The 72,089-nt window shown below is 32.4% G+C and overlaps 1 protein-coding gene across 3 annotated transcripts; it reads right to left on the minus strand.

Moving 5' to 3' along the window:
- Positions 1–4,214: 4,214 nt before the first annotated feature.
- On the minus strand, positions 4,215–55,504 carry LOC126886622 (E3 ubiquitin-protein ligase SIAH1A-like). Of its 3 annotated transcripts, none has more exons than XM_050653612.1 (3): positions 55,194–55,504; positions 15,213–15,507; positions 4,215–10,872 (listed from the first exon to the last, which is right to left on the minus strand). In XM_050653612.1, exons 2-3 carry the CDS (start codon positions 15,502–15,504, stop codon positions 10,064–10,066), a joined length of 1,101 nt encoding a protein of 366 aa, XP_050509569.1. In that variant the 5' UTR covers positions 15,505–15,507; positions 55,194–55,504; the 3' UTR covers positions 4,215–10,063. The 3 variants fall into 3 exon arrangements, with proteins under 3 accessions (XP_050509569.1, XP_050509571.1, XP_050509572.1); XM_050653614.1 differs by lacking the exon at positions 55,194–55,504 and adding an exon at positions 26,289–26,492; XM_050653615.1 differs by lacking the exons at positions 4,215–10,872; positions 15,213–15,507 and adding exons at positions 37,616–37,757; positions 46,203–46,497 and having other exon boundaries at positions 55,194–55,385.
- Positions 55,505–72,089: the final 16,585 nt, after the last annotated feature.

The following is a 72,089-nucleotide window of genomic DNA, read 5'->3' on the forward strand; positions in this document are numbered from 1 at the left end:
GTATAAAATTTTGAAAAACCATAAGTTGCTTAAAATTAGTCGTACAAGCTTCTACATGCAGTAGATCCTTTGAATAGTAATTGACTTATCTTCCTACTAAATGTACCATTGCATATACCTAGAAGTGCGTAGAAAAAAAATTACAGAACAATGTTTGCGAAATATTGGGTAAAATGGCCCAAAAATGCAAAAAATCATATTTCGGAAATTATAAATCCTAGAGACTTCTACTAAACGTTCTTTTAAAGAGGAAGGATGGAAGTTTTTTCTGTGAAGCAATGCCTATACCTATATCACCGTGGAAAAAATTTATGGGGCAAAAAACAAAATTGCATTCTTTCGTGTTTTTTTCTTGGTTTTATTGAATAGGTACCTATATTTATTTATGTGAAAAAAATATTTTTGTTTTTAAAAGGTAATATTTTAATAGTAAATATTTTCTGGAATAATTTTTCTGTAGACGTGTTTGTACCAAAAGTGCATATAACTCACCCTAATGCACCCTGTGGCTAGGGACTAATTCACCCCTTTCTCAAAAACGCACCCCTTTAAATGGTAGAACTCCGCGGTTTTTTTATATTTAGACGCCCATTGACCATATTAAACAGAGTATACTCTTTTTAGTACATGCGTAGTACAAGCATAGCAAGTACCCTAAAAAATATTCTAAATTTCATGTTCTTTGCATATACTTTAAAGAATATTCTTGTATCGAATATACTGAGCACATTCGTGTACGTAGTATCTCTGTATATTCGTAAAAGTATATTATTAGAATATACCTTCATCGAATATACTTTAAAAGTATGTACTTAACACATACTTGTACGTATGTACTTTTAAAATATCTTAAAAAGAATATGTATGTATAGGAAAAATAATGTTAGCCTTATAGATTATCAACTTATTATTTTTAGAATAATTAATAAAATTTATGTATGTGGGTATCCCGGACGAATTCATTTCTTAAAATTGTTTTAATTGTAAGTATGGTAAAAAAGTTTAAAAATTAATTTGTATTTAAGAAAATAAATTTCGTTTTCATAATTGAAATGAATTTACCATTTTGATTTTACCATGAGTATTTTTAAATCGTTGGAATTTATTAAATATATGCAATTGCTGTTTATAAAAGAATACACCATTACCAGATCGTAAAAGATCGGAATAATGCAAACGGAATAACGGAAATTACCCTTCTCGTTCTACCTGCATGGGAATTAACAAATAAGGTTTTATGAAAATAAAAACCCAAACACAAACACTAAACAGGCACACGGCACAGTGCACAGGCGTTTGTATTTGTATCCAATCTATGATTGATGCTGTATTATAGGAGGAAGACGACCGACAAAGTATACTAGGAACTAGGACTAGGAACATACGTAATCTGTTTATTTTGTTTGTGGTGCTTGAACATATTAAATTCATTTTGGTAACTCAATATTACTTAAATAGTAGGTAAGTATAAAATATATAAATTTTAGTTACTTTAGTTTCACTAAATATTATATAATATTTATATCTAGGTATTATATTTATATTCAGCATGTGTATCTTGATATACACATAATACCTAAATATAATATATACTTACCTGTATAATATTTATACAAATAACTAAAATTTAAATTATTTGTACCTACTTACTTTTTAAGTAATATTGTAAAATGTCTAATTACATTCTCGTATTAGTAAAGAAAGCATTAGTAAAAATATTCTGATTCGGGTTTTTTGCACAATCTTACTCAAAAAGGACTCCTTTTAACAAATTTGCATGTTGCCAGGACCCAAATGTGGTCAAAAATTTTTTAAACCTTTCTTTTATTGTTTTTTTCCTAAAATTATTTTTTTTGCATGGAAAAATGTTTTTTTAACTTTTTTGTATCATTGCAAACAGAAAAGGTCTGTAGTGACTTTTCTCTAAAAATGATAGTTTTAGAACGAAAAATTGCGAAACCGGAAATTTTTAACCCTCAAAAACTATGTGAAAAACTGAAAATTTGAATGTTGCCAAGGTAGGTAGATATTCTTTAAACATCGATTGATGAAATCCCGAAGAGTTTTTTGCAATACAATATTCAAAACTCCTTTGTTTTTTAATTGCTATTTTAGCGTGCGCGACACTATTTTCCACCGACAGTATGGTGCGAATGAAAGGAATAAATTCGTTATTTCGTAAACCGGTGACTTTAAGGAAAAATCCCGAAACAGGTCGATTTTTATTTTTAAGTTATGATATTGTGGCATATATGGTATACTAGTGACGTCATCCGTCTGGGCGTGATGACGTAATCGATGATGTTTTTAAATGAGAATAGGGGTCGTGTGGTAGCTGATTTGAAAGGCTCTTCAATTCTCTATTCGGTAATGTAAACATTTACATAATTATTTATACAGGGTGTCCTTCTACTTCTTTTTTTGTCAAATAATTTAATTTAATAAAAAAATTTTGGACACCCTGTATAAATAATTATGTAAATGTTTATATTACTGAATAGAAAATTAAAGAACCTTTCAAATGAGCTAGCACACGACCCCTATTCTCATTTAAAAAAATCATCGATTACGTCATCACGTCCAGATGGATGACGCCACTAGTATACCATATATGCCACAATATCATAACTTAAAAATAAAAATCGACATGTTTCGGAATTTTTCCTTAAAGTCGCCGGTTTACGAAATACCGAATTTATTCCTTTCATTTGCACCATACTGTCGGTGGAAAATAGTGTCGCGCACGCTTGATTAGCAATTAAAAAACAAAGGAGTTTTGAATATTGTATTGCTAAAAACTCTTCGGTATTTCATCAATCGATGTTTAAAGAATATCTACCTACCTTGGCAATATTCAAATTTTCAATTTTTCACATAGTTTTTGAGGGTTAAAAATGGCCGATTTCGCAATTTTTAATCGCTTATATGTCAAAAACTATCATTTTTAGAGAAAAGTCACTAAAGACCTTTAGTGTTTGGAATGATCCAAAAAACCTAAAAAACTTTTTTCCATGCAAAAAAAAATAATTTTAGGAAAAAAACAAAAAAAAACGTTTAAAAAAATTTTGACCACCTTTTGGTCCTGGCAACATGCAAATTTGTTAAAAGGAATCCTTTTTGAGTAAGATTGTGCAAAAAATCCGAATCAGAATATTTTTCCTAGCGGATGCGCAGTGGCTTTCTGGACTATATGCAATTTGAATATGTAAATATGATACTTATTAGAACCTAGGCTAGGACGAGATTAGATGATGCTGAAAACACACTTCTGAGCAATATAGCACTTGCTTGGAATATTTTTAAAAGTATATTCTTTCCACATACTAAGAAGATGTGCGGTAGTATATTCTAAGTATATAAATAGAAGGTTTATAGCATTTGCTTGGAACGTTCTAAAAAGTATATTCTTGGTATATACTGAAAGAAGTGCGGTAGTACATTCTAAGTATATACATAGAACGTTTAAGTACTGTAATGTAGTATATACTCAGCATCTGCTCTGCATATTCGTAATGGTAATTACGCATATTCTCAGTATATACTTTTTCTGAAAAGTATGTTCTATGAATCTACTAAGAACATGAAATTGTTATGTGGGTGTAGAGTAGAGATCTCTTGTAATTTTATTCTTATGTTGTTATGACGAGAAAATAAAATTGTTTTAATTTCAGACCGACAAATCCTAATAATAAAATGCCGATAAAATAAAAGAACAACAGTTTATCTGGTTTGACCAAGCAAAATAATGGAAAAAGAGAATTTTCAAAATATGGAATAAAACGCAGAAGATCCTGACGAAGTTTTAAAAGCGGAATAGACGTTTAGACGAGCAGTAGACAGTAGATTTTGGATATGGTTAATTACTCTCTTGAGATAGAAGGTATTCGCCGTTTGGAGTGGCCTGCGATGGCTCCAAACATGAATCCACGGGTGTCCATATAAAAATTTTTAGGGGGGGCAGGCATTAAGATGTTGCACCACTTTATATTTTATATACTTTGGGGGATGCTTTGTACACCCGAAAAGCTAGGGGGGGCACGGCCCTATTGGCGTCCATGCATGAATCCCATTGAACATATCTGGGAGAATATGTCACAGGAATGATTGGTAGACTTGTTAGCAGCATTAGAGCTCTAATCCAGGCTTGTATCAATACTCATGAGTGGAATACGGGGTTATTAAAATGGTTATATAGGTTTTAATAAGAAATACACTTTTCAGTTTTTAATTTTTTATTTATTAAAAAAACAGTATCTATTTTAAAACAAAAACCTGTCGACGTTGTGATATTTTTTTATAACTGATCTTAAGAGTAGTTTCTTAAAATACTTAATAACAGCGAAAATAATTATTGTCGTCGGTGAAATAAACTGAAAAAATGGCAAAACCTCGCAATTTTTTCGTCCAACATCGATTTGTACAAAAATTTGGGATTAGGTTCATTACACTCTCTAGTTCATTTTCTATATTGAGCCGTTGTACGCTTTTTGTTTTTTAAGGGTGAAAACTACCCCTAATTGTAAAAAATTATAAAATAACATTTTAAACTTTAATATTGGCAACATTTGGTTCTTATTAGTTACATAATGATTGTTTTATGCTTTAAGATATACTATCATAATATTTCAACCCTTAAAACCACCCTTGTTGGAGCTATATATAAAAAATTTACTTATCCTAAAATAATAATTTCAGCTTGCATCGATTTACATAAAATTTTTTTAATTAGGATCATCTCACCCTGTACTGCATATTCTATATTCTATATCATGCTTAATGGGGTTGATCATTTTTAGGGGTGTAAACTACCCCTTATTGTCAAAAATTATATAAAAATATTGTGAACTTTAATATGGGTAAAATTTGGTTTTGATTGGTTAAATAATGATTGTTTTATGCTTTAGGATATAATATCATAATATTTCAACCTTTAAAAACCATCCTTAATAACATTACAATTTTTATAAGTACAGTGGAACCCCGATAAGTCGGCCCCCGATAACCCGGAAGTCCGGCTAACCCGGACCGATTTTCATCAGATAAACATTTTGATTTTCAATATTTTGTATTTTGACAAGGACCCAATTTTGGCGTCAAAACGTTAATAAAATCATTTTTCAATTTAATTGTGGCTTCCCATCAAAATAGTTAATTATCAGACAAACCTTTCAACAATAAAAATGTATGTAATATAATATTTGAGAGATAATGTGTATGTGTGTAATTTGAACTATACAATAGTAAAAATGACTCATAGCACACGCCGCAGAAACAACAGGCACCTGTCTGTAGTACCTATTCCTTTTTATTTCAAACTGTCTTAGCATTGTTTAGGAAAGACATTGTTTAGCATTATTTAAAAAATTCTTTTATAAACAATGGTCTTAAGTTTTCACTGTTCTTAAATAACATAACATCCTTGTGACTGTATTGTGTGTCTTGTATTGTTCCCTTCAGTTTGCTTAAGTTTGTGTTTGGTGTTTTTTTAGTAATTTTGATGTGTAGGTACTGTGCATATTTATAAATATATTTCATGTTATTTCAATTCTAAGGGAGTTTATTTGTAAGTATACTGTATTTTATTAATTTTTACCATATTCTCCGGCTATCCCGGATTTTCGATAACCCGGATCGGCCGCGGTCCCGATTAATCCGAGTTATCGAGGTTCCACTGTACCTAGATAATTTAATAGATCTATTCAGAAAAAAAAGTAGAATTAAAGAATTACAAAAACATTTATTTACACAAAAAATACGAATTTACAAATATGTACAAATACAAATAGTTTTTAGTCATCTTCCACTATACGAACCGGTTCTGTGGTATTATAGCTACATTGAAAATTGTCATTTAAGCGGACTATTCGAATTTTTCGAAAAAAAATTCGTTTTATAAACGTAACGTAGCTTCTTCATTTTTGGCGATAAAAAGTTTTTTCAAAAATGATTTTGTAGGATTTTTGAAGAGCTATAAGCATGTGCAAACTAAGTTCCGTAAGATCCCTTAGTTTTTTATTTGGGTGGGTTTAAAGGGCTTGAATAAGGGGATGTTTGCTCGTAAATAGAGGTTTTAAACAGCTATATCTCGGTAACTGTTTACTATAATGAAAATCTATGCACAAAGGAATTTTAGCTATTAAAAAAGATACAATTAAGTAGTCTATCATTTTTTCGCATCTCCAGTATTTTCGGAGATATTTTGAAGTAAAGGTGAAAAATAGGAAACTGCAAAAAATCAATTTTTCTTAATCAATTTTCTCTAAAATAAGGCCTTTAAAATAGGTCAAACTTCTTGGGTTTATTGATAATACAAGTATAAAAGGAATTATAGAAAGGTGAAGACCAATTTTTGATTAGGAGGGTAGTTATAGGGTTGTTTTCACTGATTTTTTCATAGAGAAAAGCAGATACGGACCTTTTTTGACCATAAGTCGCTTAAGTTTCACGCTAGAAACTTTTTATTATCGTTTTTTAAAGGTCTAGCTGTATACTTGAAAGTTTTTCCGTTATTTGGCTTTCAATATTTCAAATTATGCATTTGACGACAAAACTAACTTTAACATGCCGTATCTCGGTTTGTATGGGTCTTAAAGATATTACAGAAAATAGGTATTTTCCTAATTAGTGCGCAAAGTGATACTTTCACGCACGAGACTGCCGTTGACCCCAAAGGTGCGATAGCGGAGTTCGGGCAAGCAGTTGAGTGCGAGGAAGACACTTTCCGCATGAGTTAGAAACAATATTTTTTCTACGGCCGTACGTTTGGAAAAAAGTCGAAACAAACAGAGTTGTACCAATTTTTATTTAGGAGTGAAAATACACAAATTAATTCTTTGACAAGGTTGTCAAAACAAAATTTTCAATATAATTGGTTACCATGACAACGATATTGGTTTCCATGACGACGCTTCAAAACCATTGTTACTGTCTACTGATTTGACTTTTTAATATTATGTTAAAATAAGTCTATTTCAACGAATTATCGCGTTAATTTCATTAACCTTCCGATGACCAACCTTTTTTTGTTACACGGATGACCAAGGGGGGGGGGGGGGGGAATGACCCCAGGTCAAAAATGTCAAAAATGACTATTAACATTTAATAATATTTTTTTTATTTTTTTTTATTTTTTTTTGCATGGACTTTATGTCATTCAGCCAGTCACAACATGAGTATTAGTGTTATGTGTAGTGTGTATGTTGAGTAAGTGTCTTGTTACTTTGAAAAGTCGACGTCATTTACGTAAAACTACTTGGAATTACACATAATGGACGGTATTTTACTAAACATCAACTTCAGAATATATTTTTTATTCGTAAAATATAGGGAATTTTTTTTATTTCAAAATATGAGGATATATAGAAAGATATTAAAGTCAATTAAAAAATAATGAGTTAAAAATTGAAAATACTTTTGAATTTATTAAAGAAAAACATACGCTGGGGTCACAATTTCCCCCGCTTGGTCATCTGAAGGTTAAAACATCAACAAAATAAGATAAATTTGAAATAAATTAGTAAATAATATCTAATTATTAGTTCATTGCACGTATTATAATATATTATAATGCCATATTACAAGGTATCCCGCACGCCGTGCGGGAATATTTACTTTCCCGCACGCCATGCGGAAAAGTACAACTTTCGGAAACGACATGCGTGCGGGAAAGTGGCTGTTTTAGCACGGCCGTAAAAAAATAATTTGGTTTGTGTTACTAAAAGATACAATTTTGATATTTGCAGTTTTTTTGATTAAATGCATATTTTTCGAGGTATTCTCAAAAAACTCTAATAAAGTCAATTTTTTTCGTCGAACAACTGTTACTTTCAAGTAACAGTTGAATAACTCGAAAAATAGAGCGCGAATAACTCGAAAAAATATTAGTTTTACGAAGAAAATATAAAAAACATTTTTTTCTTTTAATTACCTTCTACATCGATTTACATCGTTAAAATGTAATAAAAAATTCCCACTCCCGAGATGGGGTGGCAACCACCCCAAGGTTTTAGCGTACAGCGGCATGACATAGAAAATGATCATCCTTGGACTGTTCCCTACCTTCTGTGAGAATTTCAAGTAAATCCATGCGGGACGAAAAGATTGCGAGCCAAAATGCTTCATTTCCTCGACTATTGGAAGATGCACACCTATCTCTTGCAATTACCTGTATATCCATACATATATCGCACCTCCGCTCAAATAGTGTCATAAGTCAAAAAAGCAAAGTATCGAGAAAACGACGTTTAAAATTTGTGCTAGAACTTTTCCGGGTTTAATTCAAAAACTATCAAAATTAGTATAATATCTATTTTAGTCAGTTACAACATTTTTTAAAGCGCTTCAAAATAACAAGAGATAAACAACGAAAAATTTACGAAATATTATTGATCAAAAGTAGCTCTTGCAGTACATCATATAGGTAATATCATCTTTATTAATTGGTTAACAGACTTATAATTTTTAATGATGTAACTCTAAACACAAGTAACAATATTAAACAAAAAATACTGCAAAAAGAAAGATAAATAAAGATGAAGTAGTTTTCAATCCTAATAGCAAAATTAATAATATTGAAAATATTAAAAATATTGCTAAAAGATTTTTAAATCGAAAACTTATTGGTACATTTCCCTGGCGACACCTCAAAGGCTTCTACAATTTACAAGCCAAATAGATGCTGCAGTGAAGACAAAGAGAAGGAATTCTACACTATGCAATTCACATCCCCCGTCTGCAGCTTGGTAAAGTTCCAACGGAAAATGCACCTGGTTACTCTACGGAGTAATACGAATATAAAATAAAAATGTATACCATTTTTATTCAGTTGCAATGCGAAGGCAAAACAATCTTACTTTTCAATTAGAATACGGAGCGCAGTCCAGTCCTCTGAATCGCGATTTTCGGCGCTTATTGGAGCCTCATCAGAAAGAACGTAGGCACTGTTCTCCATACCCTAATTGACCAGCGCCAAGAGTTTTTCCCACCCATTGCAACCGAAGTGAAGATATTAGGTCACTAGCGTCATACCTTCACTTCGGTTGCAATGGGTAAGAAAAACTCTTGGCGCTGGTTAATTAGGGTATGGAGAACAGTCAGTATGTCATATTAGGTGACGCTAGTCACCTAATACCTTCACTTCGGTTGCAATGGGTGAGAAAAACTCTTGGCGCTGGTCAATTAGTGTACGGAGAACAGTGCCTACGTTCTTTCCGATCAGGCTCCAATAAGAGCCGAAAATCGCGATTCAGAGGACTGGACTGCGCTCCGAATTCTAATTGAAAAGTAAGATTGTTTTGCCTTCGCATTGCAACTGAATAAAAATGGTATACATTTTTATTTTATAGTCGTATTACTCCGTAGAGTAACCAGGTGCATTTTCCGTTGGAACTTTACCAAGCTGCAGACGGGGGATGTGAATTGCATAGTGTAGAATTCCTTCCGTTTGTCTTCACTGCAGCATCCATTTGGCTTGCAAATTGTAGAAGCCTTGAAGGTGTCACCAGGGAAATATACCAATAAGTTTTCAATTTAAAAATCTTTTAGTAATATTTTTAATATTTTCAATATTATTAATGTTGCTATTAGGATTGAAAAACTTCATCTTTCAATTGCCAGATGACGCTAGTCACCTAATACCTTCACTTCGGTTGCAATGGGTCAAAAAACTCTTGGCGCTGGTCAATTAGGGTATAGAGAACAGTGCCTACGTTCTTTCCGATGAGGCTCCAATAAGAGCCGAAAATCGCAATTCAGAGGACTGGACTGCGCTCCGTATTCTAATTGAAAAGTCAGATTGTTTTGCCTTCGCATTGCAACTGAATAAATATGGTATACATTTTTATTTTTTTTTTAAGATAAATAAGTGATAAATGTGTCACTTTTCTTATGCACATTCGCAGATTGTTTTGGGTAATCATATAATGACTCTAGTGTCTAGACAAATACTTGATAATCGTAACACTTTTTGAGATCAGATTTTCTAGTTGTATCAAACTGTTGGTGCAATAAAACCGTTTTTATTTATTTATTGAGTTGTGACACTATTTGAGTCTGATAAAAAACATCACCTCAGATTCGTAATTATGAATCTGAAAAGTGCAATAGATAAAATTACAATATAATATAAAATAATATAGGTATAATAAACCAATTTTTTTAAAACTTTAAACAAATATTCAATAAGGTACAGTATGACAAGTGACACGAGCGTAGTCCAAAATGATGATGAGAACTCATTAAAATAACTGGCAAACTTATAACTTTCTTTCTGATGTTTATGTTTGCCTTTATATTTAGTTGATTTCTCAAACAGCCAATCTGACTGAAACATGATATAATATAGTACTATGACAAACAAAATTGAAAATAATAAATATAAGCCTAAATTAATCTTATTTTTGGTATAACTTGAAAACAGCTTCAGAATGTTATGTTTTAATTTAATATTTTCTACAGTTATACTAATATTCCAATCATTCTCTAGAAAACTCTCAATATCACGAACACTCAAATTGAAACTTTTAACCGGTGCAGATAGCTGTTTATTACTAAGGCCTAAAGGTTTACAAGTATCCTCAAAACACATTTTTTGTATGTCCTTACTAAATATTAATTTATAACTGTAGTTTGAAGCTTCTTCTTTCGTGCCAACCATCTCGACAGAAAAAATTATATTATTTTCAGGATTTTTAAAAGCTCTTAACCAAAGGTATTTACCATCTTTTTGAACAATACCATTAACTGAAGATCCCACCAGAGTTTCGAAAAAGAACATGGAACAGTTATATTGTTCTAAATTTTGAACACGATGTGTGTCACGACAGTGTTTTTCCATATCAGTAATTGAGCTACTAAATGAACATCCAGGACAATCTAAAAATGAAAGACATAGATTCATTAAAATTAAGAAAACATATTATTGGGTACCTCATTTTAGTCCTAACATCACCATGTCATTTTCATTGACGATTTGGTAGTCCTCTTTGCAAATAAACTCTTTCTTTGGGTTTTTTTTAAACAAACTTTTTTGTAATTTATTTTGCTCATTTTACAGTATCTCATATAAGACTTAACAGAAAGTTAGTTAAAAGAGTGAATATCTAAGAAAAAACAAATACCCGTAAACCTAACAGTATTCCAGGTGCAATACTAAAATACAAGTTTGTAAAGAAGTCTCAAGGTAAAATTCCTGTGATTCCTGACGGACCATACGTCGTAGTGATATTCTGAGTACACCAGAAGAACGAGCGGATAATTTTGTGTAAGAAGTGGGCTACAATTTGATTTTGGGACTTAAATTGACACCCAATATATCCGACTAACTATCCACTATAAATAGCCACCTTTTTACCCTGATTTCTTACCCTATTAACCCTGATTACTGCCGAACTGTACGTCGTAGTGAAAATATGAGCTCGCCAGAAGAACGAGCTGATAATTTTGTGTAAGAAGTGTGCTACAATTTGATTCTGGGACACAAATATACACCCAATATATCCGACTAAATATCCATTATAAATAGCCACGTTATTTACCCTGATTTCTCACGCTATTAACCCTGATTCCTCATGAAACGTAAGTCGTAGTGAAATTCTGAGCACACCAGAAGAACGGGCGGATAATTTTATGTAAGAAGTGGGCTGCAATTTGATTCTGAGACTCAAATTGACACCCAATATATCCGACTTAATATCCACTATATATAGCCACGTTATTTACCCTGATTTATTACACTCTTAACCCTGATTCCTGACGAACTATACGTGGTATTTAAATTCTGAGCACGCCAGAAGAACGAGTGGAAAATTTTATGTAAGGAGTGTGCTACGTATCCACGTGCTTTTACGTATCCATTACGTTAGTGCTCCGTGTAGCTGCTCCACACAGGTGCGGGAGCACCAACGCCTTGCAACGTATCCACTATGTGGAGCAGTTACTCGGAGCGATCCATGCGGGAGCGGTTTATACGTAGAAGAGCGCATGCCGTATCCATTGGATCAGTTAAACGGAGCACGGAGCACCAACGTAATGGACACGTACCTTGACGTCACTGTCCCAGAGAACGGTAGTTCTCGCCAGAAGCACACTCTACAACACTTTATATAGCCAAGCGAAGTTTTTGATTCTGTCAATCTGACTAAATTGAAAACTCGGCGAAATCCAATCTTAAAGTTTAGGAAAAGACCAGATAATCGATAATGTCAATCATCCATTTTGGTCCAAGGATGTCAGTTTTACGGCCTTCCCGATTTGGGGCCTGTTTTTCGTTTACGTCCCCAAAACTCCCACAAATTTCGAAAATTTTAGTTCCTCTGTGGCTTCCGATAATATTGATCATTACCTTTCGAACGCATGTCTAATTTTGAAAATCTTTTATACCATTGAAAAGTTACCGAGCTAAGAAATTTGACTCAATTTCTATTTAAAAAGGAGAAAATGTTTGTAATCTTTTTCTCATAGGCATCTTTCAGGGCGTCACAGTTTTTCGATTTCTTTCTAACGCATTAAATTGTATGTGACAGAAAAAAGCACGTCCGTGATTACAGACATTTATAACATTTATTCTAGTTGTCGATAGATGGCGATATAATCGAAAAAAAAAATTACGAATTATATAATATATCTACGAATATATTCTGTACAATTTATAAGACTATACAAATCAAAGAAAATACCATTTTATAAATGCAATAAACACAATTGCTTTGTTTTTATGCCAAATTGCAAATAAAATGTGACAACAATAACACAACAATAACAATGTGACATTTATAACAAATGTTATAAATGTATTATCACGGACTTACCTTTTTTTCTATCATTTGTGACGCACAAAAAAAAGCCTATGAAAAGGACATTATGTATGTTTGTTTGTATATGGAAAAGTTACACCGATTTGATTTTTTTTTTCTATATTTCAAGAGGGGGCAGGGCCGATTCAGAACCGGTGTAGTTTGTGACTTTTGACAACCCCTAAGCCATCTATAGGACTAGGAGATACAACACGGCATATTGTTGGTGGTATGTATCATGTGTCTTCATATGGTAGGGATTCACATGGTAGGGGAACAAAGTATGCTAAATGTGCAGTCACTCGAGCGTTATGGGGACCTATTGGGTTGTGAAGAGTAGGTCCTAAATCCAAAAAAAGTTAAGTAAAGTTTTCCATTTTAGTGGGGACTTTCCATTTTTAATTTAATTTTCCATTTGCAACAATCGTTTTTTTAGATTCTAGCGCCATCTATCCATAATTCAACAAAATGTCTCGAATACCCACATAAAAATGATGTTCGCTTCATGTTCAAAGCATATACTACCAACATTCGACAGAGTATATTCTTTTTAGTACATGAGTAGTACAAGCATAGCATGTACCCTAAAAAACATTCTAAATTTCATGTTCTTTGCATATACTTTAAAGAACATTCTCATACCGAATATACTGAGCACATTCGTGTACGTAGTATCTCAGAATATTCGTAAAAGTATATTATTGGAATATACCTTCATCGAATATACTTTAAAAGTATGTGCTTAAGAGCACACAGTAGCGATCAACAGGTAGCAACAAACGTGGTCCAAGATTGCGAAAGTATTGCGAACTTTCAAAAGTGAGGCAACAGTGCGTCGGTAATTCGACACTGACAGTGGTTTATACTATCAAAAACTAATTTTTAAACACATAGGCGCGAAATGTTGCCTAGTCAGTGACGTTCGATTTCTTGTTATAAAAAAATCGATTTTTAGTAGTTCCAAATTGACACAAAATCTAGACACGGGATAAAATAGTTTATTTGAAGAAAGTGTATTTTTTTGTCTTTCTTAATGGCGGTACAGGCTCCTTTTTTTAATATTTTATTTAGCTGTAGAGTAATTTCCACATACTAACATATTTCTGAAATTGGGCTCTGTACCGCCATTCTTTATTATATTACAAATATGTGTGCCAAATATCTCGACAAAATATTTAAAATTAGAGCCGCAATCTTGGAACGCGTTTGCTTCTACCTGTTGATCGCTACTGTTTACTCTTAATACATAATTGTACGTACGTACTGTTAAAATATCTTAAGAGGAAACAGTAGCGATCAACAGGTAGCAAAAACGCGTTCCAAGATTGCGGCTGTATTTTTGAATATTTTTTCGAGATATTTGGCACACGTATTCGCAATATAATAAATAATGGCGGTACAGAGCCCAATTTGAAAAATATATTAATATGTGGAAATTACTCTGTAATTAAATAAAATATTAAAAAAACGAGCCTGTACCGCCATTAAGAAGAACAAAAAAATACACTTTCTTCAAATAAACTTTTTTATCCGATGCCTAGATTTTGTCATTTTGGAACTACTAAAATTTTTTATTTCATTAGTATCCCGGACGAATTTATTTCTTAAAATTGTTTTACTTGTAGGTATGGTAAAAAAGTTTAAAAATTAATTTCTATTAAAGAAAAAAAATTCGTTTTCATAATTGAAATGAATTTACCATTTTGATTTTGGTATTGATACCCCCAATATGTGGTATATGTATATTTTCAGGGTACGAGGTTTCTCCCCATGTAATAAACTGACGCGCTCGAGTAACTGCAAAAATCCCGGCTTGGGCTCCCTTGCCAATAGTGGATCAGAAAAACCGCAAATACACCAAAAATCATCAGCGCTTGAGTTAAGATTTCAAATGGTGCCTAAGTGGCCAGGATCGGACATACATATGGCTCAGTATAGCCGAAAAACTGAAAAATTGAACTTTAAAAATTTTGTTTTTTCGAGAATTACTCAACATTTCAACCAATTGCGCAAATAACTTAGCGTTTGTAGGAGGACTCTAAACGCGTCAAACGGTGTATACCTCATAACTGAGAAAATTCGAATTTTTAAGTCATAGGCCTCAAGTATGATCAAATATATTTCCTATATCTATTTCCTATGGGAAAAAGCGATAATTCAAGCTAACTAAATCCTATTATACCTTCTGTTATCATATTTGGTCTTGGATGCATCAGACACTACTTGTAAATACGTTTCAAACTCATGTTCACTGATCAAAATCGGTTAAGCTGTTTAGAAGTTATCGATCTCCAAAAGTATAACATATTTTAAACTAAATTTTGCTTAACTCGCAACAAAACAGTAAATTATGTCATAATGAAAACGCCACAGTGATACAGAAAATGGTTCTTTATAGTACATAAAAAAACTTCCACTTACTTATTCCTTGGTGTGGACAATCAATTTCGTGTGCTAATCTATCCACATGAAACAAAAGATCTTGACATCCTTTATCACGAAATTTACAAGGAAACTTAAGTAAAGGAATTATGCTTTCGAGTGACTTATTAGATCCATTTGAGAACCCAGATAGGCATATAGGACAAACGGTTAACTTATTTCTGCACGTATCACATATGCTGTGACCTGTTATACACATCCGTATCGGAATTTGTAAATAGTTAAAACAAATTGGGCATTCTAGTTCTCTTTGTAAATCTTCGTTAGACATTATCTGAAAAAAACATTTCATAATTAGAAATGTATTACATTTTCAACAATACGAAGTGTTGTATAACACTATATAATATGTATGTGAGCTGATGACTTCGCACATGTGTATTAACTCATAATAATTCATTTTTTTGTTTATCTCACCAACAAAATGCATTATGCATAATCTTTTTCTTAAAAAAACTGTAATATCACAAGCTTAAATATACTTCGATTGAACCTAACTTACCTTAGTACAAACTCGCAGATAAAAAAAGTTACAGCCCTTTGAAGTTACAAGATGAAAAGCGATTTTTTCCAATATATCGAAAACTATTAGAGATTTTTTATTGAGAATGAATATTTGGCATTCTAATGGCAGATATCTTTAAAAAAATAAAAGTGCAATTCGTGCACCCCATAAAAATTTTGGCGGGGTTTGGTTCCCTTAAACCCCCCCAAATATTTGTGCAGGTACCTACATTCCAAGAAGAATTGTTTGAAATGGTGAAAGAACTGGACATATTAAGCTGAAAATATAGGCTTTAATACAGCAAGACAAAAATCATAACAAATACAGATGAAGACATCACAATGAGGATCGGATAAGATGAAATAGAACAAGTTTACGATTATCTGGGTCAAATTAAAAAACAACAAGGGAAACCAAACAGCAGAGATCAAAACACGAGTTAGACTGGCATAGTACTGCACTTAAAAACAAAAGATATCCACAACATCTGAAGACCAAGGTATGCAATCAATGCGTACTCTCTGTTCTCACTTATGGTTCCTAAACGTGGACGTTTACCAAAGCAAACAAGGACAAAATCGTAAAAATGCAAACAGCAATGGAAAGACACATATTGCATGGATCTACCCCAAAATCCCGACAGTCAAAATCCCGACAGCCACAATCCCGACAGCCAAAATTCCGACAGCCACAATCCCGACGGCCAAAATCCCGACACGCCAGAATCCCGACAGGCCAAAATCCCGACAGGCCAAAATCCTGACAGGTTTGATAAGTTTCTTTTTAACATATAATTACATTTATTTCTTGTTTTTTGTTTATGGTCATCTGTTTTTTTTTTATTTTTTGGTACTATACAAAAGTAAGTATTTACCATTTAATATGAACTAATTTTCTAAATAAAATTTCTAACATGGGTGTAGGAATTAAATTATTTTTTTTTGCCAATATATAGTCCAATAATATATGTATAATCAAATCCTGAATTCAAGTTTACTTTCATTTAATATACAGGGTGTAACAAAAATACAGGTCATAAATTTATCCACATATTCTGGGATCAAAAATAGTTCGATTGAACCTAACTTACCTTAGTACAAATGTGCACATAAAAAAAGTTACAGCCCTTTGAATTTACAAAATAAAAATCGATTTTTTCCAATATATCGAATATTATTTGAGATATTTTATTGAAAATGGACATGTGGCATTCTTATGGCAGTAGTATCTTGGCAGTAGAAGTACGATTATGGAGACTTAGTAATAATATGAAAATTTATTTATGATTTACATTTTTAGGTATATTTTGAACCATATTAAAAAAGAAGCCACATCTCGATAAAAGCTGCCTTATCGTAAAAATACAAAGAGGCAAAAAAGTTTTAAAAACACTGTGTTTAACTAATGGTATCGCAGTAATAGTTTAATTGGAACGTACACAAACATTTGGGGGGTTTAAAGGAACAAAACCCCCATAAAATTGTTATGTAAACATATTAAAAAAGAAGTCGCAACTCGATAAAAACTGCCTGATCGAAAAAATACTAAGAGCCAAAAAAGTTTTAAAAATATTGATTTTAACTAATGGTACCACAATATTAATTTAATTGGAACGTACACAAAAGTTTGGGGAGGTTTAAGGGAACAAAACCCCCATAAAATTTTTATGGGGTGGACAAATTTCACTATAATTTTTCTTTAAGATGTTCCTGCCATAAGATTGCCAAATGTCCATTTTCGTTAAAAAATCTCTAATAGTTTTCGATATATTTGAAAAAATCGATTTTTATTTTGTAACTTCAAAGGGCTGTAACTTTTTTTATGTGCATATTTGTACTAAGGTAAGTTAGGTTAATTTGAACTATTTTTGCTCCCAGAATATGTGATTTAATTGATGACCTGTATTTTTGTTACACCCTGTATATTATCATGTCGCTTACAACCTTCCATTTCAGTAAGTATAACTTTTATAATATAAAATAACGTGTTTAAATAATTTTTTTCTTTTAAAATAGATATTAATTAGTGCCCGTACTTATTAGTAAGTAATAATTTTTCAATTTCAATACTCTAATATGATTTGGTATTGCACTTGAAAAGGAAACAATAAATATTCAAAATGTAGTGGTCGGAATTTTTACTTATGCGAGGATTTTTGCATGTCGGGATTGGATTGCAATGGATAAAAAGAAAAACGAGTGGATAAGAGAGAAAACAAAAGTTAGGCATGTTAGACAAGAAGTTGCAAAATTCAAATGGAGATTTGCCGGACACAATATAAAACAAAAAAAAAGACCGATGGAACAAAATTCTAATAAATTGGAGAACGTGGGAATATAAACGAAACAGAGGAAGGCACCAAATGAGATGGACAGATGATATCAAGAAGCACGTGAGCTGTAGGTGAATGACTGTAACGACAGACAGAGAAGAATGAAAAAGGATTGGGGAGGCCTATGCCCAAATATAGACCGAAGAAGGCTAATCAGATTATAGATAGACGTTCAAATTAAATTATTATTGTGGTACTATTAGGCCGTCCGCACATGGGGAGACGCTCGAACTAGTCGACTCGATTCCAGTAGCGTAGATCTGTCCCTGCCACTCAAGTTCCTTCGTTGTGGCATTGTGGTCCGTACACAAGGCGTTTAAGATTGCAAATCTCCTCGTCTTGTACGACTCTCGTCTCTTGCGATCCGTAGCGCACGAAAAAGTTCGAGTGAGACGCACGTTTCCAAGTTTATTTTATTTATTTCCTTTGTTTTTTTGTTGATTTTTGCGCTATATTAAATTTTAGTTAAAGATCGGCGAATGCTATGTTCGTTGATAGTAGTACTAGTAGCTTTGTGGAAATATAGTGTTTGTAATATAAAATTCAGAAAACATTGAACTTGATGGATTCGACCGTTACTTGATGGAAGTTCATTTTATCTCACAATAAAACACTGAAAAACGTTTGTTTTCTATACTTCCACAAAATTTATTACAACTATGTTATTACTACAGCTGTTTCGGCAAAGTGCCTTTCTCATGTGATATATTTTACAATGTGTTTGCCTTTTTAAGTCTTTAACTGAAGAGGTTGAGGAGTGGGGAGCTGTTTGTCACGAGTTGGTCATTCAGAATTATATCTGTATTTTTCAATTTATTAATTTCCATTGATTCTAAAAGTGATAGCTTAAGGCCTTTATTTTGAATATGTAGAATTTGAAACTCTTCATTGAAAGAATGATTATGATCTAGAAGGTGAAGTGAGTATGTAGAAGTGTCTGTTTTTCTATTGTTGAAAGCCCTTGTGTGTTCTGCTATCCGTTTGTCAAAAGTTCTGCCAGTTTGACCGATGTAAGTTTTCGGACAGTCACCACAAGTTAGTTTGTACACACCACTCTGTAGTTGCTTTCTCTTTCGGCTTTTATTGTTTTTAATATGTTTGCTGAAGTTGTTGTTAGTTCTGATAGCTGGTGTTATTCCTTTCTTTTTTATGTATCTGGCTATTTTTGTTGTTATTTTGCCAGTATATGTGAGAGAGCAGTAGGTACTGGGTTCTTTCTGTGGTGGTGGATACACTAATTTCAAGGCTTTATTATGGAGTTTTTGGTTTAAAATGTTGTTAACTGTTTGTTCGTTATAGCCATTGTTTACTGCTATTTGTCTAATGATATTTAGTTCTGTCTCGAAGTTATTTTTTGTCATAGGAATTTCTGTCAGTCTATGTATCATGCTATGGTAGGCTGCTAATTTGTGTTGTGTAGGATGGGATGATGAATTGTGTATAGTTGTGTCAGTATGGGTAGGTTTATGATATACGGAGAACTCATGTTTGTTGTGTAGTCTGGTAATCGTTACACCTAGAAAGTTTATGGAATTATTCTGTTCTGTTTCTATTGTGAACTCAATATTACTATGAAGTGAATTAATGTATGATAGAAATTGGTCAAGTTGTCTGTTAGTTCCTGTAAAGCAGACTAGTATGTCATCCACGTATCTCCACCAATGTAAGAACTGTTTAAATACGGGGTGTTTAGAAATTGTTGTTTCAAGTTGGTTCATAAATATATCTGATAGTAGTGGGCTTAGAGGATTACCCATAATAAGTCCTGCACTGTTGTTTGCGTAAATTTTATTATTGAATTCAAAATAGTCTTGATTTATGCAAATTTCAAGAAGGTGTAAAATTTCAGATGAAATGATCGGATTTGTACTATTATGTTCTAAAAGGTTTTTTAACTAAAATAAAAGTTTCTGTAGGAGGTACCGATGTAGGTAGTGAAACTAATAATTCCTGTTACAAAGAAAACCAAATAGCCGTTTCAATTAAAAATAAATCAATAAAACATGACATAATATTTACAAAAGCAGACAAAGGTAACACTACTATTTCTATCGATAAAAGTGACTATAATAACAAAACAATAGAATTTTTAAATAACCAAAATAGTATAACACTAAACAAAGACCCCACAGAAAAATACCGAAAACAAATTAAACTAGCCATTGAAAATTCAAAATCAATACTAAATCCAACAGAACAGAAATACCTTAATATTAAGAACCCACAACCCCCTAAATTATACTCTTTTATTAAACTACACAAACCTAACCACCCAATAAGACCTGTAGTTTCTTTTTATACAGCTCCGTCATATAAACTTTCAAAAAAACTGTCAGATATTATTACAGAATACACTAAATTTTCACCTAAATTAACCGTAAAAAATACACTAGAACTAGTTAATAAAATACAACATTTTCAATTGCCCAACAACTCCAGACTAATTTCATTTGACGTAAAAAATCTTTTTCCTAGTGTTCCTCCTACAGAAACTTTTATTTTAGTTAAAACACTTTTAGAACATAATAGTACAAATCCGATCATTTCATCTGAAATTTTACACCTTCTTGAAATTTGCATAAATCAAGACTATTTTGAATTCAATAATAAAATTTACACAAACAACAGTGCAGGACTTATTATGGGTAATCCTCCAAGCCCACTACTATCAGATATATTTATGAATCAACTTGAAACAACAATTTCTAAACACCCCGTATTTAAACAGTTCTTATATTGGTGGAGATACGTGGATGACATACTAGTCTGCTTTACAGGAACTAACAGACAACTTGACCAATTTCTATCATACATTAATTCACTTCATAGTAATATTGAGTTCACAATAGAAACAGAACAGAATAATTCCATAAACTTTCTAGATGTAACGATTACCAGACTACACAACAAAAATGAGTTATCCGTATATCATAAACCTACCCATACTGACACAACTATACACAATTCATCATCCCATCCTACACAACACAAATTAGCAGCCTACCATAGCATGATACATAGACTGACAGAAATTCCTATGACAAAAAATAACTTCGAGACAGAACTAAATATCATTAGACAAATAGCAGTAAACAATGGCTATAACGAACAAACAGTTAACAACATTTTAAACCAAAAACTCCATAAGAAAGCCTTAAAATTAGTGTATCCACCACCACAGAAAGAACCCAGTACCTACTGCTCTCTCACATATACTGGCAAAATAACAACAAAAATAGCCAGATACATAAAAAAGAAAGGAATAACACCAGCTATCAGAACTAACAACAACTTAAGCAAACATATTAAAAACAATAAAAGCCGAAAGAGAAAGCAACTACAGAGTGGTGTGTACAAACTAACTTGTGGTGACTGTCCGAAAACTTGCATCGGTCAAACTAGCAGAACTTTTGACAAACGGATAGCAGAACACAAAAGGGCTTTCAACAATAGAAAAACAGACACTTCTACATACGCACTTCACCTTCTAGATCATAATCATTCTTTCAATGAAGAGCTTCAAATTCTACATATTCAAAATAAAGGCCTTAAGCTATCACTTTTAGAATCAATGGAAATTAATGAATTGAAAAATACAGATATAATTCTGAATGACCAACTCGAGACAAACAGCCCCACTCCTCAACCTCTTCAGTTAAAGACTTAAAAAGGCAAACACATTGTAAAATATATCACTTGAGAAAGGCACTTTGCCGAAACAGCTGTAGTAATAACATAGTTGTAATAAATTTTGTGGAAGTATAGAAAACAAACGTTTTTCAGTGTTTTATTGTGAAACATTGAACTTGTATTTCTAGGTGTTTATTATAAAATTCGTTGGGGAAGTAGACAATACCCTTAATTGTATAATGCTCATTGTCTACAAATTATAATAAAAATATAACAATACCGTACATTTCACCAACCGAAATAGACGTTTTGGTTGATATATAAAAAATGCGTTCTTCCTGGTTGGAATATGTGAGCTAACTGAATCAACCATAGTGTGCGAAGAGCAATTGCTTGTGCCGCAGGATTCATACAAGACAAGCAAGACGCGCGAACTTCGAGACGTGTGTTCGATCGACCCATGTGCGGACGGCCTTAGTCAAACACAATGTTTTTAAAACTTTTTTGTCTCTTAGTAGTTTTTATAGTCTCGATAAGCAAGTTTTTATCGAGATATTTTTATAATTTGTAAAAGCCAACACATATATTTAAATGGTTATGTAAGATTGTAGAATATTATTTTCATAACATGATTACCAGGTCTCTAGGTATAATCTTACTTAAGGTACTAGTACACTTTAAAAGACCAAAAATAATAATTTTTTTCAAGAATTTTTTTCTCAAAACCTTTATTAAAAATGAACATAAAACTTTTTACATATTGTTCTTCTGAAGCTATTTCCTTGTGGCATTTTTATAATCAACTATTTTTAATGGGAATAAGCCACAATTTTACCAAAAAAAAATTTCAACAACATTCAAAACAACAAACACATTGAGATCTATTCTATCTAAAATTAAACCTAACAATGAACAAGAAAGAACAAAGAATTGCATTTATAAAATACCTTGTGAATGCGAACAATTTTATTTAGGTGAATCATCAAGACCATTAAACGTTAGAATAGGTGAACATCAGTCTTATATTAAAAATAGAGAATTTGATAGATCTCAAATATGTCAACATGCATGGGATAATGAACATAGAGTTCAGTGGAGAGATTCAAGTATAATCCTGAAAGAATCAGATAGTAAAAAGAGAAAAATCAAAGAAGCGGCTCTAATTATGCTAAATGAAACCAATTGTGTCGCAAATTCCTCGGTAGAATGCAGTAGGATGTGGTTACCCATACTGAAAGAGGAAGTCAATAGAAAGAAAATACCACGATTAGTAAGTCAATAACATATCTAGTTAGTACAAATTTTATATTTTAGTATTACTTATTGTATATCTATGTATTATTATTATTTATAATTTAAACATATTAAAGTCAAAATTTGGTATTAGTTTTTTGAAGGTAAATTAAATGTAAGACTAAATACTTACGATGTCGGGATAGTATCACAAGGTTTTTTTCCTGATTTTCCCTCGTGATTTACTATGGAATCTCTAACGCGAGAATTTTACCGTCATCATTGCATTTGGTTGTCTTTTTAAAGACAGATCACATGCTATGATTTTTTTGTGACGGATATTCTTGAGTTGGGATTGATTTCATGTAATCGAATAAACTATCTTTTAGTAAAGTCGTCCCAGGAATGCAACTCATAAATATTGGCGATATCATTTTAAAGTCTTCCACTTTAAAATGTATAATATACGTCTGAATTGCCAATATAAATGAGTCAGATTAAATAAATTATTAGAAGAATATTTTTACTTACCAACAACATTTTTGTTTATTTTAGTAGTATTTTGTATTTTGACAACGAAACCCGATTTTGGCTTCGAAACGTTAATAAAATCATTTTTTTGGTAAAATTGTGGCTTATTCCCATTAAACATAGTTGATTTTTTACATATCAATATATAACTCTTAGAGAGTACAAAAAAATATATCTTTTTAATTTATGCACGTACATTAATATTGTAGAGTGCCCAAAATTCGAGGCCTCGAAAAATGATGGCGGACAGTTAATCTCAGGATTGGGATATCTGAAAGAAAAAAATCGTACTGCATTTGAAAAAGGAAGGTTTCTTACGTGACAATTTACCACAATTTCACCAAAAAATTAAAAATTAATATTTTTAAACCCTGAAAAACTGAAGAAAATCGGGCGATTTTTTCACAAAAATGTTTCATTATTTCCGTAAAATCTTTTTTGTGGAATTTTTCACTAACGGTGGTAAATAATTGTCACGTAAGAAACCTTCCTTTTTCAAATGCCGTACGATTTTTTTATTTCAGAGATCCCAATCCTGAGATTAACTGTCCGCCATCGGAACTACTTTTTTTGAGGCCTCGACTTTGGCGCCCTCTAAAATATTAGTGTACGTGCGTAAATGAAAAAAAATATTTTATTTTGTATTCTCTAAGAGTTGGATATTAATATGTAAGAAGTTATATGTTCATTTTTAATAAACGTTCTGAGAAAAAATCTTGAAAAAATGCTTATTTTTGGTCTTCTAAAGTGTGCTAGTAACTTAACCATGTAATAATATGTGTTGGATTTTAAAAATGAATGTTTACAACATCTCGATAAAAACTGGCTTATCGAAAAAATATGTATCTGCTAAGAAACAAAAAAATTTTAAAAACATTTTGTTTAACTATAGTGGTTCTACAATACATCATTTAATTGGAACGTACATAATAATTTGGGGGTTTAAGGGAACAAACTCCCATGAAATTTTTATGGGGTGCACAAACTTCAATTTTATTTTTTTAAGACGTTCTTGCCAGAAGAATGCCACATGTTTTTTTTTCAATAAAAAGTCTCTATAGTGTTCGATATATTGGAAAAAATTGATTTTCATTTTGTAACATCAAAGGGCTGTAACTTTTTTATGTACACATTTGTACTATGGTACCTACCTTTTTGATACACATATGTAGTATCTGATACAGATATGTAGTATTTAATATGTATTCAATGACATTTTCTAAAATAAACTTATTAAAAAATAAAATAAATTTATCCGAATCAATAAACTTATCAAAAATTACTTTCGAATATTTATTAGATTTCAAATTGTTAAAATACTAGTATTAATTGGAAAAAATGTGAGATCGGCAACAACGCGTTGTCATTTTTCACAATGTGACAGTGCATTGCATAGCGCTAACCTTGTTTTTGTTTGGTAGTGGATGGGTAGCCGGTACCGGTGACTTTTTCTATAGCCTGTAGTTGGCCTTTATTGGTAAGCAATTAAGTGGGCGGAACTGTCGGTCAATAATTTGGTTGCCGGTACCGGTTAACTAATGTGATAGCCAGTAATAAAATGAGCCAGTAGTATTAAAGAAAATTACACAAAACAGCTGTTTTTTACATTATACATTTTCAATGCTTGTGCGAAATTAGTGCAATAATAGTAGAAGTATACAATAATTATTATTATTGTAACAGCTAACAGGTCCGGCAGAAACAAAATTTAGTCTTGGATTTTTTGTTATTGGTACAAGTACAAAGTACATGAAATATTGGAATGTCAGCAAGCCCTCATCACAGGATAATCAAATTTGCTTGATTGATGCAATCCTGAAGGCAAATGTTACAGTAGTCTCCCTTCTGATTTTCAACACGAATAATATCCTGGATTGATTTCCATGTTTCACAAGTTTCCATAATTTCCACGGACGGAGCAAGTATAATTTAATAACTTTAAACTGCGCTTTAAACCTTAATGCAATGGTTTAAAGCAGCTTTACATCAAGGCTATGCAAGTCTCATGCTATGCAAGTCCGTCTTGCATAGCATGAGACTTGCCTATAGCCTGGCCTTTTTACATCAGAGCTATTTCTGTGCAATTTTAGATAGGTACCACTTTCATTGTTGCCAATAGAAGAAATATATCAAAATATTAACTTTAGATATTTCATTTGGAAATTTCAGCCCATAATTAAATATATTCAAATATAAATCACATATTATTACATCCGATAAATACCATCCGATAAATTTACACAATAAGGTTAGGTTTTTTCTAAACTATACATTTTGTCTTGTCATATTGGCAACATGAATTTTGACAGGACTTGCATCAAAATATCATGAAAAATAGAACATGTTTTAATTTTTCGTCTAGCACAGGAATTGCATGGAAATAGCGCGTGGGCATGCGCAGTCGTGATCTGTCTTGCATGGCTCATGGCTCTTGCTTAGCATGAAAATAGCATAATTTAAAACTCCCTTTAAGCAAAACAAACACACGATCATACGAAAAAAACAAACATACTAAACTAAACACGTCCGCCCACTAAAAGACCAATAATAAGTGACTACCGGCTATAGAAGAAGTCACCGGTACCGGCTACCTATCCACTACCTTTTTGTTTTTATTTCAGAATTTTTCACACACATTATGTGTTTATCATAGATGTAGGGTACTTTACATGTTTTTTACTTAATTTCTTTTCCTACCTACTGGTTTTCTAGAACTGTATACACAACTAGCTTTACTAGTCTTCGAAGTTTAATTAACTACATTTTTAAAATTTATTATATCTGTTTACTTCAATTAGGTACCTACAAGTAAATAGTAACTTACTTTTTAAAAGTTCCTTAATTTCACAAATCTAGAACGAATTTACAATATTTTTAACTAATTAGAGATCACATTGATAATAATTATAAAAATGAATACAAACACAAGACACAAACAAAACAACATTATTTTTCTTATGTTGTCATGTTGTCAATACTCACTACTCTCATTACACATTTGGATTTGTATGTTGGTTTTCTCTTTTCCTTCTCAGTTTAGTTTAGTGTAAGTGCAAGAGAGTGGTCAGTGAAAGTGAATGTTGAAAATGCAGCATTGCCAAGTTTATATTCCATCTTCATTTGAAAAATTTCGTTCTATAATAATTATTGATTTATTTAATTTATTATGGGCCGGTTGTTCGAACGCTAATCAACAATGATCACTATCAAATATTTAATTACTGTCACAACTGTCAATGTCAACTTTGGTTGGGTTGCTGAAATCATAATTGATTATAATTATGAGGTTGGTTAATCAATTAACATAACAATTATTAACATAATTGATTAACTAATTTCACAGTTGTAATCAATAATTATGTTTTCAACAACCCAATCAAAGTTGACATTGACAGTTGTGACAGTAATTAAATATTTGATAATGATCATTTTTGATTAGCGTTCGAACAACCGGCCCTATATGTGTATTAAATATGTAGGTATGTATTTGTATTGACACTTTTGTTTAATTGTAATTTATACAGGGTGTTTCACTAGTAGCTTACACTACCTGTATATCGGAAACAGTTTACATAATATTCCGTTACGAGTTATGACTAACTTAAAAAAATGTTTGGACAGCCATGCTATTTCCGGTATTATACCGAAAGTCAACTACAACTTTGTTAATTTAAATGGAATACCATGTATATTATTGTGTTGTCAATTCTAGACAAAATTTGCATAGGGCATAGTCAAAACTTTATATTTTTTGAGTTATTTGACTTTTTTAAAAAATTTAAAAAGATAGAGACAATCTTTTCAGTTATCTCTACCTTTTTTCTCTTCCTTATGTGAGAAAATATCAATGTCCAATGTGCTTAGAATTTATCCTTTTTGAGATAGTTTCATCACACCACTGGGTATGCAACCCGCAATGTCTCGTATTCCCATAAATTCTTCCTACTAATTTCAGATATAACTCTCGTTTCTTCTTTTATGATTTAATAAAAGATTGTTTAAAAATGTGTACCTATTAAAATAATGTATCTATACTATATTACTTACGATAATTATTTTAATAATAAAAACCAAAATATTTAGATGTACCGGGTGTCCCAATAAGAATGGCTCTCGGCCATATCTCAGGAACCGTTTATAGTACAGCTTTTGGGGAAAAAATGTTATAAGAAAAGATGCCTCGGAAAAGCCTGGAAATTATTTTCATAATTGTAAGTCCTCCGCTAGAGGGCGTAACTAAATATAAAAAATTTAAAAATCAAAATTTTACAAAATTTGCCTTATGAAAGGGCACTGGAAATTAGATCATCCTATTCTTCATAAAATTCTGCGCATATTTGATTTCACAAGTTTAAGTCTACCTTTGCAAATAAGAGGTGGGGGTGAGTGGGAACCTTGTTATGAAAAAAAAATGGCTGTAAGTCCGGTTCTGCTAAATATATTTTTGCAAAACTTGGTCTCGTTGAAAACAGCTCTTTTTCGTCAATGTAAGAGTTATAATTTCAAAGCAGCCTAATAAGTAAAATATGCCAGCTAGGAGGCGCTATATTATTTTTTTCAGAAATCTAGTTTTCTTTCGAAAATATTAAATACAAGTATGCATTTTTAATCAATTTTAAGTTTGCAAAAATCGATTTAGCAGAACCGGACTTACAGCCCTTTTTTCATAACAAAGTTCCCACTCACCCTCACCTCTTATTTTCAAAGGCAGACTTAAACTTAAACTAGTGAAATCAAATATGCGACCGGATTTCCAGTGCCCTTTCATTAGGCAAATTTTGTAAAATTTTTATTGTTAAATTTTTGGGATTTAGTTACGCCCTCTAGCAGTGGACTTATAATTATGAAAATAATTTCCAGGCTTTTCCCGAGGCAACTTTTGTTATAATTTCTTTTTCCAAAGCTGTAGTATAAACGGTTCCTGAGATATAGAATAGAATAGAAATATGCTTTATTGTCACTGAAAATTTTTACAATTTTATGGACAAAGCTTACATACAATCTAAAGAAAACATAATATCAATAACAAATAACAACTACAATTTACTAAAATTAGATAAATCAATATATGTACAGTATAATATAAGATATAAAAGTCAAGACAAAAAAAAAACAATTTATTGCAAAATCTATGTAAATTGCAAATTGAACATACTTACAACAAATAAAATAAAATATATAAGGAACTGACAAGTTTATGCTACTGCGTATGAAACCCAATTTTCTTAGTTATTCATTAAGAAATTCTTCTATTGAGTAGTATGGTCTTTTAGATAGATAGGCTTTTGTCATTTTACGGAACTTTGGGAAAGATGTTGCAGATTTAAGTTATAACGGGAGATGGTTGTACAGTTTCTTTGCGGAATATATTACCATAGAAACAACTATCATATGTATGAAAAACCTACGGAAAACCAGTGAGAAAAAATATTTCTCACTGCAATGGATGACTTTTCTCACCGCGTGAGAAATTGTTCATTTTGAATGTACGTAAGTAGTGAGAGAATTTGCATATTGTATAGCATCCATAGAAAAATTTTTACGGCGTTTAGCGGTTTTTTTGTTCCTGTATCAAGAGTTTTTCAAAGTTTTTTATAAATTAAATCTATGAAGTTGAATACAATGTTTTTCGATTATACGTTAAGCGTTATAAATGGTCGCCTTTGTCACTTTATCTCCCAAATGATCTAGTGGTTAGGACACTAAATTTGTGATAGGTCAATCCGAGTTCATATCTCAGCCATCCTAATACTTTTTTTTTCAATATAATTCTTTGTGTCCATCGAATGCACACTAGATTTATTTTCTATTCGAAAGAGATACGTCGTAACCACTAAAACTGCATACACCATTTCGGCGATAATGGTTAAATGGATTATATTTTTGCTGTAGCTCGATAACTTCTAAACGGCTTAACCGATTTTGATCACTAAACATGAGTTTGAAACGTATTGACAAGTAGTATCTGATGCATAAAAGGTCAAGTATAATAACTGAAGGTATTACAGGAATTATTGAGCTTGAAAAACAGTTTTTTCCGACAGGAAATAGATTTGACGATATTTATGAAGCCTATCAACTAAAAATTAGAATTTTCCCAGATGAGGTATACACCGTTAGACGCGTTTAGAGTCCTCCTACAAACTCTCAGTTATTGGCGTAATTCGTAGGTTGAAATTTTGAGTAATTCTCGAAAAACCAAAATTTAGAAAGGTTAGTTTTTCGGCTATACTGAGCCGTGTGTATGTCTGATCCTAACCCCTTAGGCACCATTTGAAAGCTTAACTCAATGCTATTGATTTGGTGTATTTGCAGTTTTCCTGTCTCCTCTTGAACCTAAGATATATGTATGCTCCCAAAAAATGTGACGTTTTGTACCTACCCAGTCCTATAGCTGGCTTATGGGTGGTCAAAACTCACATACTACACCGGTTCTGAATCGGCCCTGACCCCCTCTTGAAACACAGAAAAAAAATTCAGATTGGTGTAACTTTTCCACACACATACATACATACCCACAAACATTTTCCTCTTTTTAAATAAAAATTGAGTCATATTTCTGAGCTCAGTAACTTTTAAATGGTATAAAAGATTTTCAAAATTAGACATTCGTTGGAAAGGTAATGATCGGTTCTATCAGATGCGGCAAAGGTCGAACTTAAATTTTCGAAATTTTTTGAGTTTTGGGGACGAGAACGAAAAACAGACCCTAAAATCCACACCCTTGGACCAAAATGGATGGTTGGCATATGGATGGGGTAGCCTTTTCCTAAACTTTAAGATGGGATTTGGCCCAATTTTCAATTCGGTCAGATTTAGAAAATCGACAATTTCGTGTACCTATACATATATAGTGCCACATGTAGAGGGGTTGTGCGCCACTGGCGAGAACTGCCGTTCAATGGGATTTGTACAATTTTCAACGACAATAATGCATATTTCTATTCTTTTATTCTCTAAAGTAAAAGAACAACAGTTTATCTGGTTTGACCAAGTACAAAGAATGCCCGAGAAAAGAGTTCCGAAACAAATAATAGAAGAAGAGAATTTCAAATAAAACGCGGAAGATCCTGCCGAAGTTTTAGAAGAGGAGTACACGTTTTGACTAGCAGACAGTAGATTTGGGATATGGTTAATTACTATATTGAGACAGAAGATATTCACCGTTTAAAGTGGCTTGCGATGTCTCCAGACATAAACCCCATTGAGCATGCATGGGATGTGCTCTCCAGAACTGTTCATGCCCGAAAAAATCCTCTTAGAACCCTTGATGAGCTTACAATGACATGTAGAGAAGAATGTGACAATCTGCCACAAGAATTGATTGACGACTTGTTAGTATTATTAGAGCTCGAATCCAGGCTTGTACCGATGTCCGTGATGGGAATACAGGATATTAAAATGGTTTAATAAGAAATAAATTTTTTAGTTTATTTTTTATTTATCAAAAAATACAGTGTTCCTTTTTAAGCAAAAAAAATCTGTCAACGTTGTGTTTTTTTTATAAATGATCTATAACAGTAGTTTCTGAAAATAGTTAAACACAGTGAAAAGTTTGGGTGATGAATAACCCTTGAAACTATTCGAATATATCAATATAGGTATGTCTATCTATAAATGACATCAGCTCAGATTTGACGTTATGAATCTGAAAGGTGAAATAGATAAAATTGCAATAAAATATAAAATTATATATATAAAACCTATAACGAACCAGTTTTGTTACTTCAATAAAATATTCAATAAGGTACATTACGACAAATGATACGGGCGCCTTCCAAAAAAGTGATGAAAAATCATTAAAATAATTATAATTTTCATTCTTATGTTTATATTTCATTAATATGTCATCATATCTAATTAATTTTGTTGATTTCTCAAAAAGCCAATTTGGCTGAAACATGATATAATATAGTATCATGTCAAGCAAAAGTAAAAATAAAAAATATAAGTCTGACTTTATCTTATTTTTGGTATAATTTAAAAACAGCTTGGAAACAATATTTTTGTTTTGTTTTAATTTGATATTTTCTACAGTTATACTAATATTCCATTCGTTCTGTACAAACCTCACAATATCACGAAGACGCAAACTGACAGTTTTAACCGGTGCAGATAGCTGTTTATTACTAAGGCCTAAAGGTTTACAAATATACTCAAAACAAATTTTTTGCATTTCCTTACTAAATATTAATTTATAACTATATTTTGAAGCTTCTTCTGTGGTCCCAACGATCTCGACAGAAAAAAGTATACCAGTTTTATTTTCAGGATTTTTAAAAGCTCTTAACCAAAAGTATTTGCCATCTATTTGAACCAAACCAGTCTCAGAAGATTCCACCATAGTTTCTAAAAAGAACATGGAACGCCTGGAACAGTAATATTGTTCTAAATCCCGAACACGATGTGTGTCACGACAGTGCTTTTCCATATCAGTAATTGAGCCAATAAATAAACATTCAGGGCAGTCTGAAAATGAAAGAGGTAGATTATTTAAAATTCAGAAAAAGAATTACCACATTTTAGTCGTAACATCTAACATCACCATGTCATTTTCATTAAGTTACTTGAAATCCTTTTTGCAAATAAAGTCTTTCTTTTAAAGATGTTTCTGGTCCATCTGTCGTTGTCTTGCTGTGCAACGTGTCCTACCCAGTTCCGTTTTATTTGCGCAATTCTTCCAATCACATCTCCCACCTTTCCTGCTTCACACGTCCTCGTTTCGTATGGTATGGGTTCTCTCAGAGATCCTCCCAACATAGCGCGTTACATGGCCCTCTGTGTTGTTCTTAAGCTATTGGCTGACAACTCAATAAGTTAGGGTGGGTCGAAAAAAAAAATAATGTATCATTTTTAATATAGGTCTGGATCCCGCGTATGAAAAAAAAGTTGATTAATAGCAAGCTGAAAATTTGTTAATAGCTTAAGGGTGTCTAGTCGGATAAACAGGTTAAAAATTTGGAACGGTCAGACCACGAAAACGGCACATTTATTTTGTCCGACAGAATAGACTTAAACTCTCCGAACAGAGATTAAAGTCTTATGCAAAAATCAGACTGCTATTTATCACCTGTCATAATTCCTGTCATATGACATATTCTACATGTTCCACTCATTAAAACGCCCATTTGGTGATAAATAGCAGTCTGATTTTTGCATGAGAGTTTAATCTCTGTTCGGAGAGTTTAAGTCTGTTCTGTCGGACAAAATAAATGTACCGTTTTCGTGGTCTGGCCGTTCCAAATTTTTAACCTGTTCCACAATTAAAACTGCCCCTGTTCCAGTGTTCCCATATATTAAAGTTTATCCGACTAGACACCTTTAAGCTATTAACAAATTTTCAGCTTGCTATTAATAAACTTTTTTTTCATACGCGGGATCCAGACCTAATAGCTATACCGTGGAAAACTTACCTTTGGGTTATATAAGAATAATGCAAAGTAAAATAAAGTTATATACAGTAGGAAAAATTAAAGAATACCCATGAACGAACATATAACACACGCTGTATTTTCCTGTCACCGTGTCACAGAAAAAATTGACCAGCGCAAGTACATGTAATAATTATTATTACTACATGTACTTGGACTGGACAACTTTCTTTGTGACACGGCGACAGGAAAATACAGCATGTTTTATATGTTAGTTCAAGGGTATTCTTTCATTTTTCCGACTGTATTGAACCCCCAGCTTAGCGCATCATACTTAAAATTTAGTTTTTTTCAGAAATCAAGTACTCCATTAAAATGTTACATTTTTTAAACCATACCTTGCATTTGTTAGGAGTCAATTTTATTTCTTTAATGTGTAGGGGGGATCAGTAGAAGCTTAAGTTCAGGCTTTTGGGGTCGCCACCCTTGTCCCCCGGCCGCCATCTTGGAAATGGGGTGCAAAGGGGTTTTGTGCTATATCTCGTAAACTACCAACTGTAATAATAATACTCAGGTATTTATTAAATATTATATTTAATAAAAGAAAGATTTACAATCTACGTTACATCTTATATGTTCTAACCTCCTAACTTCTGTCTAACTTCATTGTGCCAAGTCACGCCTCTTCTTCTTTACCATGGCCTATTACTACATCTCCCCTTTTTCTCTCTTTTTTTTTACAAAACTTTAATCAAACAAAAAAAACTATGCTAATACAAAATACAATCAAAGTAAACTATACTAATATAAAATATAATCAGAATACTTGGCAGGCTGTATGATAGTACGTGATGGTCTCATGCTCACATCAGTATCACACTCTGAACTGCCAGAACTCTGAGCTTTACTGCAACTAGGTGTATCAATATTGTCATCACTTAAATTCTGAGTTTGCCTAATATCAGGATCAATTTTTGACTTACGCAAGTGATAGCTGTTTCTTCTTAAGATGTTTTTACCATTATCAATTAAATAAGACCTTGGAGCCTCATGTTTATTTACAATAACAGCTGGACTCCATTGATTATTGTCCTTGTACACCACATTTTCACCTTGCTTATATTCGGGCCTATTTCTTGTCTGCCTATCATAATATTCCTTATAAATATTATTTCTTTCTTCTAATTTTGACCTAACTTCTTTGATATTATCATTTTGCTTTTCAACAAATGGTAATTTAGTTTTAAGTTTTCTGCCAAATAAAAGTTGAGCTGGTGACCTCTTGAGATCAGTAATAGGAGTATTACGATAGTTCATTAGAGCAACCCACATGTCATCTGATTTTTTAATAATATTTTTAGATATCTGTACAAACCTCTCAGCTAAACCATTCGATCGAGGATAATGGGGGCTACTAGTTTGAAATTTAAACTCAAATTTATCTGAAAACTTTTTGCATTCGTATGATCCAAAAGGCATATTATCAGCTATAATTACATCTGGTATACCATGTGTTGCAAATATCTGCTTGAGTGCATTTATGACATCAGACGATTGTTTACCTCTTATAGGGATTATTTCTAGCCACTTCGTTAAATAATCAGCAACAACCAAATAAGCTTTGCCACCATGTTCCATAATATCAGCACCCAATTTTTGAAATGGCAATTCCGGGATGTCATGAGGTATTAATGGCTCTTTACTATTTGCATATCTATACTTTTCACAAATTTTGCAACTCTGTATCTCATTCGCAATATCCACACTCATCCCTGGCCAAAATAAGATATCTTTTGCTCGATCTCTTGAACGATTTATACCAAAATGACCTTCATGTACAATTTGAAGCATCTCTTTTCGCAAAACTTTAGGTACAACAATTCTATCATTGAAAAATAAAAGATTATCATTAACAAACAACTCAGTTCTTAACTTGTGAAAAACTTTCATCTCTCCTTCATACTTTGTATTTTTCCACCCTCTCAGACAACACTCAATGACTTTACTCAGTACATTATCTTTTACTGTTTCTGCTTTAAACTGAATCTTTCTAGTATCACTCATTCTTAAATGCTTTTCTAATGAATGCACCATTTCATTCATATCGGCATCATTCTCCGCACTTTCATCACTTACGTTTCTAGACAAATAATCAGCAATATGTAAATATTTACCAGGTACATACTGAATTTGTATATTATACCTCAGTAGCTTCAGTTTTAGCCGTTGCAACCTAGGAGAACTAATTTGACTTATTTGCTTACTCATGATACTTACATTAGGTTTGTGATCTGTTATGAATTTTACAGAGCGACCATAAATATAATTGTGAAATTTTTGACATGCAAATACTACAGCTAATAACTCTTTCTCTATAACAGCATAATTTTCCTCAGTACCTGTTAAACCTCTAGAAGCATAAGCAACAGGCCTTCCATCTTGCATTAGACAACATCCCAAACCAAACTGGGACGCATCTGTTTGAATTACAATATCTTTACTAGAATCAAAATTCTTTAGAGATATATTTTTAGCAAGTTCCTGTTTTATCATTTCCAGTGCTTTACTGTGAACTCCAAGCCACTGAAAAATAATATTCTTTTTCAGTAACTGATACAGTGGGCTTGCAATCTCACCCAATTTTGGAACAAATTTTCGTACATAATTTACCACACCCAGCAGTTTTTGAAGCTCTTTCTTGCTTGACGGATTTTTTAGCTCATTTATAGCCCTCAATCTTTCATTATCTATTTTCATACCATCTTCGCTAAAAATGTGTCCCATATACTTCACTGTCAGTTGTCTAAACTGAAATTTTGATTTCTTAAACTTTACACCCTTTTCCCTAGCTCTATCAAACACTTTTTTAAGTGTTTTGTCATGCTCCTCCATGGAATCAGATGCAATTAATAGATCATCAAAATATATAATAACATTTTCAATGTCACCAAAATTTTTACAATTTAATTTTTGAAAATATTCTGGGGCCAGATTTAGACCGAATGGTAACCTAAGAAATTTGTAACACCCAAATGGAGTTGCAAATGTTGTTAAGGAACTAGATTTTTCATCTAATTTAACTTGATAAAAGCCATCTTTAAAATCTAATACTGAAAAATATTTTTTTCCTGACAGTTTCGAACTTATTTCCTCTAAACTAGGAATTTCAAAATATTCCCTAAAAATACATTTATTAAGCTCTTGAGGGTCTAGACACAGACGCAGTGAACCATCTGGCTTCTCAATTATAACTATATTATTAACCCATTCACATGCTTCTGTTACTTTGGATATAATATTTCTACTTTCTAATTCACTTAATTTCTCTTTTAGCTTATTTTTTATGGTAAATGGTACTCTTCTAGCTGGTCTAGCTACTGGAATACTATCATTTTTTAATTGTATTTTACAAAAACCTGTGAATGTGCCCATTCCCTCAAATACATCTTTATATTCTAGTAATACTTGTTCCTTATTAGTATGTTCCTCATCAACATTCACACTCTGTGCTTCTTTAATTAAGTCAAAAGAATAACATATTTTTAAACCCAAAATTGGCTGGACTTTTAAATCTACAACTACAAATTCTAAATTATAATTCCTATCTAACCTCTTACAATTTAGAGTAATTTTCCCTAAAGGTTTCAAACGTGTACCTCCATAAGCTTCTAACATAGTATTACACTTTTCAATTTTGTACTTACTGTTTCTGAATAAGACATTTAAGATATCCCTAGGTAATATATTTACTTCTGATCCAGTGTCCATCTTGAACTCAATGTCTTTGTTGTTTATGTTGACCACTTCGACCCATTGATTACGATTTCTACTGTTGATTGCTCCAACTCCTTTCACTGTATGCACAGATATGTCATCATCTGTTGAACAGCCATCAATGTTCTCGTCATGTCTTCTAATTTCTTTAACTTTCTTAACATTTTGCCTTTTATATCTTTGCTGATTGGACATTTCAGCAAAACAGGCATTACTAAAGTGATTTACTCCACCACATTTAAAGCAATTTTTTCCAAACGCTGGGCACTGGGCAGCTACATGTTTGCGTTTGCAATTTTTACACAAAAATTTTAACTCACTTTGTGTATTTCCACTTTCTTGATTATTTATATTAATATTTTTATATATCTTGATTATTAATATTTTTACTGCATTTACTTCCAAACTTTCATTGTTTCTTACAGATTCCAACTGCCTTTTTGCTATTTCAGAGTTTCTGCATATCTCTATTGCTGTTTCAAGCGTTAACTTTTGAGCATTTAATAATTTTTCTTGAACTGATAGATCATTTGTTCCTAAAACTAACCTATCTGTCAATATGCTGTCTTCCTGTGTATCATATTCACAGCTTTGTATCAACTTTTTTAAATCACTAAGATAACTATCAAAAGGTTCATCTGCAGCTTGAATTCTTCTATTAAATACAAAACGTTCATATGTTTTATTTCTTCTGGGAGCACAATACTTCTTAAATTCTGATATGACACTATCAAATTTATTAGGTTCTGGTATTTTGAGAATGTTATATATATATCAACTCCTTCCGGTCCAATCATATTTAAAAACAAAGCAATTTTTATTCTATCGGCTTTGTCATCTTTCTCAGTTGCAATAAGATACATTTCAAAATTTTGGTAAAACCGTCTAAAATTTTCATGAAGGTTTCCCTCGAATTTCATGGCTTCTGGCACTTTTCCTTCCATTCTGGATAACTGTACTTTTTGCTCTTATACTGACTGCGCCATGTAATAATAATACTCAGGTATTTATTAAATATTATATTTAATAAAAGAAAGATTTACAATCTACGTTACATCTTATATGTTCTAACCTCCTAACTTCTGTCTAACTTCATTGTGCCAAGTCACGCCTCTTCTTCTTTACCATGGCCTATTACTACACCAACCCTACGGAAAATATAATTAAACATAAAATGTAGTAAATTAATTTTTCTACAATTTTGTTTTTATTACTTTTTATCGTCAAGTGACCAACAAAAAAGATATAAACAAAAATATGTAAAAAAATTTTAACAAGTTTCCTTTTGGAGGTTATAACTTTTTTCCAGTTCATTTTAAAATAAAATAACACTATAGCAATTTTGTAGAGGGTTTGACCAGATTCTCGAATGCTCATAGGTATACAATATAAACAAAAGTTAGGCTTACTTTTCTATCTATATATATTTTTTATTCATACAATTTATTATGATTTTAACATTCCTATGCTATTATTAATCTGTTTTTGACCTTTCTCCCCACTATAAAACTTATAACCCTAAGCATATATAGAAAAGGCCCAAGAAGTTGTTTGAGGACAAATTCGCCGGCTTACAAGAAGAATGACGCAACCGCAAAATTCTTAAGAAGAGCATAAAAACGATTTTTGATATCAAAATCATAAAGTATGATCAAAATTAGCCATTCACCACACCGTGGTCAGGATCTCGAGATTTAAGCGTTTTTTGGGATGTGCCGCTTGTCTATGAAGTAACATAACTTTTTTCCTATTGTATATTTTGACATAAAATTTTCCAAAAAACTTCTTCACGAAATATATTTTATTGTTGTGTTGGTTAAAAGTATAAACTAACAAGTTTGTCACTCAACTTTTTTAAGTAAACATGATACTAACGAAAAATGATGACAAAATGTTTAAAAATTAACAACTCCTTTTTTAATTTGTTTAAACATTTTGGAAAAATTTCATTGTTGCATACATACTTCACAGATGACACAGTAAAATTTTCAAAAGGAAATATTTACAGCGACCAAAGATACAGCAAGGTAAATTTGAAAAATCATCAAAATTGATTTTTGGATCATCAAAATTGGTCATTCACCTTAAATTTGATTCTCGTGATCGGCATAACGGTTGATGCCGCTCGCCAAAATATAGGATAGAAAAATATTATTTTTATTGTACATATTTCTATGAGAATTCGAGAATCTGGTCAAGTTTGGAGCGCTGTAAAACCTAGATAACAAATATAATTAAACAATTTTATAGTGAAAATTGTTCATTGAAAAATCCTCTACAAAATCGCTATGATGTTATTTTATTGTGAAATGAAGGGTCTAGGACATTTCGGCGTCGCCGTTTCGGCGTGGCCATTTCGGCGTGGCCGTTTGGGCGTAGAGCCGTTTCGGCGTAGGCCGTTTCGGCGTCGGCCATTTCGGCGTCAGAGATTTTATTTTAGTTGACTAAATACCTACATTGGAGTCTATTAGTAAGACATTAGATTATACCTACGTTACTTTTTTAGAAATTTAAGAGGCTCTTGATTTATATCTATACCACACTAAAAAAATATATTAAATGTTATTTTTTCCAACTTTTGTAAATGTAAGCTATTTAATTGCACATAATTAATTAAAAAATTAATATATTATATATATTATATATTATACAGTACAATTTTCAAAGGAGGAAGACCTAACCCTTCGGTCCAAACCTAACTTTCGGGTATTATTTTACATCTTCTAAAATTAAAATGTCGAAAATTGTTCTCCTGACTCTACATTTTTTGTTAAAGAAAATTTCAGACTATCATACATTAACAACTATTTTTTTTCTCTCTCACTTTGCCAAAGTATCTGTCGCCGAATCAGCCGGCGCCGAATCGGCGGGCGCCGAATCGGCGGGCGCCGAACCGGCAGGCGCCGAAATGGCCGACGCCGAAACGGCCTACGCCGAAACGGCCTACGCCGAAACGGCTCTACGCCCAAACGGCCACGCCGAAATGGCCACGCCGAAACGGCGACGCCGAAACGTCCCATTCCGGTGAAATGAACGGGAAAAAAATTATAACCTCCAAAAGGAAACTTCTTACAAAATTTTCTCTTATTTTTGTTTATAACTTTTTTGTTAGTCACTTGACGATAAAAAGTAATATACATGAAATTGTAGAAAATTTAATTTGGTACATTTTATGTGTCAATAAATTTTCTGTAGGATTGCTAATTTAGGAGATACAGAGCGAAAGCCCTTTGCACCCCTTTTTCCAATATGGCGGCCGGGGGCCAAGTGTGGCGACCCCAAAAACTTGAACTTAAGCTTAAACTGAACCCCGCTACACATTAAAAAAATAAAATTGACCCCTCTAAGAAATGCAACCCTAAATGTAACATTTCAATGGACTAAAGATATTTTTCAATTATTTTTACAATCTTTAGCCAATATATTTTAACGTGCTATATTGAAAACTGTTTAGTTAATGGTTAAAAAATAGGAAATAATTTTGAAACCAACAATATCTTTTAATTTGCGGCAGCGCAAAATACTCAAAAATGGCAAAATTCACATATTAGCTTCTTAAAAGAAGGTGTGGTCTAGTATGTTGTGTGTTAATAGCGCAATAAATTTTTTGTTCTTTTACTTTACACTCCATTTAATTGGAATATAATTATTATTGTGTGTTTAAAGTTATAAAGTATATAAATAAAACAACTTATAATTTTAATAAGATGTTTAATTGAAACAAAAAAAACCAAATTGTAGCCAAACAATGTCAACAAATTAAGTGAAATTTTGACTTTAGAAAGAGTCTTTTACTCACTATTTCTGACTGGGAACTTTGAAGCTGCGTTTGCTGTTAAACTTTCGCATCGAAGCACTGGATGCTAGGCAGATCTTATGAAACCATCTCGTTGCTTAGCACCGACGACTTTTTAAGATTCTTCATTCACTAACTTGATGCTCCAATCCTCGGGTGTTTCACCGCAGTGATTTTAGCCCAAACTTCATCATCAGAGACTCTCCGTAAAGCCGCAGTCTCTCTTATGCGATTGTCGCATGCGTTCGACGCAAGCAGCAGTCGCAAGCGATGTTCTGTGCACTCCTCAAATGTAAACTTTATACGAGCGGTCTGTCTTGTGCGTCCGACGCGATTCCTCGTCAAGACAGACCGCTCGTATAAAGTTTACATTTGAGGAGTGCACAGAACATCGCTTGCGACTGCTGCTTGCGTCGAACGCATGCGACAATCGCATAAGAGAGACTGCGGCTTAACAGTGGTGGTGGTGTAATTTCAGCGGTGTTCCAATCAATTAATTCAGTATAGTCAGTCGCATAAAAGTTGATTTTTGGAGGTCGAAAAACCCTAATTGTTTTTGTTTGTGTAGCTAAAATCCTTGCTTTGATTATTCTTCGGAATCGTAATTCTTTTATGTGCTTCCTTTTATCAACTATCATCCTCAGTAGCAAATTTTATGGGTGGGAAAAAATGCATTTCTTTCGATTACAGGATCAACTACTTTAACCTCATAATATATGGTTTACATGTAATATTTTATGAAAATATGGTGACTACAAGTCGATGTTATAAGATTAAATTAAATACATGCTTAAAGGGCAACATGCTTCCCTGCTAGGTTCTTGCCAGTTCAATGGGCACAGACCAACTGATAAAATAGGAAATGCACATTCAATATGACAAAGAGTAACATGACAATACAGGATAAAGTCAATTTTTGGTTAAGAAAATCAAAAAGTGTAATTTAATTTTGAATTTTAGTTAAAATTTAAATAAAATTTTTAGTTTTCTTGGTTGGCTCACCATGTTCTTGTAACACTGATGATGCTCTTGTTACAGAGCGAAAACGTTTTGTTCATATGTTTGTAGCCCTTTAGGGCTTTTTAAACAAATATACATTTTACCAAGAAGAAAATGTTTTATTAAATTTCACTTAAAATGTAATGGTTGTTAAAAAATGTGTGAAAATGCAATTTAAATTGTTTACATATTAGAATCTATTGTAAAGTCTAAGTTAGCAACGCTCTATTCCAGAAAAAACTTATGAATTGCTGGATTTAAGGTGGGTATATTTCATGGTAAAATGTGTGACGTCATCGATTGTAAAATGATAAGATGAAAGTTTAATTTAGTTTACTAAAATAAAATATACTACATACTACTAAACAATTAATGAACTGATTAACTGATGTGGAAGAATTGGAAACTAAATAAAGCAAAAATTCAAATTTTAAATGTTTTTAAGAAATGTACTGTTGGTTGGTTGCCTAACATGATGGTAAAGTCGGGTCCATCGATATTTCGCCCGTCGGCAAATTCAAAGAGATAATATTTGTATGTTATGAAATTCGAGTAAACCGATGTCCCTTTATCTAGGCACATGCCGGTATTTTTACAACCCGGTTACTCATCGTAAATCAATCAGTTTAGCACTTAAAAATTTATACTTGGGGATTAGTACAGTTAAAATTGTTAGACAATTATACTATTAAGCAATATAATTGAAACTTTTTTCTACTCTGAAGGACAAAAAAGCGAGTTCATTAGCGGAACGTAATTCAAAATTATTCTGCAAATTACATTTGATACAATATTTGATTAAAATATCTCATTTTTGATGGTAAAAAATATATTAAATACATATATTAATTTGTCTGGACTAAAGGTGGTAAAAGATGGTCTGGAGTTATATTTTTGTTTGAATTTGCCGACGGGCGATAGATAGATGGTGTCAACTTTAAATGTTTAAATTTAGCAGCATACTATTATACTGATTAATTCTGTCTGTTAAAAATGGGAGAGGAATTGGAAAAATTAAAGTAACTAAAAGAATAAATATCTGGAAGTGAATGTTAATGTTAAAGATATAATTTTAAATAAAATATAATAGATTAAATAAAATATGTACTGAATTTAATAACATAAAAGGGAAATGAAATATTTGACAGCAAAATTTAATTGAACTTTATGTTGTTTTCGATGGACTGAAGTAATTCAAGGGAATATACCATGATAGGCTACCAGAAGAAGTGGTTAGTGTGTGAGTGTGAGTGAACAATAGAATGAGAGCTAGGTCAAAGATAGGTTAAATTGTGGGTTAATGTCAATATGTAACGGAGAATCTAAATTGACTGAGTATCTGAAATAGCGAACTATGAGTTTGGATTGTGTAGATGGTAGTAGAGTAAAAAAAAACTGAACCAAGTGAAATATATTTTTAGTGCAAAAGTTTATAAACGTATTACATGACAGATATGACCAAATGAATTAAGACAGATGTAAAAAAGAACTATGTAATATGAAACTAAATTAATATAACTAAGTAATGGGGGTTGCCTGATGTGAAGGTAGAAAAAGATGAAAAAGAAGGGTATATATACATTATAAACTTAAAATATTATGATCTGAAAGAACTGTGAATGAATGTGTAATAATGAATTTTGGTGTGAAGTACCCTATTGTTAAGTATATATGCATGTTAGTAAGAAAAGGAGAGTGAGATATGTGGTAGACCAAAGTAATTAACTGTATGTTGTTATCATAAGAGTAAAAGTAGATGAAGAACTAACTGACAAAATTGAAGCTGGCAATAGGATAAGATAAGGAGATTCCCTGAGTCCTCTATTGTTCAACATGATCATGGATGAAATAATAAAAAAAGTAAGAACAAAAAAAAGGTTACCAAATGGGAGAAAAACAACATAAAATAATCTGCTATGCAAACGGCGCAATACTAATCTCTCAAAGTGAAGATGATTTACAACGTATATGCTGCACCAATTTAATACAACAGCTAGAAAATTTAACATGTTCATTTCCCCAAAAAGGACTAAATGCATGGTTATAACAACAAATCTAATAAGGTGTAAATTAGAGCTGGACGGTTAGATAATAGAACAAGTCATGGAGTTTAAATATCTAGGCATCACACTATCTAGCTACGAAAAGATCGAAACCGAAGTGGAAGATCAGGTGAATAAAGCAGGCTGCCTGAATGACACAATATGGAGAAATACAAATATCGGAAAAGAAATGAAAGACAAAATTTACAAAACAGTCATCAGACCAATAATGAAATACACGGCAGAAACACCACCTGATACAGAAAGGAAAAAAAGAATGCTAGAAACAGCAGAGATGAAAACACTTCGAAAAATCGATGGTAAGACACTATGGGATAGAGCTAGAAGTACAGATATAAGACAGAGATGCAAGGTGGACAACATTAATAACTGGGTGAAAAACAGAAGAGTAGAATAGAACGACCACATAAGCCGAAGCACAACAAACAGAGTAGTAAGGACGGCAAGAGACGGTTCCCCTATAGGAAGACGATCAGTGGGAAGACCACGAAAACGGTAGAATGACAACTTACTGGAGGCACATTGAAAAACAGACAGCCATGTCTACACAAAAAGATGAAGACATGATCCAGTGACGAGTTCTGATGTCCACCGAAAAATCCATTTTTTTTTTGAGGTGTCTGTATAAATTGGCCACCGTTTGCTTATTTTTCAATATTTTTCCTTGAATTTTTGTTTGAATATTCTTTGAATTGTACAATTGTACTTAATATGCTTATTCAATTTAGAAAAAAAAAAATAGTTGTACCATAGTTTCAAAAGAAAATCAGAAAAATGTGCTTGAAATATTGATTTCAAACCATACCCTCCCCATAAATATTAACTTCGACTTGGTATAGGCGCTTGGAACGAAATGCGTTTCGGTTTCTGCAGTAAAAATCGAAACGTCAAAATACACATACATATTTCTTCTTCTTCGTCTTCTTCTTCTTTTTATGTAGACATGACTCTCTCTGTTTTTCAATGTGCCTCCAGTAAGTTGTCATTCCATTTTTTTCGTGGTCTCCCCACTGATCGTCTTCCTATTGGTGAACCGTCTCTCGCCGTCCTCACTACTCTATTTGTTGTCATTCGGCTTATGTTGTCGTTCCATTCTACTCTTCTGTTTTTTACCCAGTTATTAATGTTGTCCACCTTGCATCTCCGTCATATATCTGCACTTCTAGCTCTATCCCACAGTGTCTTACTACTGTTTCTAGCATTCTTTTTGTCCTTTTTGTATCAGGTCGTGTTTCTGCCGCGTATGTCATTATTGGTCTGATGACTGTTTTGTAAATTCTGCCTTTCACTTCTTTTCCGATGTTTTTATTTCTCCATATTGTTTCATTCAGGCAACCTGCGGCTCTGTTTGCTTTATTCACCTGATCTTCCACTTCTGTTTCGAGCTATCCTTAGCTAGATAGTGTGATGCCTAGATATTTAAACTCCATGACTTTATTTGACCCTCCAGCTCTAATTTACACCTTATTAGATCTGCTGTTATAATCATGCATTTAGTGTTTTTTGGGGAAATTAACATGTTAAATTTTCTAGCGGTTATATTAAATTCGTGCAGCATACGTTGTAAATCATCTTCACTTTGAGAGATTAGTATTGCGTCGTCGGCGTAGCAGATTATTTTCAGTTGTTTTTCTCCCATTTGGTATCCTTTTTTTGTTCTTACTTTTTTTATTATTTCGTCCATGATCAGATTGAACAACAGAGGACTCCGGGAATCTCCCTGTCTTATCCCATTGCCAGCTTCAATTGGGTCAGTTAGTTCTTCATCTACTTTTACTTTAATTTTGTTGTTCTGGTAGATATTTTCGATCGTTTTAATTATTCCTAGAAGTCCCTCTCTTGCGTACAATAAATGGATAACGTCTTTTAATTTATTTGACCCTGTCAAATGCCTTCTTAAGGTCCACGAAACATAAGTATGCCGGTTTGTTGTATTCTAACGATTTTTCTTGAATCTGCCTCATTATAAATATAGCGTCGGTGCATGATCTTCCCGACCTAAAACCTTGTTGTTCTTCTGCTAATGTTATAATTTTATTCAGTTTGTTTGTTATCACTTTGGTCGTTAATTTTAGTGTTGTGTTTAATAAATTAATTCCTCTGTAATTCTCCGGGTCCGATTTTTCTCCCTTTTTAAAGAGAGGTATTAGGATGCTTGATCTCCATTCTTGTGGTATTCTGTTTTGTTCCATTATTTTTTGGATTAGTTTTATTAGTTATTTGGTCAGATCTTGTCCACCGTACTTTAGGAGTTCATTCGATATCTGTCCTCTCCTTGTGATTTTCTATTTTTTGTAATTTCCTTAATGCTTCCATTACCTCTGCTTCTTCAATATTTATTTCTTCGTTTGTTGTCACTTCAGGTGTTGGTGGTTTGTGGTGTGGTGGAAAATAGCCTGCCCAAGTTTTTTTCTGAATGTGTTTCCTTTTTATTAGTTCGTTCATCTATTCTCTTTGGCCTCTGATCATTTTCTATATTTCCTTTTGTGTTCCGTAGAAGTCGTGTTCCATCTGTTTTGAGAAGCTCTCCCAGTGTTCCCTTTTTATTTGTCTGACTAAAGTTTTTGTTTCGTTTACATATACATACATACATAATATTTGAAGCTAAAATTGTGGTTAACTCGCAACAAAACAGTAAATTGCATAATAATAAACATGTCACGGTGATGTGGATGTGTAACATAAAGTAGTAGAAGTTCTCGATACTAGGGACATAAAAATATTTTTCTACTTACTTATTCCTTGGCGTGGGCACTCAATTTCGTGTGCTAATCTCTCAACATGAAACAAAAGATCTTGGCATCCTTTATCACGAAATTTGCAAGGAAACTTAAGCAAAGGAATTATGCTTTCGAGTGACTTATTAGATCCCTCGGAAAACCCTGATTCGCATATAGGACAAACGAATAACTTGCTTCTGCACGTATCACATATGCTGTGACCTGTTTTACACATCCGTATCGGGATTTGTAAATAGTTGAAACAAATTGGGCATTCTAGTTCTCTTTGTAAATCTTCGTTAGACATTATCTGAAACAACATTTCACAATTAGAAATATATTACATTTTGCACAATACGAAGTGTTGTATAACACTATCTATGTGAGCTGATGACTTCGCACATCCCCTTCAAAAGTATATTAACTCAACGTAATTCATATTTTTGTTTATCTCACTAACAAAATGCATTGTGGATCATCTTTTTCCTAAAAAACTGTAAAATCACAACCTTAAATATACTTCGATTGAACCTAACCTACCTTAGTACAATTAAAAACGTGCACATATGTATAAAAAGTTACAGCCCTTTGAAGTTACAAGATGAAAATGGATTTTTTCCAATATATCGAAAACTATTAGATATTTTGAAGTTATACTTCTTTAGGCACGAGGGTGAATTTTTACATTCCCTGGCGCATGCGCACACCGACAGTATAGTATTAGTCGCTATATCTTTATGTAGCGCCATTAAGGTGTGCGTGAAAATAATATATTATTAGTGTTTTTAGTAAATATATTTATTATAATTTTTGTGTCTTTGGATTTGTCTTCCTCGGGAATAAGATATTTTATAATAATAGTAAATATGTATATTTAAAGTATTTTTGTATACTTCACTTGGTCTATTAAATTTGTCAGTATGTATGAGAAATCTTATAACCTGTCAAAGCAAAGGGAATATAGCTCAGTGGTAGAGCCTGTGACCGGAGATCGAGAGGTCCCAGGTTCGAATCCGTGTGTTTTCTATTTTTCTTTTATTTTTGAAAAATTTTTTGGAAAGTAGTAAGTAAAAATTAGTTTAATTTACTTCACTTGGTCTATTAAATTTGTCAGCATGTATGAGAAATCTTATAACTTGTCAAAGCAAAGGGAATATAGCTCAGTGGTAGAGCCTGTGACCGGAGATCGAGAGGTCCCCGGTTCGAATCCATGTTTTCTATTTTTTTTTTATTTTTGGTAGTGTTTTAATAAAATTTTTTTGGAAAGTAGTAAGTAAAAATTAGTTTAATCTTTAAATAAAATACAAATAACCTGTTGAAAGTATATTTATTTCGTTAAAATCATATAATAGAAGTATAACTTCTTACGTGCGTACAAAGTACACACACACACACACACACACACATTATTTTTTTTATTGAGAATGAACATAAAAAATATTTGTGTAGGTAACTACATTCCAAGAATAATTGTTTGAAATGGTGAAAGAACTGGAGATATAAGCTGGAAAGATAGGCTTTAATACAGCAAGACCAAAATCATAACAAATACAGATGAGGACATCACGATGAGGATCGGACAAGATGAAATAGAATAAGTTCACGATTATATACATATATCCGGGTCAAATTAAAAAACGTAACAAGGAAAACCAAACAGCAGAGATCAAAAGAGGAGTTAGACTGGCATGGGCGGCATTTGGCAAACTAAGCTACATCTTTAAAAACAAAAGATATCCACAATATCTTAAGACCAAAGTATACAACCAATGCGTACTCTCTCTTCTCTCTTATGGTTCCTAAACGTGGACGTATGGTTCCTACGAAGCAAACATGGACAAAATCATAAAAACACAAACAGCAATGGAAAGACACATATTGCACATCATAAGCCTAATGGATAATTAAGTATTTTCTATGGGAAATAAGCCACAATTTTACTAAAAAAATGGGTTTATTAACGTTTCGAAGCCCAAATCGGGTTTCGTTGTCAAAATACAAAATACTACTAAAATAAACAAAAATCTTGTTGCTAAGTAAAAAAATTCTTCTAATAATTTATTTAATCTGACTCATTTATATTGGCAATTCAGACGTATATTATACATTTTAAAGTAGAAGACTTTAAAATGATATCGCCAATATTTATGAGTTGCGTTCCTGGGACGACTTTACTAAAAGATAGTTCATTCGATTACATGAAATCAATCCCAACTCAAGAATATCCGATATACACTGAATATGAGACTCAAGTGTATAGAAAACCAACACACACCAACAGATATCTCAATTACAAATCAAATCACAACATCAACGTTAAAAAGGGAATCATTAAATCCTTATATGATAGAGCCAAAATTATTACTTGTTCTAACGAAAATTCATTTTTAGAAGAAAAACAATTGTTAACATATGTTTTATTAAAAAATGATTATCCTTTATCGTTTATAAATAAGGAATTGTCAAGATTGGATCGAATGGAACCGAACAACTTAGAACGGAATCCTACAACATTCACAAGAAATAATACGAGGAAAATAACGATACCATATATAAAAGGACTATCGGAGAAACTTAAAACAATTGGAAATAAATCAACATTTCAACAACATTCAAAACAACAAACACATTGAGATCTAAAACTAAACCTAGCAATGAACAAGAAAGAACAAAGAATTGCATTTATAAAATACCTTGTGAATGCGAACAATTTTATTTAGGTGAAACATCAAGACCATTAAACGTTAGAATAAGTGAACATCAGTCTTATATTAAAAATAGAGAATTTAATAGATCTCAAATATGTCAACACGCATGGGATAATGAACATAGAGTTCAGTGGAGAGATTCAAGTATAGTCCTGAAATAATCAGATAGTAAAAAGAGAAAAATCAAAGAAGCGGCTCTAATTATTATGTATTTACAATTAAAAAAAAACGTACCTATCTATTGATTGTATTATATTATATTGTATTATGTTGATATTTATGTTATTTACGTTAATATGTTATTATTATTATTATTATTATGTTATTATTTTATATCATATTTACCGAAACAGGTGTATTCACACCTCTCGGAGACCTTCGGGTTAATTTATTCACTTTAGCTGTAAATATCTAAAAATATGGCACCTATTATTGTTGAATAAATTCTCCAGATTATTGAATATTGAATATTGTTGAATAAATTATTATTATTATTATTAATTATGCTAAATGAAACCAATTGTGTCGCAAATTCCTCGGTAGAATGCAGTAGTATGTGGTTACTCATACTGAAAGAGGAAGTCAATAGAAAATACAAGGATTAGTAAGTCAATAACATATCGCGTTAGTACAAATTTTATATTTTAGTATTACTTATTGCATATCTATGTATTATTAATATTATTTATAATTTAAACATATTAAAGTCAGAATTTGGTATTAGTTTTTTGAAGGTAAATTAAATGTAAGACCAACTATTTACGATGTCGAGATAGTATCACTAGGTTTGTTCCTGGTTTTCCCTCGTGATTTACTATGGAATCTCTAACGCGAGAATTTTACTGTCATCGTTGCATTTGATTGTCTTTTTAAAGACAGATCACATGCTATGATTTTTTTGCGACGGATATTCTTGAGTTGGGATTGATTTCATGTTATCGAATGAACTATCTTTTAGTAAAGTCGTCTTCTACTTTAAAACGTATAATATACGTCTGAATTGCCAATATAAATGAGTCAGATTAAATAAATTATTAGAAGAATTTTTTTACTTAGCAACAACATTTTTGTTTATTTTAGTAATATTTTGTATTTTGACAACGAAACCCGATTTGGTCTTCGAAACGTTAATAAATTCATTTTTTTAGTAAAATTGTGGCTTATTTCCCATAGAAAATACTTAATTATAAAAATGCCACAAGGAAATAGCTTCAGAACCTAATGGATAAAAAGAGAAACGAGTAAATAAGAGAGATAACAAAAGTTAGGCATGTTAGAAAAGAAGTTGCAAAATTAAAATGGAGATTTGCCGGACACAAAATAAAACAAAAAGAACCATGGGAATATAAACGAAACAGAGGAAGGCACCAAATGAGATGGACCGATGATATCAAGAAGCACGTGGGCTCTAGGTGGATGACCGTAGCGACAGACAGAGAAGAATGTAAAAGGATTGGGGAGGTCTATGTCAAAATATGGACCGAATAAGACTAATCACATTATAGATATACATTCAAACTAAATTATTATTGTGGTACTATTAGTTAAACACAATGTTTGTAAAACTTTTTTTGACTCTTAGTAGTTTTTCGATAAGCCAGTTTTTATCGAGATATTTTGTTCATTTGTAAAATCCAACACATATTTTTAAATGGTTAGGTATGTAAGATTATAGAATATTATTTTCATAACATTATTACCAGGTCTCTATAATCTTACTGAACCATGTAATAATATGTGTAGGAGTTTTAAAAATATTCACCATATTTCGATCAAAACTGGCTTATCGAAAAAGTAGGTATCTACTAAGAAACAAAAAAAAATTAAAAACATTTTGTTTAACTAGTGGTTCTACTGTAATCATTTAATTGGACCGTACATAAATATTTGGGGGGTTTAAGAGAACAAACTTCCATAAAATTTTTATGGGGTGAACAAACTTCAATTTTATTTTGTTTAAGACGTTCTTGCGAGAAGAAAGCCACATGTCTATTTTCAATAAAAAGTCTCTAATAGTGTTCGACATATTGGAAAAAATCGATTTTTATTCTGTAACATCAAAGGGCTGTAACTTTATTTCTGTACACATTTGTACTAAGAAAAGTTAGGTTAAATTGAACTTTTTTTGGTCCCAGAAAATATGACTTAATTTATTACCTGCCTTATTGTTACACCCAGGTACAGTCGAAAAAAATTAAAGAATAGGGCTTTTCATTCACAGTCATTTGTTTCGAGCTTCTGTCATGTGTCGTATAATATTAAGATATCTACGTCATACGTCTTTGGTTTGTATCAGGTATATACCAATAACATATGACGTAGATATATTAATATTATACGACACATGACAGACGCTCGAAACAAATGACAATCGATGAACCATGAACGATCACATCAATCACTTATTTTGTATTTGCTGTCTTTTTCTATAACAAACGTTTGTTATTTAGCTATAGAAAAAGACAGCAAATACAGAATAAGTGATTGATGTGATCGTTCATGGGTATAGGGCTTTTCATTCACAGTCATTTGTTTCGAGCTTCTGTCATATGTCGTATATTCCGTGTATATTAATATTATACACAGATTATACAACATATGACAGAAGCTCGAAACAAATGACAATCGATGAAAAGCCCTATTCTTTCATTTTTTCGACTGTATGTATTTACTACGTATTCAATGACATTCTTTAAAATAAACTTATATTGTACTGACTAATAATTATACTTCCTATAAACAAAGAGTTCAAAAATTTATGCGAATCAATAAAGTTATCAAAAGTATTTATTTTCCAGGGGTGGCCAAACTGTGGCTCGCGAGCCACATGTGGCTCTTTGAAGGATTATTTGTGGCTCTCAATAAATATCTGAATTACTTTTAATTTTTTTTTTCAAAATGTCTTAAATAAGTTAAGTAATTATTACTGACAACAAAAAATATAAAAGACTTAGGGCCGGTTGTTCGAACGCTAATCAACATTGATCACTATCAAATATTTAATTACTGTCACAACTGTCAATGTCAACTTTGGTGGGGTTGCTGAAAACATAGTTAATTATAATTATGAGATTAGTTAGTCAATTAACATAACAATTATTAACATAATTGAATAACTAATTTCATAATTGTCATCAATAATTATGTTTTCGGCAACCCAACCAAAGCTGACATTGACGTTGTGACAGTAATTAAGTATTTGATAGTGATCAATGTTGACTAGCGTTCGAACAACCGGCCCTTAGGGCCGGTTGTTCGAACGCTAATCAACAATGATCACTATCAAATATTTAATTACTGTCACCAAAACTGTCAATGTCAACTTTTATTGGGCTGTTGAAAACATAATTGATTAAAATTATGAGATTAGTTAATCAATTAACATAACAATTATTAACATAATTGATTAAGTAATTTCATATTATGTTTTCAGTAACCCAAACAAAGTTGACATTGACAGTTGGGGCCAGTAATTAAATATTTGATAATAATCATTGTTGATTAGCTTTCGAACAACCGGCCCTAAGTGTAACATCAGGACTTTGACAAGGAGACCCCTTATCACCGTTGCTACTCAATTTTGCCTTAGAATATGTAATAAGTAAAATATCATAGAGGGATTTGCGAATCGATGATCAAAACTATTGTTGACCTTTGATGGTGATCTAGGTGCAGTTGCTTATTCTACAAGAGACGTGAGAGTGTGAGAGGTGTTTTCACAACTCGATGAAGGAACAGGTAGTCTGGGCCTTCGAATAAATGAAGAGAAGACGAAATACATACTAGTAACCAAAAATCCAAATCCAAGAGTTAAATCCAAGAGTTAAATCAAAATCCAGAACATAACTAGTAATGACTACAACTTCGAAGTAGTAAGTAGAGTTTAAATATCTGAGAGCGGTGATCATAACCACATATAAAAAGGTCTCGGCAAGGATAGCTGCGGTGAATAGAGCATCTTACTCCCCGTCATCATTGTTAATATCCAAGTTGCTAAAAAGGCATTCTAAATAAATACTGTACATGCCAATTACTCGCTCAATGGTTACATATGGAAGTGAAACATGGGCTCTACATCAGCGGAAAATAAATATGCTGCTGGTTTTAAAAGGAAAGTTCTCAGAATGATATTTGGCCCTCAAACAGATGAATCGACAGGAGAGTGGAGAAGGCGGCGCAAAGCTGAAATACCTTTTTTACACTTTCTAAATTTAAATACATAATTGTTTAATTGCGGCTCGCGAAAAATTTCAAATTTTGAAAAATGGCTCGGATTATCAAGGAGCTTGCCCACCCCTGTATTATACTTTCGAATTATTAAATTTCAAATTGTTAAAATACTAGTATTAATCGGAAAGATGTGAGATCGGCAACATCGCGTTGAAATTATTCAGAATGTGACAGTGCATCCACATCCACAGTGCATTGCATAGCTAACCTTGTTTTTATTTGGTAGTGGATAGGTAGCCGGTACCAGTGACTTCTTCTATAGCCGGTAGTTGGCCTTTATTGGTAAGCAATCAAGTGGGAGGAACTACCGATCAATGATTTGGTTGCCTGTACATGTAGAATAACTGATGTGATAGCCAGTAATGAAATGAGCCTGTAGTACTTACTGAAAATTGCACAAAACAGCTGTTTTTTATAGTATACATTTTCAATGATTGTGAGAAATAAGTGGATTATTTTAAATCCTTATTTTCATGCAACCTGCTTTTTATGAAAAAGTAATAAAATAGATCACAACTCAAAGATCAACTAAAGCTTTATTAAAAAAAATTAAAAGTAATAATACTTATTATTATTATTGTAACAGCTTCGGCAGAACCAAAATTTAGTCTTGGATTTTTTGCTATTGGTACAAGTACATTAAATGCTCAAATATGGAATGTCAGCAAGCACTCATCACAGATAATCAAATTTGCTTGATTGATGCAGTCCTGAAGGAAAATGTTACAATAGGGCTTTTCATCGATTGTCATTTGTTTCGAGCTTCGAGCAAAGAATTCTTTCTAAATTCATATTATTTGACACACCTCGTATAAAATTAACAAACTTGGATAACTGATGGTTGAATCCTAAGGTTTAGACCATGCACAGATTTTTATGAAGAATAACTTTTTTTCCTAAAAGTATTAATAAAAGAGTTATTACAGGTCTAATAAATAAAAATGATGTTCGGAATCAGTAATTTAGGAAAATCTCAGTTTTTTTTTTTCACGTTACTGTTATTTCATATTTGAATATGGTTTTTAATTACAAATAACTTTTCATAATAAAATTTTTTGATATTTTGAAATATAAAGGTAGTTTGCTCTTGAGCGAAATTAATATTTTTTGACATACCTCGTATACTGTTGACAAAATTTGATATCTGATGATTGCATCTTAGGTTTTAGACTATGCAGAGCACTTTATAAAGAATGACTTTTTTTCGTAAAATTGATATAAAAAAAGTTTCCCAAAATATGGTTCCAAGTTACGCAGACACCCTGTACTACATATTATGACAGAAGTTCGAAACAAATGACTGTGAATGAAAAGCCCTATAGTCTTGCTTCTCATTTTCTTCATGAAAAATATTCTGGAAGGTGTCCATGTTTAACAAGTTTCCATAATTTCCACGGACGACGGAGCAATTATAATTTACTATTGTTCGTCCACTCTAACTTTTCCCATGCGTCACGATTCATTTTCAAACAAATTCAGTCAAAACATAAAGTGAAACGAATGTTGATTTGTACATACATTTTGTATACTATATTATACTAGTATATACTACACACATCGGTGTAGGTTTCACTTTATGTTTTGATTTAATTTGTTTGAAAATGAATCGTGCCGCATGGGCAAAGATAAAATGGAACTACTATTACTTTAAACCTTAATTCAATGCTTTCTAAACAAAACAAACACACGACCATACGAAAAAAAAACAATCTAAAACTAAACACGTCCGCCCACTAAATTTAGACCAATAATAAGCGACTACCGGCTATAGAAGAAGTCACCGGTACCGGCTACCTATCCACTACCTTTGTGTTTTTCTTTCAGATAAGAATTTTTCACAGATGTTATCTTTATCACAGATACAGATGTAAAGTACTCTAAACATGTCTTTACTTAATTCCTATTCCTACCTACTGGTTTTCTAGAACTTTATACACAACTAGTTTTACTTTAGGTACTATGTAGTATTCTAAGTTTAAGTAAAACTACATTTTTAAAATTTATACACCTAATCACTGGAGCTTAAATATTTGCATACCTAAATTTTGTGTACATAATAGGTACTTACCTTTTGAAAGCTACTTAATTTAACACAAATCCAGAACGAATTTAAATATTTTTAACTGATTAGATCACATTAACAATAATGATAAAAATGAATACTACAAACGTTCATTGATACAAACACAAACACAACAAAGGGTTGCCAGATGAAGTGAAGCAAAAATCGTGAAACTCGACTACTCGACTACTGAAAATCGTGTAAAGTCGGAAAATAAACCGTCCTTGAATGGTTACGAGTCTGCGCAGTAACGAAAACTGTGTTACTGCGCATAATTATTCGCTATCGCGCATGCGCGTAACCATTCAAGAACGGTTGGTGACTGGCTAATATTTTTATACCTTCCTAATATTTTCAGGGTATTCCCCTATATTTTACTTTAGTGTAAATGAGTACTTAAGGCCGGCCATTGGTAATGTTATAAGTATAGGCGATCCCATCACCTTTATAAAGTACACCACTCATAACCTAGAGCATATATGTATACCGAAAAATGCTTAACCTACTAACAATATATGTCGCTAATTACAGCCATATTTTTGCTATCCTACCTGTTGTGTATTGTTTATAAAAAAATGTGAAAATTTTGCTTTTTTCTCAATAAATTTAAGAGCGTTTATATCTAAATTACTCAAGTATTTAAATGAATTTCATGATAAAATTCCGTCTAGCACTACAATATACGTAATGGAAGGATATAACGTTAAAAAAATGTGAATTAATAAAGTACTTTTTGCGTGGTGTACTTTTAAACTAAATTTCTGCAATTAATAGAAATTGGCATGTGAAACGTAAATATTGGACATATAATACGAATAAAGTATAGGAATCTGTAAGAATATAAGCTCTGTTAATGTAGCCATTATGTATAAGATGGCACTACGAAAAATATTATATACATATGCAAAATTCAGGAGCGTAATGGCCCGTTTGAAACTTTCCTTTGGAAATTTCGGTACTGTACAGAGTACTAACGTTTTGAGGGATGCGGGTGGTTCATTATTAGCAGGGCGTACTTGGAATAACATATTGTTTTCACCCAATTTTGAAAAAATGTGAAAACTTTGAATTATCCACGTCCGTCTGTCCGTCCGTCTGTATGTAATCATAACTCCTCCGTCAATATACCAGCTATAATGACAAATGAGGTGTCAAATGAAAGCTTATGATCCAAGGATGGTACTAATGGTGAGATATTTGCCCTAGGCTGTCTGTCCGACCGCGAATATAACTCCTCCGTCATTATACCAGGTAGAATGACAAATGAGCTGTCAAATGAAAGCTTATAATCCAAGGATGGTACTAAAGGTGAGATATTTAACCTAGGCTGTCTGTCCGTCGGTCTGTCCGACCGCGAATATAACTCCTCCGTCATTATACCAGGTAGAATGACAAATGAGGTGTCAAATGAAAGCTTATAATCCAAGGATGGTACTAAAGGTGAGAAATTTGACCTAGGCTGTCTGTCCGTCTGTCCATCCGACCGCGAATATAACTCATCTGTCATTGAAAAATGAGGCGTCAAATGAAAGCTTATAATCCAAGGATGGTACTAAAGGTGATAACTTTGATCTAGGCTGTTTGTCCGTCGGTCTGTCCGACCGTGAATATAACTCCTCCGTCATTATACCAGGTGGAATGACAAATGAGGTGTCAAATGAAAGCTTATAATCCAAGGATGGTACTAAAGGTGAGAAATTTGACCTAGGCTGTCTGTCCGTCTGTCCATCCGACCGCGAATGTAACTAATCTGTCATTGACAAATGAGGCGTCAAATGAAAGCTTATAATCCAAGAATGGTACTAAAGGTGATAACTTTGATCTAGGCTGTCTGTCAGTCGGTCTGTCCGACCGCGAATATAACTTCTACGTCATTATACCAGGTAGAATGACAAATGAGGTGTCAAATGAAAGCTTATATGTTAGAATATATTCAACTATAAATTATGGTATTCTTATTAGTGTTAAAATGGACATAGCAGTCAAAGTGGGCGGGCTAATTCCCCGAACCTTTTAGGTCGAAAACTCTTACATAGGATTGATTGCATGAAAGTATCGTGTTACAAGACATATGGATGTGAAAGCGATTTTAGTAGTTTTGTTTTTGATATTTTTACAGTAGTCTGGAAGTATACGTTGTAGAAGACACATCTTAATTTCTTTGTTTGTATATTATTATAATACGGTTCGGTTAAAATAAATAGTTTGTTTAGTATTATTTGTACCTTTTATTATCTACTATTTCTAATAGGTTCTGGGCTCAGTTACGTTGTTAGCTCACCTGTATTAAGATAATAATTAAAAGTGTACAGTCGCGAAATTTTCGTGTTAACCGAATACATAATGGCGGAGAGTGCGAAATATAACGTCGAAAAGTTGAACGGCAAGAACTATCAATCTTGGAGTTATTTAGTGAAAATGTTACTCATCAATGCTGATCTATGGGAAATAGTTTCGAGTGAGTTACCATTAGAAGCAGATCGAAGCAGTTCTTGGAAAAAACAAAATGATAAGGCTTTGTCAACTATAGCCTTACTTGTTGACGTTAATCAATTAGTGCATATCCGGAACAGGGAATTCGCGCGCGATGCGTGGATAGCGCTAAGGGAGTATCATCAGAAATCAAGTTTGTCTAGTATGGTGTTTTTGTTAAAGCAAATCTGTAGGCTATCGCTAGAGGAGAATGGTGATATGGAAGCACACATTAGTTTATTCCTAGAATCGTTGAATAAACTGGCCGCCTTAGGGGAAGAAATTAAGGACAGGTTCTCAGCAGGAATTTTGCTGGGAAGTCTTCCAGACTCATACAGTTTTTTGATTACAGCGCTGGAAAGTAGGCCATCGAGTGAATTTACTCTAGAATTTGTTACGAGTAAATTAATAGATGAGTACAGGAGACGTCAGGGAGCTTTGGGAAGAAATCAGGAGGAGTCGGTGATGAAGTCAGTATACGAGGGTAACAAAAATAATGGTACTGCAAGGGCAGAAGCAAGGCAGTGTTATTTTTGTAACCGGAAGGGCCATTTTAAACGAGATTGCTTTAAGTACAAAGCGTTTAAGAAGGAAAAGGCCAATAAAGTCACTGAAGGTACTGATGATGCATGTTTTATGGTCAATTATAGCTCAAGGGACGGAAAAAGGGATTCTGCTTCGTGGTATGTGGACTCAGGAGCTTCGAGCCACATGGTTAATTACAAAGGATTCTATACCCAATTTGACGGTAGCAGAAAAGGCGTTGTAAGTTTGGCGGAGAAAGGGCAATACTCCGAGGTTCAGGGTATAGGAACAGGACTTATTGAGTGCGTGACTGGATCGGGAGTGGAAAATTTAAAAATCGACGAAGTGTTGTATGTGCCGGGATTAGACTCAAATCTGCTTTCGGTGAAAAAGCTAACAAGTGCGGGACATAATGTGCAATTCGATAAAAACGAGTGTAAAATCGCTTTACACGGAAAAGTCGTCGCGAGTGCGGTGCCTTCACCGGACTTATACAAACTTTCAACTGTGGACCATGGATTGAGTGCTGTGGAGCACTCCAGCAACTGTCAACATGCATGGCATAGACGGTTTGGACACAGGGACATGGATGCAGTCAAACACTTAATGGAAAAGAAAATGGCAGTCGGGATTGATATGACTGACTGTAGGATTAGGGAAACTTGTGAATGCTGTATGAAAGGTAAAATTTTACGTAAGAGTTTTCCAAAATTTTCTCATAGCAATACATTTAATATTCTTGACTTATTACATTCGGATATTTGCGGGCCCATGAAGACTGTTACTCCAGGGGGTAAACGTTATATTTTGACTTTAATTGATGATTTTTCTAGATATACAACTATATATTTATTAAATCATAAAAATGAAGCGGTAAAATGTATAAAAGAGTTTATAGAATTTGCGAGTAATCAGTTAGGTAGGGTTCCAAAAGTAATTAGGTCGGATAGGGGTGGCGAGTACGTAAATAATAATTTAAGGGAATTTTTAAAGGGTAAAGGTATAAAAATTCAATATACAGCGGGGTACTCTCCAGAACAAAACGGGGTTGCAGAAAGAAAGAATCGATCTCTAGTTGAAATGGCTAGGTGTATGTTAATCGATGCGGGTTTAGCAAAGAAATTTTGGGGGGAAGCGATAGTGACAGCCAATTATTTGCAAAATCGATTACCTACTAAGTCGAAAGAAAAAACGCCCTATGAATTGTGGCATAAAGTAACACCGAATGTGTCGAATTTGCAAATATTTGGGTCTACGGTTTATAGCCACATTCCCAAAGAAAAAATGAAGGATAAATTTGATCCAAAAGGTGAGTCACTGATATTTGTAGGTTACTCTGATGAATCAAAAGCGTATAGATTGTTAAATGTAGATACAGAACGTATTACAATTAGCCGTAGTGTGGTGTTTTCCAAGAGAAATATATGCGTCGAGAAAAAGGAGGCAAAAAGTGAGGAAATATCCATTGGGTCCATGATGGAACGGGAAAAAATAGAGCCAAACGACGTAGAAGACAGAGAGGTTGCAAATTTTGAAAACACGGAGGAAATAGAAAATTCTACGGACACATCTAACACGTATGAGAGCTTAAGTTGGGAAGAATCCCATGACGATGACGGTGATTCTAACTATCAATTAGATACAGATCTCGATATAGAGAATTCAGATGATCGTAGATCTAGCAGAATAAATAAAGGTATTCCACCTGAGCGCTACATAGCAAAGTTGACAGAACTCGAAGAAGTAGAACCTAGAAACTTTAAAGAAGCGCTTAAAAGAAGTGATAGTGAAAAATGGAAGCAAGCTACGGAAGAGGAAATCACGTCATTAAGGAAAAATAAAACTTGGGATTTAATACAAGCACCAAAGGGAAAGAATATAGTCTCATGTAAATGGGTATTCAAGTTAAAAACAGGCGAAGATCAAAGCTCGAAGAAGTACAAAGCACGGCTGGTAGCAAGGGGTTTTAGCCAAAAGTTCGGCGTAGACTACGATGAAGTGTTCGCTCCGGTTGCGCGGCAAGCTACTCTTCGAATTTTATTGACAGAGGCATGGAGAAAAAATCTCATAGTAAGGCATATAGATGCAAAAACAGCCTTTCTAAATGGAGAACTGTCAGAAGAAATTTTTATGAAACAGCCTGAGGGATTTGAAGAAAAGGATACAAGTTGTGTTTGCAAATTAAATAAAAGTTTATATGGTTTGAAACAATCTGCCAGAACTTGGAACAAAAAGCTTGATGAAGTTTTATCTAAAGAGAATTTTTGTAAAAGCAATATTGATACATGTTTATATATCAAGGTAATAAATAATGAAAGGGTTTACGTACTTATATACGTGGATGACATTTTAATAGCAGCAAAGGATACACAGGTAATTGATACATTTGAAGAGAATCTAAAATGTAATTTTGAAATAACGAGTTTGGGATTATTACAAAATTATCTAGGTATGAAGATTGAAAGGTGCGATCAAGGGATATATAGTTTAAATCAAGCCAGTTATATTGACAAATTGCTGAACAAGTTTAAGATGAAAGATGCAAAAGAGTCCAATATACCGCTGGATGTTGGATACTATAAGCTTAGCAGAGAGAAGCCGATGAAAAACAGTGAAATATACCAACAACTGATTGGTGGTTTATTATATATTGCGGTAAATACTAGACCGGATATATTGGCAAGCGTCACCATACTAAGTCAACAGAATAAAAATCCAAAAGAAGTAGATTGGAACGAAGCAAAGAGGGTGTTAAGATATTTAAAGAAAACTAAATATAAAAAGCTTATTTTAGGACAAGAAGGAACAGATAATGCATTATACGGCTATGCAGACGCTGACTGGGCAGAAGACAAGGGGAACAGAAAATCCAATAGCGGGTATATATTTTTATTACGGGGTTCGCCTATAAATTGGGGATGTAGAAAACAGAATTGCGTGTCTGTATCATCAACTGAAGCAGAGTACATAGCATTGGCTGAAGGCTGTCAGGAAGCAATTTGGTTAAAACAGGTTATAAAGGAATTTGTGGGTTTAGAGCCGGAAATAGTTATATACGAGGACAATCAAAGCTGTCTAAAACTTTTAGGAAATCACAAATTCATTAATCGGACAAAACATATCGATACAAAGTACCATTTCGTAAAAGAATTGCATGAAAAAGGGGTTGTTAACTTTAAGTATTGTCCTACCGAGGATATGATAGCTGATATGTTGACTAAGCCGCTGAATAGGGTTAAGTTAGAGTACTTAACTAGTGAAGGGGGTCTGTTTGACTAATTCAAAAATAATTTTAGTTGCGAGGGGATGTTAGAATATATTCAACTATAAATTATGGTATTCTTATTAGTGTTAAAATGGACATAGCAGTCAAAGTGGGCGGGCTAATTCCCCGAACCTTTTAGGTCGAAAACTCTTACATAGGATTGATTGCATGAAAGTATCGTGTTACAAGACATATGGATGTGAAAGCGATTTTAGTAGTTTTGTTTTTGATATTTTTACAGTAGTCTGGAAGTATACGTTGTAGAAGACACATCTTAATTTCTTTGTTTGTATATTATTATAATACGGTTCGGTTAAAATAAATAGTTTGTTTAGTATTATTTGTACCTTTTATTATCTACTATTTCTAATATTATAATCCAAGAATGTTACTTATCCAAGGTCAGATATTTGACCTAGGCTGTCTATACGTCGTCGGTCGGTCCGTCCGACCGCGAATATAACTCCTTTGTCATTATACCATGTAGAATGACAAATGAAGTGTCAAATGAAAGCATGTAATCCAAGTATGGTACTAAAGGTGATAACTTTGATCTAGGCTGTCTGTCCGTCCCGTCCGACCGCGAATGTAACTCCTCCGTCATTGTACCAGGTAGAATGACAAATGAGGTGTCAAATGAAAGCTTATAATGCAAGGATGGTACTAAATGTGAGAAATTTGACCTAGGCTGGCTGTCCGTCTGTCCGTCCGACTGCGAATATAACTTCTCCGCCATTATACGAGGTAGAATGATAAATGAGGTGTCGAATGGAAGCTTATAATCCAAGGATGGTACTAAATGTGCCAAATTTGACCTAGGACTTCCGGTTTTAGAAATGCGACCAGAAGTACTGTTTTAAAGTCACCGGAATAGTACACGTGATATATTATTCGACGCTACTTCGCAAGAAGAAATGTTGACATGTTCTTCGTGTTAGACTTATTAAAATGCTCAGTTGGTGATAATACCAGTCTGATTTTTGCTTTCTGATTTTTGCAGTGTTTAATGAAATGGTAACAAATCAATTTTAAGTTCTGTCCGACAAAATACATGGAAGGTTTTCGTAATCTGACGTTCCAAATTTTTAACCTGTTCCACAATTAAAGCTTCGCCTATTTCAGTGTTCCCGTACATCAAAGTTTGTCCGACTAGACACAGTTAAGTTACAAATTTTCAGCTTGCTATTAATCAACTTCTTTTTTGTACGCGAGATCCAGGCCTATAATTCAAATTTAATTTATAAATAAGTGATTTTTACTCAGGTCAGCCATTATGATGAAACATTTTATTTTAGGGAATAGTGGGAATCGGTAATAGGAAATGAAGATAATATTTATTAAAAGTTCATTTCATCTGACATTGAAATAGATATGACAAACGTGATTCTCTGAGTTGGGCTAAATTTAGGGAACCATTAGTGTAGAGTCGGGGAACCATTAGTTTTTAATTATGTAATTTTTTACACTCCTCTTGACACTTGAGTTGAGGAGAGTGTCGTAATCGGGAATTGACTCATCACTTTTAAGTTAATGTTATGGTATGTTATGATCAGGTATTAAATTGCCATCACAAATTTCCGAGGATTTTTTTTTCTTTGCAAAGTACCTAAGTTTTAAACAATACAGGGAAGTATTAAATGAATTTTAATACAAACGTATTAAAAATACCAATGAAAATAATTTTTTGAAGTTATACTTCTTTAGGCGCGATTTCATTGAGGGTGAAATTTTATTAATCTGCACGCATGCGCACAAAGACAGTATGGAGTTCGTTACTAAATGTTTTAATTTATGTATGTATCAGTCCAGAAAAGGCGTGGAAAGAATATATTAGTGTTTTTAAATATATTTTTCTACAAACGTGTTAAAAATGCTACTTTAGCATTGCCAAAAAAAGTGAATTGTCAAATTGTGAAACGTCAAAATATTTATATTTCATTTATTAACATTAATATTAATAATAAAACTTGCGCAATTTGAAAAAGGTGGTTTAAAAGTTTTTTTTTAAATTTAATTTAAACTGTATTATTGCATTTTTAACACGTTTTTAGAAAAAAACTATTAAAATTTGTTAGAATATACAAAAATAAAAGTAGATGGTATTCTGATTTACGTATTGACAATATAGTCAGTTTTGATGTAATGTCAAGAAAAATATAAAAATGGAATGTCAGTCAAGTTCAAGTAAAAGTTTTTGTAGGTATTGTCCTGTAATTGAGAATGAATAAATTATAATTGTTGATTAATTGTTGACAAATTAAAATATTAATTGCCGCCGCCCTACCGCAAACGGCTGCTGTTTAAAAAACACCGCCAAAAATCTTTAAAGGATTATCATTGATTTTACTGCTCGATCCTTGTTCCCAGTTGTTTACAGTAGGAATCGATTGTAGTGCCGCCGGTACCACCTCCTGCCAATTAGGCGTTCGCATGGCACGTGCCGCTTGCTTTCATGTAAGCCGCTTTTGGGGCAATTTAAAGAAATAGTAAAATTAATGATAATTTACAACTTTTATTACACAAGATATTACCCAATTCATAAATAAATCAATTTTTAATATATTACAACATTTTAATAAAACTAGACATTTAGACAAATTTGAGTGATATAATTGTTCTTCCCTGGTATAATTTTATAATATTTGGACATGAAAAGTAGGTAACAAACTATGATGAACCAATATGCGAAATAGTTCATGTGGTGAAACCGCCCCCGCCCGAAAAAAATTATGATTCGGTTTCTTTGTGGATTCCTATTCAAAAATGTCCCCTTTAAACAAATCTGAAGGGTGCCGGGCAAAATTTTGGGGCAGAATTTGTTTAAACAATTTTTTTAAACAAATACAAAAGATTACATTTTTTTTTGTTCTGGAACATATATTTTTAGGTTTTCAAGGTCATTCTAAACAAGAAAGGTATCTTGCAATTTTTCTTAAAAATTGATAGTTTTCGAGTTATAGGCGATTTAAAATCTGAAAAATGCGAAAATACGCATTTTCGAGGCTAAAAACTCATATTTAAATTAGTATTCTTGAGGTTACCAGATATTTAATTTGAAGACTAAACATTAATCTTCAAGATTCTCAAGAGTGATCGCGTCTAACCTTAATTTATACCGTTTTTTTTTTACTTGTTTGCATTTTTTTTTGCCGGTGCGGCGAGCTCTATTTCAAAAATCTTCTAGTTTCTTCCAAATAATTCTAAGTATTCTAAATAAAATAAGTTTCTTGACATTTTTCTCCAAAGTTAATGGTTTTAAAGTTATAAGCGATTTAAAATCCGAAAAATGCCAAAACGACGCATTTTTGGATTTTAAATCGCTTATAACTTTAAAACTGTTAACTTTTGAGAAAAATGTCAAGAAACTTATTTTATTTAAAATGTTTTGTTTAAAATTGGAGATTTTTGAAATAGAGCGCGCCGCATCGACAAAAAAATCGGATGGACATGCATATTTAACAATTAAAACACGACGGTTTAAATTAGGGTTAGACGCAATCACTCTTCAGAATTTTGAATCTGAATGTTTAAACTTCAATTTAAGAATCTGGCAACCTCAAAAGTTCTAATTTAAATATGAGTTTTTAGGCCTCGAAAATGAGCATTTTCGCACTTTTCAGATTTTAAATCGCCTATAACTCGAAAACTATCAATTTTTGAAAAAAATTACAAGATACCTTCCTTTTTTAGAATGACCCAATAAACTTAAAAATACATGTTTCGGGGCAAAAAAACGTGATATTTTCTATTTGTTTATAAAAATTGTTTAAACAATTTCTGCCCAAAAATTCTGCCCGGCACCCTTCAGATTTGTTTAGAGGGGACATTTTTGAATAGTAATCCACAAAGAAACCGAATCAGAAATTTTTCCAGACGGGAGCGGTCTCACCACATGTACTAAAATAGATTTCTCCAATACTTTTGGTTTAGATTTTACCACGAGATACGAGCACAGTATTTATCCAAGTAAAATTTTCAGCGAGACCCCGTCCTTAAACCGCCTAGAAAATTAAAAGTTCGCACCTGATATATAAAACGATTTCGAGTCGTCTTAGCAAGGCCGCACCTGCATACTCTTTGTACTTAACTAAACTATCGACTCGCTAAAAAGTCTGACGTTTGGGGCCTCGCTTAGATATATATTGCGTTATTTCTCCGATAGAGGCAGCATCTCTCGGGAAAGAATCTTTTCTCTCTGTTGTACCGCCAGTTGGAGACCTCTCTTTCATACAACGGCCGGCCTTAACTTGAGACTCTTCCAATGATGTTTATGTTATCATTATGGTATGTGATGATTAGGTATGAACAATGAAAGTATAGATTACAAATATCCGAGGATTTCTCTTTCTTTGCAAAGTAATTTTTAAACAATACAGGGAAGTATTAAGTGAGTTTTAATAAAAATGTATTAAAAATACTACTGAAAATTTTTAATGGTAAAAATCGTAAGATTTCGTACTTGATTCGTGTAATCGTGTAAAATAGGAACAAATCGTGTAATTACACGATAATTCGTGTAATATGGCAACCCAACATTATTTCTTATATTGTTGTAAATACTCATTTCATTACATACTCATCTAGAGCTCGGGAAATATGCAAAATGCATATTAAGTGCATATTTGCATATTTTGGATAAATTTTGTAAGTGCATATGCATTTATTAAAATTGCATATTTTTAGACTTTTTTGCATAGATGCATTTTAAAGAGAAATGAGAAGTCCCAGATCTAAACAATAAATCTGAAAATTCTCGTGGAACCACTTTCTGGTAACATTCTTTCTCTGCCTTTTACAATTTTTAAGGCGACGAATAAAGGAGACGAAGCAGACTCTAGAATATGCAATGCAGTCACATTTTGTTAGTGAACATATTTTGTTATTGTTAGGTGATGCTGCGCCATATGACCAAAAGTCGACAACATTTAAAAATATTTTTTCAAATTTATTACTTGTCTAGAGCACGCTTCTGCTACAAATAGAGTAGCAGGAGGCTACAAACTGTAAGGATGGAATTTCCAATGATTAATACCCTTCTATCAAAAATAAAAACATAATTTTGAAAGCCTTTCTGCGAGTATAGGTGTATAAAGATCGTTTACCTAATGTGCCTTTACCACCTGAACCTGTGATAACTAGATGGAGAACATGGATGAATTCTGTAAATTTCATAACCGATATTTTGAAGGAATTAGAGACGTCAATTTGTAGTTTAGATGTAGACGTAACTCAGGTGCTATGAAAAATGTGTGGATGTTTTAAAAAACCGTTATTAAAAAGTAATTTGACACATATCCAATCCAAACCAATTTTGTAAATATTGCTTAGCCAATTACTAAATTAGAAAAGCGAAACATTTCTTTAGACCAAAGTATTGAAATTATCAATTCATTAAATGAAATAATTAAACACCTTGGTGAAACCAACAAAATGTATCAAAAATTCTGCACGGCGTTAAAGAAAAATGAGGAATATCACAAAATAATTAAAAAAAATATTATTATGATGGGGAAATGTGAAGATAATTTAATTTTATAGGTAGAACCCTAAAACAATATTTTAAGTAAGCTTCTTTAACTTCATGTGAAGTAGAAATAATTTTTTCCGTGTATGCTTAAACAATTACAATCAGATATACCTACGGCTGTTTTTCTGTAGAAAATTTAGAAAACGTTTAATAATGTACAGTTTTAATAATAATTGTAATAATAAATAATAAAGAATGATGATAAATATAAAGAATAAATGAATATAATGATGTAGGTTATAGAAATTTCAATAAATATTTTTTATGACTTTAGCATAAAATAAATATTTTTTTTTATTTAGCTTAAATGCCTCGACAGTCCATTGGCATCAAATAAATAATTAAATACCTTCAAAACAAGGATTACCGTGTTGTTTATTTATATGCATTAAATGCATAAAAGCATATTTAAGTGCATATTTCAACTGTTTTTTGTGCATATATGCATGCATATTTTAGGGTTTTTTAAGTGCATATTTCCCGAGCTCTACTCATTACTCATTTGGATGTTTGTTTTTTGTTTTCCTTCTCAGTTTAGTGTAAGAGCAACAGAGCAAGAGAGTGGTCAGTGAATGTTGAAAATGCAACATTGGCAAGTTTATATTCCATCTTCATTTGAAAAATTTCATTCTATAGGTATTGATTTATTTAATTAGGTATTAAATATATGTAGGTATGTATTTGTATTGGCACTTTTGTTTAATTGTAATTTATACAGGGTGTTTGACTAGTAGCTTACACTATCTATATATATATATATATATATATATATATATATATATATATATATATATATATATATATATATATATATATATATATATATACATATATATATATATATATATATATATATATATATATATATATATACATCCCGCTATCATTATGTCATCTTTTCATGTTGCAGTCATTTGGCATCACCAAGAAATACTATCATTTTCGAATTTTAATTCGTGTATGTTTGTTGAGCGCATTTTTTAACGCCCTGTATCGTTCTCAGTTTTCTAAAATTTTAATTTTAAAAATTTAAATTATATACAAAAATTTTTACACTTCATAACCATTTTGACTTCCACCACATAAAAATGTGTATTTCCCATCATTTTGCCGCTTTTCGACGTTGCCACGAGTTAAAAATACCGATCTTTTGAGGACAGGTAGAAAAGGTCTATTGTAAACTTAGAGGATGGAATATTTTGGTAAAATATTCCATCCTCTCAGATTATAAACTACATAAAAGGTAGGTTCTTTACCTGTTCAGCTGGATTACCAAGCAAGGGTCTAAATATTTTACGAGTTGAATTGTGTTTATTTGATTTCATCTGTTAAATTAAAATTTCTCATACCGACTTAAAATATTTGTTTGAAAAATTCATTTTATATTTTCGTTTAATTTACTTAGGGTTTTTGGTCAGAATTTTGAAGAAACGCTTGGTTTGACATAAAATTTGGGACACGTACCTATAGCTAATATGTTAAAGAAAAAAAGTGATATTGTGCCGATATGTGCTTTTGATCTGGAGGTGAGTTTCGTCGGTTATAGGGTATGAAAACAAATACGTTCAAATAAGTCCGGAATTGGATAAACTGACTAATTCTAAGCAACTTCTATTTTATAGCGTTTTTCACTAAGTCAATACTTTTAGAGATATTTGCGAGTGAATATGTTCATTTTTCAACAAAAAAAAAAAAACGTTTTTATACGGTTTTTCGCAAATAACTCGAAAAGTAGGTACTTTATTGAAAAAAAATTAGCAAATAGTAAATATAGCTTATAAAAAAGTGAAAAAATGGTATATGTGTCAGGTCTGTAGACCCAGTAGAAGCAGAGTTATTGCTAAGCTTTGTTTTAAAACCAAGAGGAGTAGGTAAACTAAATGGCAGATTCACACCCAAGAAAGTCACTAGAAATATCATCAGATAAATCTTCTTTTTTGGTTGATCATATCGGCCTTTGACGGTAATCTTGACTAAAAATCTAAAAATAAAAGGAAGAACGCAGAAAATACAAAAATTGCTGATAAAATAAATAAACTGACCTATGAAATGCCAATAGTGTCAAAATTTGATATGAGTAAAATTGCCTGAGGTTGTACCAATTACAAACAAGGTGTACGGCGCGGGAAATTTGAATGACTCCTCTTGTTTAAAAACAGACTATAGTGAAAAATAAGCTCTTATATCTCAAATTCCAAATCGAATATTTTAACGTGACATAAAAAAAATGAAACACTTTTCTGGGAAAACTTATTACAACTTTCTTAAAGTGTTTAAGAAAACGTTTATTTTTATTTTTTTTTTTAAGTTTCCAGCAGCAAGAGTAAGCAGGTTACGCTCAAAATACAGTTGTTCCTTTTTTTTTTTGGTTAAAAATATTCTAAAAACTCCCTCTAATTAACAGCCCAAATGGAATTAATCGTTACCACTTCACAAGTAACTTTATGTATTGTTTGTGTTTGTAAGTTTCATCAGTTCAAAGTGCTTATTTGTGGAAAAATTTGGTTTTAAAGTAAATTTTTTTAAATCTTTAATTTTGAAAAAAAGACTTTTGTCAAAATAACTTAAAAATTATTAGTGATACCAAATATCTTAAAGAGTAAAAAATGTAGGTGTTGCTTTTTTAAATATTTGGAATTTTTTGATTTTCTGGAAGACAAAAATTGGTTAAGATATGGCTGTTCAAAATTTGCATATACATACTCGTGACTAGTGATTCGTTCGAGGCCTTTCAACAAAACCCCTTTCAAAAATAACCATTTTGAACCAATGCAACTTACAGATCATATACAGGGTTTCCCCGAAAATAGTGCGTTCCTTAAAGGTATAGATAGAAAGCACAATGTAGAGCAAAAAAGTCTTATAACATTTTATTCTAAATTCAGCCGTTTGACCAAAAAACGAAAATACATTTTGATATGCAAATTGATACTCAATTAGTAAATAAACAAGGGGTCCCATTAGATTAAATTTCACAGTCACAGGTTCTTCTACGCCATGTTGCCAGGTCATATAAATTTATGAAAATAAAAATTTACTCTTATGGAGAACAACGTAATTTTTGTTGAAACGGTTAACTTTAGAAAAAAATGTTACAACACCTTTTTGTTCTAAATTGTGTATTATATCCACACCTTAAAGGAACGCACTATTTTCGGAGACACCCTGTATAAACAATACATTTATCTAAAGTAACGTGTGAAGCGGTAACAATTAATTTTCATGACTTTCTTTTGCCAAAAAAAAGGGAACGATTTTATTTTCAGCGTAACTTGCTTACTTTTCACGCTAGAAACTGTTTTAAAAACACCAAACAAAATTTTTTTTAAACACTTTAAAAGAGTTATGATGAGTGTTTCCCGAAAAGTGCTTTATTTTTTTGGTTATTTTACGTTGAAATATTCGATTTGGTATTTGACGAATAAGAACCTATTTTTCATTAGCTGCAACCCTGCTTCTACTGGGTCTACAGACCTTATACTGACACCTCTTTTTCATAAGCTATATTATTGCTAGGAATATTTTCTTCGATAAAATATGTACATACTTACTTTTTGAGTTATTTGCGAAAATCCGTCCAAAACGTGTTTTTCTATGAAAAATAAACATATTCACTCGCACATACCTCGAAAAGTATTGACCTAAAACTTTTATAGAACAAAATTTGCTTAGAATTAGAATTAGTCAGTTTATCCACTTCCGGACTTATTTTGCACGTATGTTTTTTCACCTCCAAGAAGGGGTGAAAGTCACATCCAGGACAAGAGAACATATCGGCATAATCTCACTTTTTTCTTTGGCATTTTAGCTACGTGTGTGCCAAATTTTATGTCAATCCAAGCGGTTCTTTAAAATCTGAAGGTTTTGCGATATTTTATCGTGAGTGAATGGAATAATAATTATTACAACGGCAATTATTGCCGTTGTCACTTTTAGATAAGAAGTCATTATCACAATGATATAGTCAGGTTAACTGAATTGTATAATTATTGTTTTTATCATTAAATGTGAAAACCTAGAATTATCCATGTCTGTCCGTCAATAAACACAACTCGTCTATTAGTAGGACAGAAAGAATGACAAATAAGGTGTCAAATGAAAGCCTATAACCAAAATATGATATTACATGTGAGAAGTTTGACCTCGGACTGCCTGTTCCAGAGTTGCAACCGAAAGTACTGTTTTAAATTCGTCGAAATAGTACAAACTATTGGTCAACACGACTAAGAAAGACCAGAACAAATACATACTTCCGGTTTCATGCCTGTCTGTTCGTCCATATCTGTAGGTGAACAAAATTCATCCGTCATATCAGCTGACAAAAAGTTACACGAAGGGTTCAAATATCGACTGCCGGTTCAACTTCCGGTCACTTTTTGTGAAAAATTAGAACTTACGATGTCCAATTGCTTGTTACAATTTTTTTTATAAGTGTTCTACTCTATCTATTCTGACTTTTCATTAACTTACTTAGATCACATATAATTTAATACAGTTTTGATGTCAGGGTCTTCAAAATTTATGTGGTGAGTTCCGGTATGTGATGAATGAAAAACGACTCCATAAGCAGAAGAAAAAAGTGTTCTCAAGACCTAAGACAATACATCGACTCACAAGAGCGTTGTGACAGTAGCAAAAATTCGAGTTGGGGTTCTAATTACTTTCTCATGCGGCTTACTCTCCTGACTTGGCCCCCTCCGATTATTAAGTGTTCCCAAATCTGAAGAAATGATGGGCGAGTCACAAAGTTTCACAAAAAAGCGAATATTTCGCGAAATGAACGTCAGATCGAAAAACTAAAAAATGCGTGTTCAATATTTTTCAAAAGTCTATCGAATGATACCAAAAACGAACCCCCACGGAAAGGGGTGAGGAGTAAATTAAAAATTTTAAATACGAACCCTGCGATATTTCGCGAAATGAACATCAGAGTGCCAGTGTGTGCTTTTTTTCTGGGGATGAGTACCACCCCCTTCTCGAGTGTGAAAAAATCTAGGTCCAAATAAGTCCGTAAGTGGATAAACTAATTAAATTCCTTGTAACTTTTGTTTTTAGATGGTTTTTCGCAAATAAATCAAAAAGTAAGTATTTGATCGAAAAACTATTCCTAGCA

Source organism: Diabrotica virgifera, chromosome 6, assembly GCF_917563875.1.
Source record: "Diabrotica virgifera virgifera chromosome 6, PGI_DIABVI_V3a".
NCBI classification, from domain to species: Eukaryota; Metazoa; Arthropoda; class Insecta; order Coleoptera; family Chrysomelidae; genus Diabrotica; species Diabrotica virgifera.

Excerpts from the sequence above, each read along its gene's own strand:
- LOC126886622 (XM_050653612.1), bottom strand. The coding sequence starts at position 15,504 with ATGTCTAACGAAGATTTACAAAGAGAACTAGAATGCCCAATTTGTTTT. Across the intron at positions 10,873-15,212 it reads TTGTCCACACCAAGGAATAA|ATTGTCCTGGATGTTCATTT; the intron begins GTAAGTGGAAGT and ends TTTCATTTTTAG.